General features: G+C 44.7%; 3 protein-coding genes across 4 annotated transcripts in view; 2 read left to right on the top strand and 1 right to left on the bottom strand.

The window, feature by feature from the left end:
* Positions 1-3,195, bottom strand: part of LOC113131592 (ankyrin repeat domain-containing protein 1-like) — a 6,049-nt gene extending 2,854 nt beyond the window's left edge. The window contains exons 1-5 of the mRNA XM_026309029.1: positions 3,044-3,195; positions 1,260-1,427; positions 613-741; positions 304-411; positions 1-69 (exon numbers count right to left, since the gene is read on the bottom strand). The exon at positions 1-69 is cut by the window's left edge and continues 30 nt beyond it. Coding sequence (XP_026164814.1) covers positions 1-69; positions 304-411; positions 613-741; positions 1,260-1,427; positions 3,044-3,070 — 501 coding nt within the window. The 5' untranslated portion in view covers positions 3,071-3,195. The remainder of the gene's footprint in view (positions 70-303; positions 412-612; positions 742-1,259; positions 1,428-3,043) is intronic.
* An 11,003-nt stretch (positions 3,196-14,198) lies between these two features.
* On the top strand, positions 14,199-25,293 carry pcgf5b (polycomb group ring finger 5b). Of its 2 annotated transcripts, none has more exons than XM_026309030.2 (9): positions 14,199-14,403; positions 16,828-17,498; positions 17,658-17,754; positions 17,845-17,900; positions 19,446-19,505; positions 19,872-20,041; positions 20,247-20,345; positions 21,136-21,225; positions 24,840-25,293. In XM_026309030.2, exons 2-9 carry the CDS (start codon positions 17,384-17,386, stop codon positions 24,885-24,887), a joined length of 735 nt encoding a protein of 244 aa, XP_026164815.1. In that variant the 5' UTR covers positions 14,199-14,403; positions 16,828-17,383; the 3' UTR covers positions 24,888-25,293. The 2 variants fall into 2 exon arrangements, with proteins under 2 accessions (XP_026164815.1, XP_026164816.1); XM_026309031.1 differs by lacking the exon at positions 14,199-14,403 and adding an exon at positions 14,494-14,606.
* Positions 25,294-38,581: 13,288 nt separating this feature from the next.
* On the top strand, positions 38,582-69,378 carry hectd2 (HECT domain containing 2). Its single transcript, XM_026309755.1, has 22 exons — positions 38,582-39,109; positions 44,156-44,297; positions 47,036-47,174; positions 47,318-47,420; positions 47,524-47,613; positions 47,853-47,917; positions 48,101-48,146; positions 49,583-49,692; positions 50,778-50,926; positions 51,022-51,145; positions 52,226-52,322; positions 52,541-52,648; positions 53,029-53,161; positions 55,942-56,030; positions 59,052-59,116; positions 59,363-59,456; positions 60,939-61,013; positions 62,117-62,204; positions 63,088-63,194; positions 66,073-66,188; positions 66,743-66,886; positions 67,396-69,378. The coding sequence occupies exons 1-22, from the start codon at positions 39,026-39,028 to the stop codon at positions 67,514-67,516; spliced, it is 2,289 nt and encodes a 762-aa protein (XP_026165540.1). The 5' UTR covers positions 38,582-39,025; the 3' UTR covers positions 67,517-69,378.
* The last annotated feature ends 1,452 nt before the right edge of the window (positions 69,379-70,830 follow it).

Genomic DNA, 70,830 nt, shown 5'->3' with positions numbered 1-70,830 from the left:
CTCCAGGAGTCTTTTCATGACCTCCACGTTTCCTTTGAACGATGCTTTGTGCAGAGCTGTTCTCTGGAACTGGATGTGATTGAAAGAGATTCGTTTTTAGTTCTCTGCCGATGAAGTAAAACCACAGAGCCATTACAGGAGACGCTTCAGTGCATCTAATGACTGTACCATCTTACATTATTATTAGTTTTCTAAATAAAGTGATGATAATTTGTCAGATGTTAATATTTCTACTCGCTCATTAGCCCACTTTAATGAGAGGTTGCCATGTTTCCACCCACAGAGGCAGACAGTGACACTCACGTGGTCGGACACGTCGGGGTTTCCTCCGTCAGTCAGGTACTTCTCCACCACAGGCAGTTTGTTCTCCATGGCTGCTTCCAGAAACATGTGCTCATCCACAGAGTCTGGCTGGAAAGTATATGCAAAAAACTGAGAAAAGCTCTAACAGCATCATAAACCAGGTGTTTTTATGAAAACAAACACACTCTGAGACTGAACAAGTGATTTTCCCTCTTTAGTTTATAGGAGGGTCAGGTCTATATTTATATATATATATATTTATATATAGTGTCAGTGATTCAAAGAGAGAAAAGCAGAATGCCATGTTACCACGGGCTCAGGCTCCGGCTGTTGTTTCTTATGGACTGGAGCCTTCCTCTCCCTCCTCCTCTTCCTCAGCTGCAGGATGTTGAACAAGTCGTCCACTGTCTCCAGCTTCAGCCTGCCGCTTTTATCCATCTGACCAGGCAGAGACGAGACAGAGGATTTCAACACATGCAAAAAGCACATTAGAGCTGGACCTGGACCCTGACAGCCACGTCAGTACATCAGTGAACCTATTAAAGGAGCTTTGCAGTGTTTGCTGTGTTGTGTTTAGCGTGTGAGGAAAATCTTGACAAAATAATAACACAAATATTAAATGATGATGATGATGAAGAAGTTTGACCCTGTGTTTAATGGGTTTCAATGTGTTTTTCAGTGTTTGCAGCAGACCTGTATGTTAGATTCCCAAACACCTCCAGGTGGCAGCACAGAGCAAGAGAAAAACCCATGTGAGCTCCAACTTACTCCAAGTATTTTTACTGCCATTATTGTTATTACTACAGCGTCTGTCACAGTTACACCTGCAAGGGCACTTGGTCAAATTTATATGATTTAAATCACAAAATTTACATTCATGTTAGTAGTAAAGTAATTACTTCAGTAAGTGCCTCAGTAAGTTGTACTTCATTGTACTTCTGCTGTTGTATTCTTACATTGAGAGCCGCCACGCTGACTTCCTCGTGTTCGCCACCGCTGTCGCTCTCCTCCGACAGCTCCCCGTGGCACTGATGGTCGTCCTGCTTCTCCTGACTGACAGCCGCCTCATACATGCCCCTGTGGAAGCCATCGGCCTCTTTGCACTCTGACCTCTTCCCGGTCACCTGAAGAGGAGAGGAGGAGTTGGAATGAGAAAACACACCTGATGTCTGATGTGTCTGGTCTGGTGGGACTGTACAGGACGAGTGTTTTATAAAAAGGTCATGAAAGTCAAAAATTCAGTCACCTCCAAATTTATTCAAACATTTTAAGGTACGTTACTTAAAAAGTTCAGTAAACAAACGAGACAGTTTCAATTATCAAGTTTACTGAGTACTCAGATCTTAACTACCTTATATACTCTAATTTGAAGTACTTTATGTACTGCTGGGTAGCTGACGTTAACTACCTTATATACTTCTAATTTGAAGTACTTTATGTACCGCTGGGTAGCTGACGTTAACTACCTTATATACTTCTAAGTTGAAGTACTTTATGTACCGCTGGGTAACTGACGTTAACTACCTTATATACTTCTGATTTGAAGTACTTTATATACCGCTGGGTAGCTGACGTTAACTACCTTATATACTTCTAATTTGAAGTAGAAGGTTGGCTCTGACATGTAGTGAAGTCCAAGGATGAAGTAGCACATCTTGGAAATACTCAGGTAAAGTACTAACACCTGAGTACTGTACAGAGCAGTACAGGAAACCCAGTTATATCCAGCTGAAGCGTTATTGCACAGTGATGTCTGTGTCTGAGCTCAGCAGGAACTCTGTTGTTCTGGATTCAGCTGCTCCAGAGCCAAGTCCTGCCGCTGACAGAGGAATGTAAATACACCACAGCTTCAACACATTAACACACACTCCAGCAACTGACTGTTTATACATCACTGAATCGCTCCCATAATTGTTTAAACACATTATAGTGCTGTGATTCATGCTACCTAACTTTCAGAGCCAGGGAAAAGGACCCGTCACTTACAATTACAACAAAAACCCCAAAACATTAAGGTGAAATGTGCAGAAACACCAGCGAAGGGTAAAACAACTTAATGTAATCTTCTGTAATCAGTTTGGTATTTAATTACCTTAAGGTTAAATTACCTTTCTCTTAACCTAAGTTGTAATTAAACAGCCTGTCCCCTTAGAGTAACAGTAAAGGATAATTAAGCAAATAAATGAGGTGATTTAAGGAGTTTAGATAATGTTGTGTCTGAGGTCATTTTGGATGCTTTTAAGATTATTTTAGATAAGAATTAAAATAAAGTGTTTTGAAGTGATCGCATATGAAAACTGCACTTCAGTGTGGACAGATTCAGTCTTGTTTTTCACACAACAACATGTATTTTTACTCCATAATATCAACAACATGTATTTTTACTCCAAAGTGACCAAACCAGGCCCAGTGGGAACTAATACTTGTTTCACATGTCACAACTATATAAGCATCTGTTGAGAAACATGTCCAAACCTTTTTAACTGTGTGAAGAAATCCTTCATTCAGCATTTGAGAAGTTGAACAAGAGAATAAAAGAATAATCTGGACTGAGTGGATTTTTCTATTTGATTCTATTTTCTTCATTTAAATGAAGAAAGTTTCCATCCATGCTTTATCAGGTCAGTGTTATTATTTATGTTATTGCACAAAGAAATAAAAATCCTTCAGCTGTTCTTTGGCTGTTCTTTCCACCTCTCAGTTCTTCTAATAATTAATCATTCTAAAAAGCAGATCTTACCAGTTCCTCTACACTGTGCAGTCCCATCGTCCGTCCTGATACGAAGCAGTTCAGCAGCACCGTGTGTGGCTGGAGGGAGAGTTAAGTCCTGTGGTTTCCTGCTCTGATGGTCCCAGCCCCTTATATAGGCCTGTCACACATCTGGAGAAAAAAATAGAAGTCCTGTCAGTGTCTGCTCACATTACTGTCCTCATGTGCCCGTTTGGCACAATCAGCGCCACCAACATCACCCCCCTCCCCATCCACATGCCCCTGCCCAGTTTGGGCTGCTTCTGTGTGTCACCACTCAAAGATAAGGCGAGGTAAGAGGTGTCACTCTGCTTCACACTCTCATGGTGTTTCTTTAAATCGTGTTAGGTCACATTTCAGGTTGGAAGGCAGTGAATAAGTTTCTATATTTAGTGTAGTTGGAAACGGCACAATGTTTAACGGTGGCATTAGTAATGACATTAGCAAATAACACCAGTCCCTGTGCTCTGACTGAATCTAACCATGACATTATCACTGTAAATGCAGCTGTTTGAGCAGAAAGAGACACATTTCATTCAAGAAAACAGAAATCCACCTTGTTGACTGACAAGAACGACAAAAACCAGCTGCACACTGAGCCAAAGCACTTAACACAACCAGCAGAGGAGATGCTGCATAAATATCACCCCTAATGGGACACGTTAGCAAACACTTACACAGAAATGAGGTGCTTGTGAAACAGCTCCTGTTCTTCATGAAGAACAAACTCAGCCCTCCCTCTGCAGCTCATGGAAATGGAAAAGTGTAATGGACTGTATGTTTCCACAGGGCGAAGTAAAGGAACGACTACTGAAACAGCTGCAGGAGGAGAGCAAACATCAGCATCAACATCCTTGTTTATTAAAGCAGGTTTTCTTTGCTATTTATTTTACTATGGAGTGACTCATCGTCTCACTCACAGAGCATCTGTGGCAGCGTTTCGTCACCTGGGGCGTGTGGCCACAGATATTCAGTGATGCGACTGTGAGGAGGCAGATTCATGGTAGATGAGGAATAAATAGTCACTCTTCCAAACATCTACTTAAGGATCAGGGTCAAAGGTCAGCAGGATGCCTGAGTGACAGCGGGTAACGTGTGGTCAGGTGTGTGTGTTTTTCTTTCTGATTGTAAATGCTGTCAGAGTACACACTGTGTTACACATAGAGTATCAGACATGTTCACTGACGCCTCAGCTCCTTTCAGTAATTACACTCCCACCTCTGAGGTGACAGCTCGTATGGTCCAAACTCTGAGCCTCCACCCTGAGCCCTTCACCTGAAACTCCTTCGCTTATTACACTTCAGGCACTTCTGGCTGAATTGATCACTTAGATGATTTCAGCTCCTTTCGCTGCTTGAGCCTCCTCTGAGCTTCACTCAGCACTGACACTTAGAGTCGGTGCTTGTTCCTCCAGTGTTTGCATTCTGACTTTTCAGCCCCTTCAAATGTATTTCAACTGTGGCTGCTCTTTAGTTTTCACCAATAAGCATTTTTTTTATTTATTTATGTGCAAACCAGTGAAAAGTGTTGTGTGGCAGACCTGCAGCCTGTCTGCAGAACAACAACAGACATAATATGACAAAAGTAATAGTATCCACAGGATCGTGTAATACGCAAATAGTGAACAGGTTAAGAAAATGAAAATAAAAAATGGCCTCACACACGTTTGCAGCTGTGTTCTCACCCTTCATTTGCTCTGAAAGTGAATTCATCGCTGCGAGCTGCTTTTCAAACTGACCTTGTGACTGAAATAGATGGTGAAAGGGCAAAACTGTTTTGGATGGAGACCTCCAGAGTTACTGCACGCTGCTTTTTATGTTGAGCTGTAGATGAAGAATGAAGTTCAATGTCCTGCCCAAGTGCACTGGCTGCAGCAGGGAGGCCTGACGTGGAGACTGAGGGCAGGACGGGACAGAACTGAACGACTACAATGAACTAACCAGCAGAGGTTCGGAAACTTTATTTCTAAATCTTCAGTCTGAACTGGTGTAATGATAGAGTGAATTTCCCCTTTCAGCCTAGTGAGCTACTCAAGAATAGAAATTAGTGCTGACAGAGCCAGGAGTTATGACCAGACAGGAAAAGCAACAACACAAAGCTGCACTGAACATTTGCCTTCAACAGTTTGACTAAATAAAAAAGGTGCAGGTCACTGATATTAAGTCCCTTGTGCCTATTTCAACACTCTCCTCATTGCCTCTGCTCATATTTGTCAGCAGTCTAAAGGAGAGTGTGAAGATGACACTATCTCTATCTTTGTGTGTGTGTGTGCGTGTGCTGAGTTCCTGTGCAGCCCAGTCAGCGGCGTGCCGGTAGTCTAACACTGGCTCGGCGTTAAACCCTGAAGCATACATCATAGGATTCTGTAATTATAAATAGGCTCGGTGCAGAATTCCTTCTCTGGAAATATATCTGCTTTGCTCTATTATTAGCTGCGTAAATCCTCCTCTCACCCAGTATCCTCATTGGAGCAGGGGGTGCTGCATGTGTCAGATCGATTGCCGTGCTTCTGCACTGTTTACGAGTGTGTCATCGTATGAAGATAATCTTTCACTCAGAGAGACAAACCGTCCGGTCGTAAGTCACAATGCTGTTTGCTTTCTGACAAGTGCCTGCAGGCCGTCCTCTATCTGTCTGACAAAAAAGAGCTGTAAGTCTGACACAAATAGAATTTAAAGCTAATTTGTCACACTGCTGCCAGGTTTGTCTGAACCGACACGAAGGCGAATGACAGCAGATGTTGATAGAAAGCTGCTGTTCTGGCCTGTTGGTGTCAGGTGCTTGGGAGACTATCTGGATCCTGAGGAATGACGCTCATTTTGGACAATTGCCTACTGAACAAATCACAATTAAATCTGTAACAATGCAAATGAATAAAATCTACCTCTGAAATGTCTTTTTCAAGGATCTCAGGCAGTAACAAAGCTGTGAAGGGGCAGGATGAGTAACTTTCACCTCCAACACTGATGCACGACGCTGCTCCAAGACCAGCAGGTGCAGGTGTTTGCTTCGTGTCATGGAAATAAAGTTTGTTGCTAAGCAGGTTTACGGAAAATAACTTTGATGCTACATGTTGCCAAGCAACATTGTCTTATTGGCTGTACTGGAGGCTGCTGGGAAATACTGAGGTCTCCAGTATGACTCACGCTTATTAACATGTTCATCAGTGGGTTGATGTAAAACAGAAGCATCAGAGAAAAACCTCTGAACGACTAAATGATCGTGTGGATCCACAGACAGTGGACGTGAAGCATCAAGTCTTATTCAGTGACCTGCAGTAGAAAACATCACTCCATGTTTATCTTCTCTCTATTACCTTGTGCTGTCACTTGCATAAGTCCCTATAATCGTCTCACTATTTGGGAAAACATTTGCAGCTGTTTGTGCAGCCACTGATACGCCAACCTCGAGTTACACACTCCCAGGACTAATCTAATAGAAAATACACACTAATAACTAACACACACACTCTGCACCCACCACCTCAACAAAGTGTGAAGCATCTCATGTCGATTAGAGCAAAGAGCATGATGGGACTAAGGTCTCCTGGATGGTGGAGGTGTGTTGAGATTAACTACAAGTGTCTCACACACACAGTCACAAAAAACATACACAGGTACAAGCTCACACATGCACAATGTACAGGAGCCTCAAGGTCACAGACAACTGTGTGTGTGTGTGTGTGTGTGTGTGTACATGTGATCATCCTCATGACTGTGGGGGCAAAGGTCAAGTCCAGCAAACCAGCACCTGGTGTAACCACACACACACACACACACACACACACATGCTGCTACCTAGCTCCCTGTCCCAGCTATTTCTGTGATGATGAACAATCTATAATCCTCCTCTAATGCCCTTCACACCTCACAGCGGAAGAGACAGTACAGTCCTCCTGCTAATGAACCTGAATCTGAGCACCTGTCTACACAGACACACTACTGGTCAGTCTGGGGTCACCTCAGTGATCCATGCAGATTCAAAATCTCAGTCAATGTGATGTGAATGTTGGATCCTCCAGCAGCCTCACACCCTGTGGATGAATCTAATATTGTTGGCACAGACAGCACCTGTTGGTGCAGCACCCATAGGTGTCTTTCCCTCTTCACCTGGAGAGTCTGCAGACTGAGCTGCCGTTAAATCATTTGAAGCCGAGCGTCTTGTTCTTTCCTTCCACAGCCTCATTATCCTGACTCCCTTTGTTCATTGGAACAGCCAGACCCAGTCCTGCCTCCTGCTGGGCTGGATGGTCCAGATCATGGACCCCAGTCTTTATACACACACAGTTTGTTGGAAGGACTCAGCCAAAGCTGGGACACCTGGAGGAAACTGTTTGCATCCATTTCCAAGGCTTCATTTCCTTCTGCTGCTGCAGGAAAGATGGAAGGAAGCATCACTGCATCTCTGACATTTCACTTCACTTCCTGCTTTGGGCCAGTTCAGCTTCAGCCCTGGACCTGAGCTGGAACATGTCAGTCACATCCTCCTAACTCTGGTTTGTTTGTTACTTCACAAAAATATATCTTAGAAAACCTAATTATTTACACATCATGGTCCATTTTACTTGTGCATGCATGTGGTTGTATTTCACACTGTTAGTTTCACACCATAGAAACCCTTAATCACTTTTATTTGCCAGGAGTAGATATAATACCAACAAACTCTTAAATCGCTCTGCACACTTAAACACAGAGGCAACAATCCTGTGGCATGTGTTTGTGTGTTTGTGAGTCCTTCCAAAACGTGGGGGGTGTTTTCATGGTTATGTGTACTAAAGAATGCCAAGTGCTCGGCATGAACAGGTGGAACAGGTGCAGTAATGGGGCGTCAGAGGCCCTGCGGTGAGGAAATACTCACCAGCACTAAACAGCAGCTCTACAGGGATCAGAGCTGATCCTCTGGTTCAAGGTTAAGGGGGGAGAAACATGTTTGTCACATGACACACTCCAGAACAAAAAGGTGAGTGCTGCTTTTTTCTTTAACAAAACTTAACAAATTTTACTGCTGTCATGTTCTCATGGGTGTCAGGGAGTTTGTGGTCTCCAGTAGTGATGTTCTCATGGGTGTCAAGGAGTTTGTGGTCTCCAGTAGTGATGTTCTCAAAGGTGTCGTGGAGTTTGTGGTATCTAGTAGTGATGTTCTCATAGGTATCATGGAGTTTGTGGTCTCTAGTAGTGATGTTCTCATAGGTATCGTGGAGTTTGTGGTATCTAGTAGTGATGTTCTCAAAGGTGTCGTGGAGTTTGTGGTCTCTAGTAGTGATGTTCTCAAAGGTGTCGTGGAGTTTGTGGTCTCTAGTAGTGATGTTCTCAAAGGTGTCGTGGAGTTTGTGGTCTCTAGTAGTGATGTTCTCAAAGGTGTCGTGGAGTTTGTGGTCTCTAGTAGTGATGTTCTCAAAGGTGTCGTGGAGTTTGTGGTCTCCAGTAGTGATGTTCTCATAGGTATCGTGGAGTTTGTGGTCTCCAGTAGTGATGTTCTCATAGGTATCGTGGAGTTTGTGGTCTCTAGTAGTGATGTTCTCATAGGTATCGTGGAGTTTGTGGTCTCCAGTAGTGATGTTCTCATAGGTATCGTGGAGTTTGTGGTCTCCAGTAGTGATGTTCTCATAGGTATCGTGGAGTTTGTGGTCTCTAGTAGTGATGTTCTCATAGGTATCGTGGAGTTTGTGGTCTCCAGTAGTGATGTTCTCATAGGTATCGTGGAGTTTGTGGTCTCCAGTAGTGATGTTCTCATAGGTGTTGTGGAGTTTGTGGTCTCCAGTAGTGATGTTCTCATAGGTGTCGTGGAGTTTGTGGTCTCCAGTAGTGATGTTCTCATAGGTATCGTGGAGTTTGTGGTCTCTTGTAGTGATGTTCTCAAAGGTGTCGTGGAGTTTGTGGTCTCCAGTAGTGATGTTCTCATAGGTGTTGTGGAGTTTGTGGTCTCCAGTAGTGATGTTCTCATAGGTGTTGTGGAGTTTGTGGTCTCCAGTAGTGATGTTCTCATAGGTGTTGTGGAGTTTGTGGTCTCCAGTAGTGATGTTCTCATAGGTATCGTGGAGTTTGTGGTCTCTGGTAACACAGTGGTGCACTAGTTTGTGAGTGGGTTCCTTGGTCACGTGCAGGTGCATAAGAACATATTCCTGCAGTGATGTGACGTCCATTTCTAACATGCGGAAAAATGCAGCCGTGCGTTTACATACGCACAGCGAGTTGGAGAACTCTTGAATGTAAATAATTTAGAAGTGAACTCCACCTTTCATTTTCCTCACGTGCAGACATTTCCATTAGGTGACCTGACCCCTGGACCACAGTGACAGTGAACTAGTGAGAGGAAAACTACAGTAAAACTACTGAAATGTGAAGCCAGATCATGAGCAGACTGAAGCAGCTGAACTACAGCGTCAGTTCAAGAGAACAAGGGTGTGATTTATCGCTCTGGGATTTGTAAGATGAATGTGTTTGTTCTTACAATAGCTACACAGGAAAACATTTTGACAGTATTAAACAGCCTGGCAACACTTATTTCATCTGATGAGGGTGGATGTCTGGGCCCTGACCCGCCCTGCAGGCCACTGCCCGGGAGCATATCTGTGGTCAGAGCCGCAGAGTGGAGGGAAGTCCACACACCGGTGCTCATCACACCCTGAAAATAATCCCAGTTTGGTATTTTCTGACTCAGCTGCTGTTCAGCTGCCTCATGCTTCATTTAGAGAGATGGGTTCTCAGCATTTGGCAACAATAAATACAAAATGAGGTTCCATTTTAAAGGGCTCGGCACAAAAAGGCCACAGTAAATCTGGGGGTGTCGACTGAGAAGAAACTGACCCAACGTGAAGTTTACAGTTATGTTAAAAGTGGAAAAATCTAAATGAATCACTGTTGTTGGGTCATCAGCTAATGCACGTTTACTGAACATGAACGTGAACTTTTCCTGCCTGTTGCCGTCTGCTGCCTGCAGCTAATAGTAATCAGACGCAGCAGGTCACAGTGCTGAAGCAAAGTTATTAAATCTGCATAAAAAAGCTCCTTGTCCAAAGGAAATAAACTGGCAGGTTGTTCACAGGACGGCTCTACCCAGAGGTTAGTTTGTCAAGTATCTAAACACAGTTTAATGCTGACACATACAGTCGACTATCAGGCCTAATAGTTCACATTAGCAGCACTTTATGCAGACATGGCTCAGCAGGGAAAGGATTAGACTGAAGATCTAATGATTGTGAGTTCAATCCGGGGTTTCTCTCTAGCTCACGAAAGTAAAATTTGCATGATTTTAACGCTCCCTTTATGCATGCGAGCACTCATCCATGGCTGCTTGTAAGTGTTTCTCTGAATGTGACTGGTGTAAATCATGTAGAGAGAATAATGAGTCAGAGCAAATGAAATGATGGCTGAGGATGAGTCAGCCCGTCGCTGGGGAACCTGCTGAAGACGTCCTCCAGAAATCAGAGAAGAGACAGAGCAGTCAGGAAATTGTTCAAATTAGAGGTTTAGAGTTGAGAAGGAGAAAATGGAAATAAAACAGTAGGACTGAGACATGAAAGATGTCGGAGAAAACAGGGGAAAACAAGGCGCCTGGTACTAAAAGAGACAAACGAGGAGAACAGAGCACATCAGAATGGAGGAGGAAAGGAGGGAGAGGGGATTTGAGGAAGCAGTGGTCAGTAATTGGGGTTCAGAAGTCGATCCACATTCCTGTAGGGTGAGGATATAGAGCAGTGGCTGCCAGCAGCGTATGTAGGGCACAGAAACACATGCAGCACTCTCCTTCTGAGCTTTTTTTTAAATTTAATTCACGTTTGTTCTACAGAGGTTTGTCCAACTTTTCTTCAACCAACCACTAATCAAGTCGAGTTGAACCCTAATTCGTCCTCACCGTTGGTTCAACTGTCTTATACCTTCAGCCACGGCAGCACGGTGGCTCTGGGCAGGAGACGTACTCAGGAGAGTAGAAATGCTCCAAATATTCCAACCAAAAGCAACAGTGATCATTATGGAGGATTATTTTAGGCCAGTTCAGCTTATTGAATCAGATACTGTTCATCAGATCAGAGCGGGAGCCATGATTCCACCCTTTCACTGCGGTTTAGGGGCTGCCAACAGCAGCGCCACCTGCAGCTTCTCCTCAGACCATTAGAAGCAGCTATAAAATGTCTGTGGTCATATTCAGATATTGGTCATATTCGTCTCTGCCCTTGGCCTCCACTGTTCTCATGGTGATTGGGCTTCGTTAGCATGCTGGTGTTAGCATGTAGCTGCGTGTCCAGCTCTGTTTAAAAGCGTATAAAAGCTCTGCTCATTAGAGTCTGAACATATCGTAAATAATACACACTCTCTCTCTGTCTGCCTCACACAGATATAAAATTCTAAGTGTATATTTAGCTCCTGTTTCTATGTAGACTGGTGAGAGCGTTATGTGAAGTATGACACTTGTGTGGTTGAAATAAACAGATAAGAATACCAGCTGGTGAACGTGTGTTCACAAGCAGCTGAGTCTCTCAGTCACACTCAGGCTGTGTCTTTTTTCTTTCTTACTGAATCGCTTCTCCTTGGCTTTGGTTCTCTGCAGCTGTCTCTTTGTTTCACTTTGATATGCATCTACTGTATCTGCATCCTGTCACTTTGATATCGCTCTTTACTTAATGCTCTTCCTCCGCTTCTTCTTATTCTCTTCAGTTCTGTCCTCGATTCTTTCACCACGTGGCTCCTCCCTGCTCTCATTCTTTCTCTCTTTATCTTAAATACACTTTTATCTTTCTCCTCCATCACTTTTACTCCCATCTTCTCTCTCTGTTTTGCCTTTTCATCTCTTCCACTGCTGTTTTGTCTCATTATTTCTGTCTTTTCCCTCATGTTCCTTCTGTTACTGACCTGTGGACCTCTCCTTCCTTCGTTCTTGCTCTGGTCTTTCTATCCATTCGCTCTTTTCGTTGTTTTCTCTTCCCAACGTTTCCCTTTCCACATGCATCCAAACACACTATGACACATATATTGTAATGTGTTTGTTTTGTTCTGCTGTTGGGTCTGTTTATAAGACTTGTTAATAAGAACTGCTCATACTGGCAATGATGCAAATTAGCGATACGTGTGAAAGTACTCATGCCAAAAAACATATATATATATATATATATATATATATATATATATTTATATTTATAAAACCTGACATGCAAATTGCATTAAAAACTGTAACAGTCCTTTAGATTATTGTATCATCCAGAACAGCTTCTTGCTGTTTTAATGGCAGCACATCAATTAACAATCATCCCAAAACTGTCAGAGTCTCATCTTCATGTTCCTCCTAATCAAAGACTGTGAAATACAAAGAAATGTTATTGATGGGACGACCTGTTTACTACATCAACTGTTGCCTCACATCAAGAAGGTTCCTGGTCTGAAACCCATCAGGGGCCTTTCTGTGTGGAGTCTGCATGTTCTCCCTGTGCTTGTGTGGGTTTTCTCCAGGTACTCTGGTTTCCTCCCACAGTCCAAAAACATGTATGTCAGGTTGATTGGTGACTCTAAATTGCCCATATGGAAGTGGTGTTATCTAAACTGCCAATGTCCTTAGCTCACAACCATGACCCCAGATCACAGCAAAGATCCACTTTGAAGGTTCTTCACATGATCTCTGAGCTGGGGAAACTGGTTTGACTGGTTTAATTAGTGCTGCAGTATATTTGTGTGTTATGGTGGGTTCTGTGTGTTGGCGATGCCTCTCTTGGTGATGGTCATGATCTGATGATCGGCCAACGAGAAATACCTGCACATGAGAAAGAGGTGGGGACAGATTCATTCCTGACAATCGTCCCTCAGAAGAAAATCCTCTTTTCACTAAAATTATTGCAGGGAAAATGTTTCATCAAAGGAATTTACATCCTCTGCCATGGTGTGACTGGGAATGTTGTTGTCATGGTGACTCATTCTGGTTCCCAGAAGCAGAGGTCAGATCCCACAGGGTTCTGTCACTGGTTTTCCCTCCAGCGGCCCCTCATGTAAGTCAGGACTGGACCAAGAGTCTGCTAAGGCCAGGGGGAAAATACAGGCATCTCTAGCGTTCCTTGGATTTAATTATCACAGGGAGGTGGAACATGTATTGTTTTGGAAAGTTTGTGGTTCCAGACATCAAGTCGTGGCGTCAGCCCTTTTATTCTTCCTGCTGAGAGGAACACACCTGGGATAGTGGTGCCACGAGCTGCAGGACCATATTTCTTCATCTGAAATCAATCTGATCAGAGATTCCACCTTAACTGTTTACATGGACCACATGTGTGTTTACAGAATAAACTCTTAGGACATGCTCAAAGTGGTTCCACCTGCTGTGAAGTGTTTATTCTGCAGGAAACACAAGAAGTTAGTGGAGTTCAGCATCTTCTCCTTTTTCCAGAAGAGTAAAAGCTTCTCAGCAGGTGGAACCACAATAATGAAACACGTCCTGAAAAAGCAGCAGCGTTAGCGTTTGACAAAGACACAGCTAAACCTTTAAAACAGAACCAGATCTGACGCTAATGTCTGTCAGGCCTGGTCACTTCAGGGCGCGCTATCAGGCAAATATGGTTTTACGCAGCTAATTAATGAATGAATGACCTCATTCATTCATTCATAATCATTATAACTACATTTAAACTGTGTTTGTCTGGACACTGATGCTCCCATCAGACATTTACTGGGCACAGTAATTTATTATGTCGCATTAGAAATAACTTTCTCAGTTATTTAGTTTGTTAAGTTTATTTATAGAGCACATTTCATATGACAGGTGCTCTGAGAAATAAATATGATAATATGATAATATGAAAATATGATCATTAGTTTTAATAAGCGGTGACACTAAAATAAGGTTTTACCCATTAATCACACACTTTCCTTCCTAATTAACAGCAGCAGATTTATTTCTAATGAAGTTCTTCACATGGAAAATGCTTCTCTAACGTCTTCATCTGTCGTGTTTTCTATTAAAATGCTGTTTGGAAGTGAGAGTGACCCAAACTCTGCACAAATATCAGCTGCGCCTCGTCCCTGTTCATTACTACACACTCACGGCTGTGTGTGTGTGTGCTGTGTGTCTGTGTCTGTGTCTGTGTGTGTGTGTGTGTGTGTGTGTGTGTGTGTGTGTGTGTTTGTGTGTGTGTGCTGTAGGCCAATAGTCACTCAGTTACACAACCGATTTCAGTTTCCGAGCCCTGCCTGCTCGGCTGGTGGCTCCCCGCCCACCGCTGCCTGCCTGCCTGCCTGCTCGGCTGCTGGGCGGACTGGGGCAGATCCGAGCCGACCAGTTCCGCGTTCTCTCCTCACCCAGTCCCACGGACCTGACTGAACGGGAGGACCGGGCCGTGTCATGGTGGACGTTCCCGTCCAGGGAAAGTGTGAGCGGTGAGTCTTTATTTGGGATTATTTCTACGCGGATGGCGGATTCATGAGCGACGTCGGGCGCGTTACGTTCCAGCCAAAGTTTGACGCTGCTGGCTGGACCTCCTCTCTCCGACAGCCTCCCTCCCTCCCCGTCTCTCTCGCTCTCCCTCTCTCTCCCCAAAACGCAAAGTGCGTCGCCGTGCACACTGACATGCGGGATTACGGTATGTTCACGCAAACGGTAAATAATCCGCGTGCGTTGCGCTTCCCGTTCGTGCCGTTTAAAAGGCCGTGACACGAAGCTCTGCAACTTTTACCGTCGATACGTGCTGCGTGCGTGCGTGCGTGGGTCCGTGTGCTCGCATGCGTGTGTAGGTACATGGGTACATGCACGGTGACGAGCTGCGACATGCGTGTGTGGACAGATACGTTCGTGCGTGTCTTTGCGGTGTGCGTGTGTCGCCCATTGATGTTGTTTTGACACAGGTGACGTAGACCGTGACGCGCCCGAACGATGAGATAACCAGATCTGCTCCCTGTGAATAAATAACACGCCTGTGTGTGCGTGCGCGTGCGTGCGCGTGCCTCATTGACGGACACTGGGGGATTTCTGAGCTGCGCACTTGGAGATTTTTCTAGAAAAAAGCGGCGCAGGCTTAAGGGGAGCAGGACCGAAGTGCACGCTGTTTCCACTGTCGGTACTTTGCTCCTGCAGCGAGTAGCCGCACGCACGCGGCTCTGCACGCACGCGGCGCTGTTCGCACACCTGACAGTGCCGACATGCGCCGTGTGCGATGCCATTTTAGAAGAATAAAGTCAACACAGAATTACAGAGCTCAGATGGTTTCAGCAGCGCAGTGTGTGGGTCAACAACACAACACCAGCAAAGACCACAGTTACATTAACCTGCTGCGTTGATGTCAAAACGCATAAGTCTGGTTCTCAATGTGGATGTTTAGGCCTGTACCTGTAAAACCTGTGGGCAGGTGTAGTCTGTCAGAAAGTTTTACTTTGGGAAGGAGAATGAGTCAGTACTGTAGTTCCTGTTGTGGGTGCAGGAAGTTATGAAGTACGGCCTGTGTGTTTAGAGTCAGACCAGATCCATGCAGATTACACACAAGACATTAAAATACATTTAGGCTGATACAAGGATTTAGGTTTTCAAAGTAAAGTTTCAAAGTTTTGATTTCAAAGTAAAAATATTGGACTTTGATTTGACCTCATTAGTTCATTATTCATTAAAGAAGAATATTTTAAATTACAGCACAACCGTTTAATTTGATCTTGGAACAGGAACATAAACGGAGCAGGTTTATTCCCCAGAGTCTACGTCTTTAAAGAAAGTCTTTAAAGAAAGATTTATTTTGGCAGACTGTGGTAATAAGTGTTGTCCTTCCTGTTTCTGTCTGTTAGTTTAACAACACAACAACGTACGTGTTATTTTAACCTGCCATTTTACAACAACCTTTCTCTGATTCTAGTTTATACTGTAGGGAAGAACAGCAGGTGAACTCAGTGTGTTGTTGTTGTTTCAGTGTGGGTTAAAGAAAATAACCAGCCTGACAGCCAAGAAACAGTTTGTTCACTAAGTGTTACGGTGCCATTTGCATGATGGCACACCTGAGGTACAGTGACTGATCCCACAGCAGCGAACGTTCACTGGCTTCCTCACTTCATTTACCGTAACAGCAGAGCCGACACCGTCCCATTAAAATAAACGGTTGACAAACTACTTTGCACAGTAAATGTGAAAGTTCTGAGTGGGTTTGCAGCTGCCTCTCCAAAGTTTCGTGTCTTTAATTAAAGCCAGGAAACCAAAATGCATTCAGATCCATCAAAGTGGGGAAGGAGCAGAGTTTGATTTCCTAGAAACGGATGCACGAAGGTCGGAAGTGCATCAAGCAAAAACATACAGAGAACAGACACACAACAAACACAGCTATAAGTCAACTACAGGTACTGTAGAACACACACACAAATCAACTGTCGTGTGTGTTTTTGGAAGGTGCTGACAATCAAGAGGCCCACGATTTAAAAAAAAAAGGCTTTAGGGTGACGTTTTAAAGCAAAGACAATGACTAGCTGGATGATATTAGCACTAGCTGCTTCACAACAAATCAGGCAGGCGAACACAAACCAGAGAGATGAATGTAGAACAAGGTCAGTGCACGGCAGCTGAGATGATGAATGTTTAGCCCCAAAAACTCAAAAAGGGAATAAAATTGAATTTGAATTCCAGCAGTTTGACATCAGGGAAATCTGCCTGCTACTGCGTTAAAAGTAGAACAAGGCAGAATCACAGCATGTGGTTATGACGGGAGCAGCTTCCTCCTCTGATCCTCAGAGCCGAGAGAGTCGGGAAGACGAACGCTGATTCTGGGCGGCGTGTCGCTCTGCGCCTCACTCAGGCCTGTCCACCCTGATGTTTGTGTTTAATTCTCTCAGGTGGGAGCTAAAAGGCCGTCACACAGTCCAGCGCCAACAGCAGAAGCCCTGTGACGTGACTGAACAGAGTGGGATGAGCCTGCACGCACAGACATCGCTGGCCTCGCTGTCGTCTGCTGACCTTTGACCCTTCACGGACTGAGAATGGCTGGGAAGGGAGCGAAGTGAGACGTCTTACTCCTGAGGAATTGTTAGACTGAAGCAGGACGGCACAGGCCGGACCAGCCTGGTGTGTTTTTACTTCACGGGGACTAACATGGTTAAGTGAAGACAGAACAAGGTCCAAGTGGGAGATGCTCTTAAACAAAAACTGACAACAAAACAGAATTTGAGCCAACGATGGAGCAGGATTTTACACAGTAAGGTCACTCAGATCTGTGTGCAGCGAAGACCAGTGTGTGTCGGCCAGTGGCGGACTTACAAAAACCTGCTGCACCTTTGCAGCAGCTGGCGACTTTAGCCTGCACTTGAACACGCGTCCTTGTTGTGGATGGATGTGTGACCCTTCAGCTTCCCTTCAGCTTCAAACGGTGACTCACTAAAAAAAACTCCAAACATGGCTGCTACAGGAAGGAAGCACCTGGTGAGAGACTTTAACCATTTCATCACCTGTTACCTGTGTCGAGGTTACCTGATTAAACCGACCACAGTCACCGAGTGCCTGCACACCTGTGAGTGAAACACCACACACACACACACACACACACACACACACACATGCACAACTCTCTCCTGCCTAATGTGACCTCAGCTAAGATCCCTCCTCAGAGCTGGTGTTTGGAGAAACCAGTTTAACCTCCAAAAGTCTGTTGCTCTCATTTCTCCTGCAGTCTGTAAGAGCTGCATCGTGCAGCACTTTGAGGAGAGCAACGACTGTCCGAAGTGTGGCATTCAGGTGCACGAGACCAACCCGCTGGAGATGCTCAGGTACTTAGTCTTCTGTCCCTCCTCTTCGCCTCTCTCTCTCAACCTTTTCTCCGCCTACTTCTCACCCTTCTCCTCGCTCTTTGTTCTCAGGTTGGACAACACCCTGGAGGAGATCATTTTCAAGCTGGTGCCCGGACTTCGAGAAAGTGAGTTTTTTCCAGATGGTCTCATCAGTGTGTCCCCTCAGTGTGCAGGCTCTGTTCAATTTGCTGCTATTCATGGGAGCTAGGAAAGTCACTTTACTAAACAACAGCCCCTCGGTGACGTTATTTATTGCAAAGACACTTTAACAACACACAGTTAGTCTGAAATTACATGCACTTTAGTCAGTGTGGGAAAACTAAACTAGACACTGGAGCAGAGAGGAAACACCTGATCTTGGTGTTCAGCTCAGAGCACTACTGTATTTAATAATGTGCTGTATGTATTAGTCCTTATTCTTTCTGCAGCAAACACACAACACACTGATAAAGCTGCTTTATGGATGAGACATGAGCTATGACCTGTGGCTGCATTTGGTTTTATAATAAACACTAGAGCAAACACTTGGTAACACCATAACTAAGACTGATTAGTGATCATATAACTAAACCGTAGCATCCAAAGCTAGAAGCTAACCGTCGCCTCTGTAATGTCCTGTCAGACCCAGGAGCTGTGTTCTTGGTTGGCCTCTTTATCATTCCCATAGAGACGGTTTCATATTTTCTGTTCAGTGCTTATTTCTAGTACTGATTATTCGGATCCAGTGACCTTCGAACAGCAGACCTGGTTTCAAACTCACGCACAGACAACGCAGCAAAGATGCTCTGCATAAATTGATGCTGTGTGCCAACAGTGAAAAATGTAATGTGAATAAAAATAGACTTTGAGGTCAAAGATCATCATCGGCACATCTTCGTTATTTGGTTGGCCTGGATCTCAGAGCGTGAATATTTCTGGCTACCAACAAAATGCTCCAGCTCCTGACGTCCTGCTCTGCAGTTTAACTGATCTTCTCACAGGACGGAGGAGACTCCCCCCTGACTCCGGTGGAGCCTTCATTTGTCAGTGTCACATTATTTTAGTGAGGTGGAAGCTGAGGAGTTTAAGACCAGACGAAGACGTACGGTTTCCTCGGTGCAGCAGGGCCAACGTGTCCGACCAAAGCTGTGATGGCACTATAATTTTATGGCTCCATAACTTCGGCGCTGCTGACAGAGCGCTGTGGCAGCCAAGAGATGGAACAAACATCATCATTTCTGCTTGTGCTGCCCCGTCGAGCGCTGTAAAGATCGTAGGAACTCTGCTTTAAGGTTTCCAAACAGTGGACTCTTTACCAGACCTGTCTCATCTGTGCAGACCAGGGCTTTGCTTAAGGTCCAGCTTGTCTGTGTTTGCTGCCTTTAACAAAACGTTTCTTCTGCTCGTTCACCGGAGGAGAAAACATAGTCCGAGTGTTGCATGTCCCTGGTACCTGCACCGTGTTTTCATAGTGCAGGTGGCTCATTTAGGACAGCACCATCGTAGGAACAATAGGTACTGTAGTGGAGCCAATGTGAGAAACTAAGGATAAGGATGGAAAGAAAATCTGCACATTAAACTTAGTCTGATCTTACACCAGGCAACATCAGAGTCACACTTTCGTCTTCACAGAAATGAATTCTGGGTCTCTGTTCTGTTTGTTCTTTATATGTGTTGTTCCTGTTAACTAGAAGAGGAGCAGCAAGAACTCGAGTTCTGGAGGAAGAACCAGCCCAAAGAAAATGGTCAAGGTGAGCTCTGGACTCTCTGCATGTTGAAAAAGGAATTTGTCATTTGATAGAAAAAGAGTAAAACTTTTCTTGCAGTGGTTGTTTTGTAATTTCTTCTCAGCTCATGATTCGCAGTTTCAGTCTAATTCCTCTCGTTATTAGTGGAGACTGAAGTAAAAGCACAAGTTCTTTCATTAATCATCAGATTTTCGGCTCGATGTCTGGGAAGTTCTTGCTAATATGTCACATATTATTTAGTATTTATGAGTCTTCAGTCATGTCATTGTGATGCTGTTGTAATAAAGTGATACAAAAGAAAAAGATGACACATTGTACAGGAGCGCTGTTTACGTCTGTCTGTGTGTGAACGCTTGTGTCAAACCACAGCAGAGAACCTGAGGTGTCAGAGGTTCGGGCTGCCTGATGTCAGAGGCGATGGCGGTGGTGACGATGGTGACGGTGGCGGCGATGACGACTTCCACAGGAGCGATCCTCAGATAGCGATTTGTCTGGACTGCCTGCACGACACGGGACAGTCTGGGGAGAGTACGGTCACGGTGTGTTGGGATTCTTTTTCACCAGCAATCCTTAAGAAAGAGCAGAGAAATGCTTTTGGTTTCCAAAGCTCTTGGACTGTGAGGACCTGACCCTGTGTCAATGTTTGTGTTTCCGAGCCTTTTCCTGGAAAATTATAATATTCATGCTCTAGCTGCCGCTCTCATTAAATCAGGGAGTAACAGAATCTGTCTCTCGTCCAATTAGGATTTGATGAAGAGGTTCATCCGCTGCTCCAGCAGAGTCACTGTGGGAACAATTAAGAAGTTTCTCAGTCTTAAACTAAAGCTGCCCAGCTCTTACGAGGTAAGAAACAGCTTCCTCCACGTTTAGAGGAAAACACAACTTTTGACTAAACTGCCAAGAATTTTTTTTTTTTTCCTCAGAAGAAGAAATGTAGGGAAAGTTTCTCATTTCTTCCAGGGCGCCTTTATATAATCAGTTAGAAGGGCTTAGCTCAGTTTGTAGCTCGTTTAGGCTTCGTACTGTGATGAATAACTTCATTCATCTGCTGAAGTCAGCGTGGAGAGAGAATATATGCTAGTGACGAGCCCTGACGCACTGACGAATACTGCACCTGTTGTGTGTTTTCTTCCAGCCTGCAGTCATTCGTCATCAGATCAGGCTAACTTAAAGTTAAATAATACCAACACCAGTTTAATGCTGAGATAAGAAGCACTAATCTGACACGGGTTATTTGTATTGGTTTCCAGAAGATAAATGAAGAAGACGTGCAGAGGCTGAGGTCTCAGTCAGTGTCTGTGAAGCCAGATGCTCATTAATATTCTGTTTCGATAATCATTATCATCGTCAGCTCAGAGGATTAAAAGCTGTTGACTTGCATATTTGCTGTAGACTCTGTAAGACGCCCCCCCCCCCCCAACCACACTGAACTTCCCCTCTCCTTTCACTTTGTGCACTCGAGCTGAGACCCTTTTTGTTTTATTGTCCCTGGTCGTTTTCAGTTGCTTCCCACCTCTGGCAGGTTTTCACACCACACTTTTATTTTGACTCCGACATCAAATGAACTAGTTTATTTCTCTTGTTCAAATTTACATGGATCTGGTTTGTGACGGCGTTTCTGTCCCATGTGCAGCTGGACGTGCTGTGTAACGGAGAGATCATGGGCAGGGATCACACTCTGGAGTTCATCTACATGACCCGATGGAGGCTGCATGGAGAGAATGTAAGCCTGTCAGCTTCACTTCCTGTTTGTGTGCATGCTTGCATGCAAATGTCTCGACGCACTGGTGCAGGAAAGCATTTATTTGTGTGTGTGTGTGTGTGTGTGTGTGTGTGTGTGTGTGTGTGTGTGTGTGTGTGTGTGAGTGTGTGTTTCGCACTGTGGGAACTCACCATGGAGAGAGCCTCGAAGCTCATCCCCACAGTGCAGAACATTTATTTTATGTCTAACATTTGAAGTTTAATTAGACCCAAACAAGGGTTAGGCTCAGGTCTGGCAGGCGGAGGTTTCAGTATGATGCAGTCAGGGTAAGAATGAAAGTAAATAAACAGAATGTTCTCAGAATTAGTGCAGCTAAAATGTGTGTTTGTGTGTGCATGCATGTGTGAAAACCTGTTGAATGGCTTCTCTGTTGAAATCGTTTTTTGCAGGAAGAACGTTTCTGTTCCAAGAATCTTTCACGACTCTGGTTCTGTAAGAGAAGGAAGTCTTGGTCTAAACCCGAGAGAAAGAAAGCTTTACTTCCTTTCACTACACATTCTGCCTCTTCTTCACACACTGTACTTCTTCAAAACCTGAATAAAACTACATATACTCCACTGCCTCAGCTTTGCTGCTGAGGACCAGCACCAGCTCTGTCTACGCAGAATTGTGGTTTAACACATTCAGAAACCTGTACCTGTTCCGACCTGTTTTTATCCAGAGAACAGAGGGGATCTGACATAGAGGAGGTTTGAACAGTTTAATACTGATCAGTGCACAAACTGTTGTTGGGCAATAGGATTAAAACAACGGACACAGACACACACAGATACAAAAACACAGCCTTGTAAAGCCTCAGTCTCAAAGACTATATGTGACTGTTGCTTTGAAGCAGAGTTTGAATATGTGGAGACGTCTTGTTCTGGGTGAAACGCTGAGTTAAAGGTCTTTTTAAGGTCTGGTTTCATTACGAGCAAAGTCATCTGTGTTTCCTCCACCTCTGCTCTGCTCGATGACAGCAGACAGGAATCAGGCCGTCAGGAGGACTAACACCTGTCTGGTTAAGGATGAAGTCAGGACAGGAGTGATGGAGAGGGGGCCAGAGAGACGGTTATGAAGCATGAGAGTCAGGACTGGAGACAGAACAGGGAGAGGAAGAAGATACGAATCATTCGTCAGCTTCATCCTCCTGACATGGGAGCAGATAGACACTGATCTCCATTAGGCCGAAATGGACTGTGTCCACTGTGTGTTTTTAAAGTCCAATAATGTGAGGAAGAGGAGGAGGGTCCATTATATAAATATTTTTTCAGTGATGCTCCATTGAAACAAATATGAAAGTGAGATTTTGCAGAAACATCATAATCCAGGATGGAAACTGTTTCTGGGACTGGTTTTGTTGCTGAATGGAAACAGTATGTTTAGAATTTAATCTGTAGATGATCAAATCTCAACATACATGAGTTGATTTTTTTTTTTTTTAGTGACCAACATCAAACATCTGCAGATATTTGTACATCTGCTCATACAGGTATACCCGTAGTGTCGTACGGTGTAGTCTGGATGTCGAGTTTAAACACGATACTCAGTCTAAAGCCACATGACCTGTCCAGGTTTACTCTGCTCAGGCCAAACTCACATTAGTTTATTTCTGAGATCACCCAAAGACGCAAACGGCAGCTCCTCCTCTAACTGAGGAATCGCCTCGTCGATACAAACCCATTTCAGGTGTTGGCAGCGTTAGTCCAGAGGCAGGAAAAGCTTTTAGCCTGGATGAGGGAGCAAATCTTAACCATGAAACCCAAAGCTCTTTTCAAAACACCTCCATCCCCCAGTGTCTCAAACGCAGCATGCTCAGGAAGGTTTAAGACTCACTTTTTCAAGGATGAGTCCGAACAACAAACCAGCTCAAGGGGAACCAGCGTCCTTGACACAGAAAGAGTCTGGATCCAAATATTGAAAAGGAATGTGAACAGAGCAACAGTGCAGAGAAAAACCCAGGATGTAAATAACATATTACATCAAATTTACAGAATACACAGGCCTGCTATGTTATTTAGGTACTTCCTGTATGTTTCACTGTTTAGTCGTGAACAGTTTAAAGGTTTTGTGTTGGTTGAAGAAACAGCTGTGACCTTATCAGGAAAAAGCTTTGTTAGCAGCATTAAACATAATAATCACATATTCCTGCAGGATATGCAAAAAAAACTGCTGTACCAAACAGCATTTGACAGCAAATGAAGTTTCAGAGGGTTTGTGGAGATGTGCTGGTGCTGCACGAGTCTTCATTTCAGTCATTTGACACCAGAACAAAATCCTGTGAAAGTGGCTGACAGCTGCAGAGAATATGTGTGAGTGCAGTATAATTAAAGTTGTTCGAGGCAGAAATGCTGAGTGAAAGCATGTCAGAGATCCAGGCACGGAGTCGCAGTGACAGACTGGTTAGATCGGACTCCGGGTTGTTGTTTTTCTCAGACATGATGCAGCAAAGCGCAGGAAGCCTGAGGAGATGACAGCAGCTGCACCATCCAAAAACAGGACACACTCTTCAGTTTGCAGCTGCTCTGACGCACGTATTCGCCTTTTTTCTCCCTGAATTTTTCATGAGAACGACAGCTACCATCTTCAACTGGTTCACGTGTGTTTCCCAGTCAAAGGCGACCGGAGTGTCGCAGTCAGCGCTGACACTGCGGTTCTTTAAAGACAGCGAGGGATGGATCAGCTCAGAGAGCTTCAAGGCCAGTGAGGTCTTGCATGAGCCTGGGAGGTCAAGAGACTACCTGCTGGGAACTGTCAGCAGCAAGAGGCTGCATGACTGATTTAACAGCCGCATCACAGGAGGGTGTCTGTACGAGGGGGCACAGTGGTGTCTCCTTACCGCAGAATGTTGTGGGTCTGAACCCAGGTGGACCCCGGGCCTTTCTGTGTGGAGTCTGTGTGGTTGGCGACTCTAAATTGCCCGTAGGTGTGAACGTGAGTGTGTGTCAGGCCTGTGATTGGCTACTGATCTGTCCAGGGTGGACCCGCCTCTCATGCAGTGCATGCTGGGATTAGCTCCAGCCCCTGTGACTCTCTGCAGGATAAGTGATATGGATGATTGGCCTATAAATATACTGTACTGTAATCTAAATCTGGTTTGTTGTGAATTTCAAAGATACTACATGTTGAATTTCAGTCCATCAGGTCTGTTCCAGATTTACAACATTTCAGAAATGAACCTTTCAGCTGAGCTTCAGCAGAGCGAGCATCAGCCAGGCCCCTTTTACTTTCTCTTTTATGGCCCTTCTGCATCAGACGCTGGGTCTGTGTCAGCCTGCTGGATCCTGGACAGTTTAATGGATCCAGTTTTATATTCATCTTTAGCTCTGAAGAAGTTTGCAGTTGGAAATCAGATTAAATAGGAGCTGCCCAGTCTGTCTATACCTTATTATTTTACTGTTTTTACTGATGTTGCATTAATATTTTTGATTTTTAAAAAGATCTTTTCCCTGTTACCTCAGTCAAACATTGTCTTGTCCTGTTGGTGTAAAATTGTTGGTGTAAAACCTTCAGTCACTTCAGTGACTCAGTGTTTATCAAAGATTTGTGTTCGATATATCTGAATATTTATTTAATATTTACCGTCTCCTCCTCAGACATATCCCATGGTTCTTGAGTACCGGCCACGCATCGACTTTGGCTGAACCACAGCTGCGAGAAGAGGACCACACACACACACACACACACACACACACACACACACACACACACACACACACACGCAGACGTACATGCTCAGCATAGAAAACATTAGGTGACTCACACACATGCACAAAAACACACACACACGATGTACAGAGAGAGAGAGGGAGAGAGAGAGAGAGAGACTTAAATGTATTTTTGTACAGCCAATGATGAAGTGCATACATTGTTATGGTAAAGAGGTTTTATGCTACATAGAATAATATATGCTATAATATATGATATTTTTAAATGTATGTCCCCGTGCCTAAAAAAAAAAAAAAGCGTTGAGATCAGAACTGAAGTATGTCTGTCTCCACTTTGCCTGTCAATCTAACTCTGTAGATTAAATGTTGATTTTCTACTGTTGAGTGTTTTATGTTTGAGTTGATCACGTTCCCTCTGTCTGGAGGCAGCACACCAAATCCTCCGTGCAGGAAATCACACTTTGAATTGGGGGGACCCTGATTAATCAGACACCCACCAGGTCCCCACAGAGTTTCACAGGACAGGATCTTCTCTTCTAGGTTTAGTCCATCAGAAGAACATCTCAGTTTTGGTTTTGTTGAATCAAACTTTAAGGGGACTGGTACATAAGGGCATTAACCACAAAAACCTCCAAACCTCAGTGACCGACGCTGACCTGCAACAACTACAGTGACTGATTATGGTCATTTGGTCGTTTCTGTGTTGGAACGTCTGCAGGTTCTTCACTGATCGTATTCCATCCAGAAATACACACCTCTGTGAAATGTTATGTGTGTTGTGGTGGTCGGGCCCAGACAGACAGTGTGTCTGCTAAAGCTGAATTTATGAATGAACAGACAGGAAGATGAACAGGCTGAAACCTAAGTGACGACAAACACGTATATATATGTCACATGCTACTATCTATTTCACACAGACGTCATGCATACATGTCTGCACACACACACACACGGGGAAAAACACACCTTTGTGCACACACTGTAGCTGCATTTCCTCACACAGCAGCTTGTCTCTGCAGCTGTGGTTGTTTTTTCAGGTCAAAGTTATGTGGGCCGGAGGTCCCTGTGGTTCTGTATCAGAGTGATGCTGCTGACCCATCGGTGCTGTAATTGATTCTAATACACTCAGGCTTTCTAGGAAAAGATAAGCTGGAGGCAAACGCAGACATCGCTGGTCCACGAGTCGTCAGCAGCTACGTTTCTTAAACTCTTCAGTCCCACAGACCCACCATGACGGCGTCAGCCTCGAGCTGTGAAGTCAAAGTTCAAACCCATAAAACTTTATTTTAGCTTTCAGTGGAGGTCCACGTGTTTCCAAAGACATAAGATACGTCAGAATGTATTTTGTGTCAGTGTGGGAAAAAATGAAGCACAAAATGTTTTTTAACGTTTCCATGTGGTTGAACAATGACGCCACTGAACAGGAAGTTTCCCAGGTGGTTAAAACACAATCTGAATAATTAATAATAATATGATTTGTAATTTTTCCAACCTCAAAGCTGGTTAGCCCTGTTGCCTCACATCAAGAAGGTTCCTGGTCTGAAACCCATCAGGGGCCTTTCTGTGTGGAGTCTGCATGTTCTCCCTGTGCTTGTGTGGGTTTTCTCCAGGTCCTCTGGTTTCCTCCCACAGTCCAAAAACATGTATGTCAGGTTGATTGGTGACTCTAAATTGCCCATAGGAGTGAGTGTGAGTGTGTGAGGTTGTTTGTCTCTATGTGGCCCTGTGATGGACTGGGGACCTGTCCAGGGTGGACCCCTGCCTTTCACCCAGAGAGAGCTGGGATAGGCTCCAGCAGATCCCTGGGACCCTGGTTAGGACTAAGGGGGTCTAGATGATGGATGAATGGAAGTTCCTGTTTGTTTATTTATTTATTTGTTTCATCTTCTCAGTAGAACTTAATAGGTTCATCCCTCGTGTTACTACAGAGCAGACTTTGTGGTTAAAATGACAAATACAACTAGTTTGAATCAGAGATGATCATCACTCAAAGCTTCATTTTGCGTTTTGCATGAGGCCGCCCACCAACCTGTACAGGGTGTGTGTGGACTCGTCCCTTTCCTCCGTGGGTTTACCATCTGTGTGGGTGCACAGACTCTTCATGACTGTTGTTAATATTGAAAGCGACTATGTGAAAACAATAGCTAGCAAAAGTGAGAGTTTGTGTCTCAGATCACAACCTGCATTCTGGTCCAGTGACGCCACCGAGAGAGGACGAATGAGTTTCACTTCCTCTCCTTCAGTTGGTTTTCAAACCCAAAACCAAACTGGGTGAAAACTGTGACAGCTATTTGTATCAGTGACGCAGAGCAGAGTCATTGTGTGTGTGTGTCTGTGGGTTTCTTGGTACGTATCATATTTACATTTATTTAATTTTTTAAATGTCATATAGTTCATACACAGAACAGAGACACTAAGAAATATTCACCCAGAGCTTCCAACCTGATCTCATGGTCTGCCCAGTCCCTTTAATGGCTCGTCACTGAACAACCAGAACCTTACTGATCTTTTCTGATGGACCTTCACTTCACATTGAATTCAGTCTAGCTTCTCAGAGAGTCCCTGTCACATTAAAGTGGATCCTGAAAGCTCCTCTGAGGCCTCCCGCCAGTGTGCCAGACAGGAAGACACTGAAGGCGAACGGTGTCCCGTCCCTGCAGCTCAGGTGGACCCGCTGACAGCTGCAGCACCACATCTGAGCTCCAATGCCGGAGAGTTGACGTGTCCTTTACTATAAATACACTAACCTGTAAAATCAGAGTGTGATTCAGCTGCAGGGCTCAACATATTTGTTACTGAGAATGAAAGTTCACTCTTTTCTATGGAACCTGCCTTTTTTTTTCATGTGATCCGTCATCCTCATTATCACGTGTATGGCTCAATAAGTCCCTACCCACCTACTGGAGGGTTTAGTAGGTCGTTATCATCCCATGGATCCTTGTTGTTATAGATAGATAGATAGATAGATAGATAGATAGATAGATAGATAGATAGATAGATAGATAGACAGATAGATAGATAGACAGATAGATAGATAGATAGATAGATAGATAGATAGATAGATAGATAGATAGATAGATAGATAGATAGATAACATTACATATCAACAATTACTATTAAAAAGTTAGTGTCCCAGCTTAGCATGCATCCTTTGGTTTAGGAAAAGCATTTCCTTCTGGTCTCTGTCCCCAGAGGATGAACCCTTATGTTTAAGGACTCTCTGAACATGTTACATGTACATTCAGAATTGAGCAGGCAACATACCGAACATATTCATGCTCCAGTGAATGTGTTTAATGGTGTCAGATCCACTTTCTCCTTTATGAAGTCAGACCTTTAGACCAAACTCTTCTCTCTTTAAAAGCCTGTTAAACGATAACATCAGCTCACAGTCTGATTCCCTGCTGTGGTTTATTGTCTTTGGGCTGCAGCTCAAAACCAGCATTATCTGTGGAAACCGTGTGGGAGATAACACACTGAATACTGGACTGAATAGTGTGGACTGTACACTGGACTGAATACTGGACTGAATAGTGTGGACTGTATACTGGACTGAATACTGGACTGAATAGTGTGGACTGTATACTGGACTGAATACTGGACTGAATACTGGACTGAATAGTGTGGACTGAATACTGGACTGAATACTGGACTGAATAGTGTGGACTGAATACTGGACTGAATAGTGTGGACTGAATACTGGACTGAATACTGGACTGAATAGTGTGGACTGAATACTGGACTGAATACTGGACTGAATACTGGACTGAATAGTGTGGACTGAATACTGGACTGAATACTGGACTGAATACTGAATAGTGTGGACTGAATACTGGACTGAATACTGGACTGAATACTGGACTGTATACTGGACTGAATACTGGACTGAATACTGGACTGAATACTGGACTGAATAGTGTGGACTGAATACTGGACTGAATAGTGTGGACTGTATACTGGACTGAATACTGGACTGTATACTGGACTGAATAGTGTGGACTGAATACTGGACTGAATACTGGACTGAATACTGGACTGAATAGTGTGGACTGAATACTGGACTGAATACTGGACTGAATAGTGTGGACTGAATACTGGACTGAATACTGGACTGAATACTGGACTGAATACTGGACTGAATAGTGTGGACTGAATACTGGACTGAATACTGGACTGAATACTGAATAGTGTGGACTGAATACTGGACTGAATACTGGACTGAATACTGGACTGTATACTGGACTGAATACTGGACTGAATACTGGACTGAATACTGGACTGAATAGTGTGGACTGAATACTGGACTGAATAGCGTGGACTGAATACTGGACTGTATACTGGACTGAATACTGGACTGAATAGTGTGGACTGAATACTGGATTGAATAGTGTGGACTGAATACTGGACTGAATAGTGTGGACTGAATACTGGACTGAATAGTGTGGACTGTATACTGGACTGTATACTGGACTGAATACTGGACTGAATACTGAATAGTGTGGACTGAATACTGGATTGAATAGTGTGGACTGTATACTGGACTGAATACTGGACTGAATACTGGACTGAATAGTGTGGACTGAATACTGGACTGAATAGTGTGGACTGTATACTGGACTGAATACTGGACTGTATACTGGACTGAATACTGGACTGAATAGTGTGGACTGAATACTGGATTGAATAGTGTGGACTGAATACTGGACTGAATAGTGTGGACTGAATACTGGACTGAATACTGAATAGTGTGGACTGAATACTGGATTGAATAGTGTGGACTGTATACTGGACTGTATACTGGACTGAATACTGGACTGAATACTGGACTGAATACTGAATAGTGTGGACTGAATACTGGACTGAATAGTGTGGACTGTATACTGGACTGAATACTGGACTGAATACTGGACTGAATACTGAATAGTGTGGACTGAATACTGGATTGAATAGTGTGGACTGTATACTGGACTGTATACTGGACTGAATACTGGACTGAATACTGAATAGTGTGGACTGAATACTGGATTGAATAGTGTGGACTGTATACTGGACTGTATACTGGACTGAATACTGGACTGAATACTGAATAGTGTGGACTGAATACTGGATTGAATAGTGTGGACTGTATACTGGACTGAATACTGGACTGAATACTGGACTGAATAGTGTGGACTGTATACTGGACTGAATACTGGACTGAATACTGGACTGAATACTTCATGAAATCTGACACGCTGTGATATCAGTAGAAGAATGTATCGTGGTGGCAGCTACCTCACCCTCATAACATCCCACCACCTGGTATCAACACTCGACACAGATATCAGTGTGTCAAAGGTCGAGCCCAGTCAAACAGCAAATGGCACGAGACGCCGCCCAGTCGGGGGGGGGGGCGACGACGCTGGGTTGGCTTATACATGGACCTGCCACACTGTGCTTACTGAAACAGTATGTTAATACTGAGGGTTGGTATGTTTCTTAGACTTCACTAGACTGATTTCTATCTGATGTGATACTGATGGGAAGTCAAACAAAAAAAAGACGATTACCCCAGTGTTCATTACAGTGTGTGTGTGTGTGTGTGTGTGTGTGTGTGTGTTAGCAGACATATGTGTGAAGGCATCTGCACAATATCATGTAACATCAGCTGCAGATTTCATCACCACTGCATCTGACACTGATTTAAGCCGATAATGTCTCTTCCTAAGGTCAAAGGTCATGACCAATTTGAACTTCATTTAAACACAACTTCAGCTCATACATTCATAAAAAGTAATGGACCTCTGTAATGTAGACGTGAGCAGGGAACTCAGCGAGCAAGAACCAACCCCCGTGTTTCATAACAAGCCAGAGCTGAGGCTGAAATGCTGCATTTCCTATTTTGGTGAGGAGGAGGTGAACTTCAGGCCTCCAACCTGTGCTAGTTCCTGTTTTGGACTTTTATTTTAAAAAGGTTCCTGTTCCCTGATGTTGTTTGTATTTTTCCAGATTGTTTCCACCTGTGTCTCGTTCTCTCCTGCTCACTTTAAGACATTAAGAATTGTTGGTTCTTTGTTGTGTGTTCTTTTGAGTGTTTGTGTTTCCTGACTTGTTCTTGGATTTTGTCTGTTGCCCCCTTGGACTCTGGACTCTGGTTAGTGTTTACATTTGTGTTTCTGTGTTCACTGCATGTTGTTTTGTTTGTTAATTAAATTCACCGTCCTCAGACTGCCTTGTCCTCACTCTAGTTAATATCCTGACAGTGGGAGGAATAATATGTTTTATATAAATATACTGTAATAAATCCTGCGTAGCCAAATGGCTTAATAAAAGACTGCCCTATGTCTGGCACTCCTGGTTGCCAAAAACCTGTCAGACATGTGATGAATGATGCACCAGACTCAGCTCGTGCCCAAACATGTGTTAGTGCTGCTACCTGGAGTAGGTCTCTACATCCAGACCAGCCCAGGTCCTAAGGCTGGCCTCACCTGTGGTTCCCTGATGCTGCTGCACAGCTGAGTGAGCAGTAAATAAGCACATTCTCACGTCTCAAGTACTTGTTTCCTACACACTGTACTTCATTGCTCAGGTTGCAGTATTTGCCTGAGACATATTAAGTGTGTGCTAGAGGTGATGGTGATGGTGATGATGATGATGATGATGATGACATGCCGGGCCTCAGCGACAGCAGCCATTTGTGGGAATGTTATGTTCATGCTCGGAGCCAGATACTTGTAGCTGGTGACACATGAGGATGCCAGACGAGTGACTGCATGAGTGCAGGCAGGCTGCAGGTCAGAGGTCATTCAGATTGAACAGGGTGTGAGGGCTCAGGAGGCGGAGCATTAGAGAGCTCGCCATGTGGACCAGTGCAGGTGGAGGGTGAAAAGCTTAATGTGGAAATGACACCATGAGTTTGTTGGGTCATTTTGGGAAACGCATTTTGTGTTGGTTTTGTTTACTTGAATGGTGAAGTTGTCAGGAAACAACATTAGCTCCAATTTAAAACTAAGAACAGTCCTTAAATAATGCACATAGCTAATGTGAAGACCTAAACACTTGCTCCATTCCCAGTAAGTGGCAGATATGCTTCCTGACTATTTGTCCTCCTACAGCTGCTGTGTTTTTGAAAAGCTTGTTGTCTCTGAGGAGTTGCTCTCTGTCCTGAGAATCCATAATGAATTATGCAAAAGTGCGTCTCTATATTCTGCTGCTGCTTGATGGGAGCGGCTGCAGGCTGATTTAAAGCTGAAGGAGCTGCTGTTGCAAAATGGAAATGATTCTGGCCTGTGAACCTGCTGATATTATACCGAACCAACTCTTTTCTCCTTTACCTGACTTTTAATCTGTTATTCTGTTTGACTTACCGTTTGTTTACTTCCTGCGACTTCCAGTTGAGTTTTCACAGTTTGACTGTAATTATGATCCTCCTGATGTTTGCACAGATAATCAGAGAAGGGTGTTTCTCTTGTCCACAGTTATATCCCAATGCTCGTAGGAAGTAGTGGACACCAGAGCATCATTTACATGGATGAACCTTTACAACAACAACAGCAGAGAAAACCAGATCCCATAAACAGAAATCTAAAACTAAGCAATTATATATGACTGTAAGACTAAGGGTGAGATAAATATAGTTACCCTGCAAGTGGCTCCATGGTGTGAATTAATGGGTATTAATACATTTAATGTAACTGTATTGAAATGTCACATGTAACAGCTCGCAGGCTAAAATACATTCACACCCATCGTCTCCGTCATCAGCATGTGGAGAGTCGCAGGTGTGTTTCTGGAATAGACATATGACTTAATGCTCTGACAGGCAGCCTGGTGACACAGAAATCTGTGTGTGTGTGTGTGTGTGTGTGTGTGTGTGTGTGTGTGTGTAAATAGAGATTTTGTGTCTGACAAAGCAGAGGGAGAATGTGTGAAGGTGTGAAAAGAGGGCGGGTAACAAAGTGTGTGAGTGTGTTTTATGGCAGCAGGTGTGTGACAGCATGTTGAACATATGTGAAATATGCTGTTACTTCATCGCCCTGAACAGGCCCTTGTTTGTGTGTGTGTGTGTGTGTGTGTGTGTGTGTGTGTGCGTGTGTGTGCGTGTGTGTGTGAGACTCCATTTATTATGGTCATGAGCAAATATCACAGAAACAAAGGCTCTTCTGAACTTTGTTTCTGTGTTGAGCTCTGATCGTTTGTTTTATCTTGGCCTGTCATTTCTAACAGGAAGTACACCAAGGCTGCACAGGCCATGACAGAATCATTATTTCATGCTCTCATCTGGTGATCAGCCTTCGCTTTCTGAAAGAAAAACCAACATATTATATTTAATGTTGATTTGGGGCAGATCATGTGATTGTATGTGGTGATGAGCTTTTCCAGTATACTGACCTGAGATCAGTGATCTTTGGTGGAAGAATCTGAGAGTTTGGGTTGTGTGACATTCAGAACTTAATTATTTTCAGACCCTGAGAAAAAGGTCTAGAATAAAATAATTGAATCTGTGGTGTCACATCCTGCGAATAAGATTTTCATAGGCTCAAATGACTGGAGGGATTACAAGTGGAGTTCACTAGACATGTTTGGAAGGGACGGGGAAAACACCTCAAGGTTTGGGGGGACACCTGGTGCGATAAGGAATCAAGCTAAATACTAAAACCCTAACTTTAAAGGAACAGATCGCTGCTCCACAGATGATCTTTCAGTCCAACTCGGCCTTTTATTGCTGGAGGAATCATCAGTATTTGGTGACCATGAATAACTTTGAGGACCGTGTGGAGTTTCGGAGGTGTAGGTTTTGAGTTTGCTCGTGTATCTGCTGTATGTCTGACCTGCCTCTCCACACATCCAGCTGCTCGCCTTGTCATGTGGCTGCTGTGTGATCGGGTTTCAGCAGATCTGGATTTCACATCATCGACTGCTACGTTTTTTCAAGATCTGACCCTGTGAGCTGAACATACCTGCACACACTGGTTCCCTGAGGTGACCGGAGCCACGAATGATCGTCATCGTGAACATTCACAGCGAAACAACTTGTGACCAGAGCGCGACTGCTTTCTACCCTCGGACTGAAGGGGAGAACCAAGTGGGAGGGTGAAGGATTTATAGTCTCTCCTGCTGATGGAATATAAGAAGGTGATCAATTTACCCAAATGACACAAAGACAGATCCAGTCATTTGGACTTTTCTGACACATGTTTGTTTTCATTCTTCAGTTTAGATTCATTTCCATAACATTTCCCTTAACTACTACTCACCAGGACTTTTACTTGGAGTTACATCTGCTCCCACAATGTGAGTGTGTCAACAGGTTTCATCCCACAGTGTGAGTAACATTAGGTGCACACACACACACACACACACACACACACACACACACACAGGGGGCTGCAGCTTACAGCAGTTTGATGTGTGTGATTAATTAAATGATATTTCTGCAGCAGCAGGAGCAGCAGGCTGTAAACAGGTGGTAATGTGAGGCAGTAAATGGACAAACTACTATACTCTACATCCTATATAACCACATACCAGAGCTGGGAATGAGCTCAACCTAATTCCAGCCTTAGCTGTGAAACACACTTCGACACTCGAAAACAACAACAACAAAATCCTTAGTTTCCAAACGTTCTCAGTGCCAAGCTCTGGTTCTAAGAGTGAGCACACAGGGACCTATCAGGTCTGGGAGGAACATCTCAAAGCTGTGGGACAGATGTTACTGGGTGCACACACACACACACACACACACACACACACACACACACACATTCACCACAAATGAATCCAGACAAGAACACAAAACACCTTGTATCTCCAGTGTTTCACAGTGTTGTTCTCAGCAGGCTGACAGGTCTTATCTCCTGAGGGCTCGAGCTGCTGTCCACCATCATTATGAAGCCAAACATATTTCACACTCCAAACACTAAACAATGCATCTGCCAGAGACGTTCACAGCAACTAAAAGCTGCTTCTTCGAATGTTTAAAAAGCCCAGACGACCAACAGGTTCAGGTCGGGTTCTGTCTCAGTTTGTCGTTGTGTTTACAGACACGCTGAGAAAACACACTTGCCTTGAACTGGAATATTCTTCTGGATGTAATTTTGAAATGAATCTTATGAACTTCTAATTTGAAGTACTTTGAGTAAATGTACTGCAGTTTGTGAGACAGTGAGAAGTACACCTGACAGGCCTCATTGAAGATAGGTAAACAGCGCCCTCTCCTGTTGGCAGAAGACATGACAGGTGATTTGTATGAATGAGGCAAATGTTTGGAGGCAGAGACTCAAACACTTTTCTTTTTACTTCTTCATTCTTTACATATATTTGATTATATTTGTAAAATCTGTATCTGTTTTATTTTCACGTTTCCTTCTTCAGTTGTCTGATTCTCACTCACTCATTTGTTCTGAGCTTTTCAGAAACACACCCTCGTGCAGGAAATGTGTGCACCTCCTCCTCTTCTTCCTCCTCCCCCTCTTCATCCTCTCTCTCTCTCTCTGGCTCTCAGCTGAACTGGAGTAACCTCTGAGAGAAGGCGTGTGTGCTGCCGTCTGAAACGGAGGACTCAGCTCCTCTCTCTCCCAGATGTTGCTTGTCCCACACTTTCAGGCGTTGCTATGAATCAACGCAAATATTCCTCCTGACAACAGATGCTTCTCCTCCCTCTGTGCTGCTCAGAGTTTTCTTGTGAACGTGCACCGACAGGGATCACAGCCTCATCATCCTCTCACGTACACGTTACTCAGGTTCCTCGTGTGTTTTATTCACTTGCAGCTTTTTTATTTCTAAATGTCACAACTTTGTCTCTTCGTGTGTTTTCTGAAGTTTATTATCCTCAGTCAGCAGCTGATGATTGGTCCCTACAACCATCGAAAGGGCTCCACATTTTCAGAGCGTTGCATTTCTTAACGTGGAAAAGGGGATGGAAGTAACGCTGCCGTGGGTCTGGCTTTAAAAAAAAAAAAAAAAAATCCACAGTTATGCAACAAGAGGCAGCTCATTGGTTTGATCAGGGGCGTTCAGGAGGTTCGGTTCCAGAGGTGGTGCAACACAATGAGGTCAAAGCTGCTTCATCATCAGCAGCAACGATATACAAGAACCATAAACCAACAAGAGCAGCCACATATGTTATTGTGATGCACTGACTCCATAGGCTCTTTGCATTTCCTTGGGACCTGATAGCTTTCTGTGGAAATATTTGTATTAATTTAATGGATGTTAAACATGGAAACTCAAATATTACAGTTTGGACAGTCGGCTTTGTAAATGTTTGAGCTCATTTTTCAAAATGTTGATTTTAATACAGTTATTTGTAAAGTTTAACAGAGTTATTCCAAAATAAAATCAGCAGAAGTGTTTTTATCTTAACCTGAAATCACAGAATTAGAACCTTTCAGTCTGTATACAGCCCCCAAACATCCAGCACGTGTGTGTTGCCTGGGGTTAAAGGTCACAGGTCACATCAAACTAAAACTGTCAAATCTTCCCCAGTTACATTTGGATCCTTGAATTTGGGCTAAAGACATTTAAATGTTTTAAGTACAAACTGATGCCTGATACTCCAGGACGGCTAAAATACTTTTACCTGAACCAAAATCAACCCCACAGCTTTTTGCTTTGCTCGAACAGTCTTTCTCTTCTGAGCAGGGACGAGGACAAAATCTGTGCCATTTTCTGTGAATAAGGACCTTCGTTAGGATGAGGATGGAAAATCCAGAGGTTAGAGTTCTGTTTTTGTTCTTGTCTTTTTGGTAACTCTCCCTAGGAGTGCACAGACTTTCAAAAGTTGTGTGGGTCAGCAGCTTCCATGCTCATTTGGGTTAAATATACTGCAGAGTTTCCTCTGCCAACCAGTCTGAGAACATTCACTGTCACAGTCCTGATGGCAGAAAGATCCAGATTGCCCCACTTTACTATCACAACATTACTATTTTTAATTGATCATGTTTGGTGCTTGTTTAATTTCATATTAGGCTTCAGGTTTTTACTGATCTGACCTGTGAGGTTTTTATTTAAAAACCTTCTCATTAAAATAACTTTCCCTCACTGGTGCTGAGCTTAATGTTCGTTAATAAAGTTGAATTATAAAGTTAAATGTTTGTGATTTTGGTGTTTACCTCCTCAGGTCCCATTGGTTCTAATGATTTATGTTAACTAGGTATCTGCAACCTGTCAGAGAGGTCAGAGGTCAGGCAGGACGTCAGCAGTCATTCACTCAGTCGTTCACTCAGTCGTTCATCCATTTCTTTAGTTCTCCTCCTCCTAACTCATGCATTCATTCCTCAGCTCTCGTGTCGTATCCTGGACGTGTTTTCAGAAGAAGCCCACAGCCCATAACTCCATGAGTCAGCCACAGCCCATCTGCTCTTACATAACTCTCCCATAATGCAACAGTGCCTGGTGCCTTGGTCTGCTGCCTTCTTCATCCTGCAGACATAAACTGTGAAGGCGCAGGTTTGAGTCCCTGCGCCGTGTCCTGCAAACTCCGCTCAGGAGTCAGATCACCCAGCGTGAGATGCAGATTGTTCTGGTTCCACACCAGCTGCACACGACTGCAGAGCGAGTCCAGAAACCACGGACACACATCTGCTGTCACAGTCCAGGGGCCGACGGGGCCTGAGCTCCAAAAACAGATGCACTTGTCCAAAATGAATGAATGCTGTAATTTCTTGCCATGTAACACTGACAACTGTGACTTATTGTGTTTATTGGGACTCATTTAACCACCAGGCATCTTCGCTCACGTTGGTGTTTGCTGATATTTTTCTACTGGTATGAAATAAGGCAGAGATGCTGAAGCTCACACTGAGTTACAGGAAGGAAAGTGCTAAAACTGTCTTTTCCAGGACCTGCAGAAACACTGAAGCTGTTTTTAGGAAACCAGACAGAAAGCCAGATGATCTCAACTTTACCAAGAAACCACACACACACACACACACACACACACACACAGATCTGCAACAGCAGGAGACGTTCAGTTTCTTTATGTTCAGTGAGAGTTGGCCTCCAGCCTGGACGCTGTTTCTCACTAATTATGGACAGAAGTTAAATTGTTTGCAGGACTAAAGTCAAGACTGAAAGAATCACAGCACATAACTTCCTGTCACAACTGTCAAAATAAAGTCCTGCAGCTGAACGTGGCCTAACTGTGGCATGAAACTGGGTTTGGGACTATCCGGGGGTGAAATTCATAGTTAATTAATTAATAATCAGCATCATCAGAGAGTCAAAGTGGATTATTACTTTAAAACAAATGATGATGAGAAACTGAACCAGAGCTTTTATGTTAAATGACTTCAGAGAGACACTGTGGTGTTAAAACTGAAAAACAGCAGTGGACAAAAATAACGAAGATACAGGTCAATATTCTGACAGAAAGTCATAAGTCAACAGTCAGATACATGTTTCTTTGCTTTGTGTCTCATATTTTTTTAAATAAGTCATTTTATTTCTCACATTTGTTATTGGACCATTGCATCTGCTCTATTTCTTTCATTCTTCCTCTTTACCATTTTATTATGGATCCAAAGCTCTTACTTCCCGTTATTCGCTCCCTCTGGTTGACTCTGTGTGTGTGTGTGTGTGTGTGTGTGTGTGTGTGTGTGTGTGTGTGTGTGTGTGTGTGTGTGTGTGTGTGTGTGTGTGTGTGTGTGAGTGTGTGAGAGTGACGCTGCTGTCTCCAGGCGCCTCCTCCTCCTCCTCCAAACATGGCGCCGGCCCGCAGCTGCGCTGCCTCCCCGACAGACGACGCAGAGAGGGACAGAACGAGGGGAAGGAGACGCGGAGACAAACTCGCCCTCAACGTGTTTTAAAAACTGCTTTAAACTAACGCAACTTCACGCTCTTCGCGCTGTCCGGAGCGCAGAGGTTACGGGCAGCTTTTTGGAGACGTTTACGCGTCAGGTTGTGCGCGTAACGCAGAGCCCACCTGTCAGACGAAGGTAGATTTCACTCCGTTTTTTCTAGGATGTGATTCTCCCTGATTGATGTGAAATAACGGGGCAGACCAAGCGGGCAGACGGACGGTGCGGGGTCAGAGCTCTGGTGAAAACATGTGCAGCCCAGAAACGCAGGGGCTGTAGCGGACGGAGTCTTTCCAGGGAAAAAAACAACTTTTTCCAGTCTTCCACACCGACAGGATGGATGGGGAACATTCTGCGCTGTCAGGGTTTGAGAGGGAACGAGAGAAGCTTCCACCAATTTACCACAGCTCCCCTCCTGCTGTAAGAAACCTCTGCATTTGTTTCACCTTAGTCTGAATTCATTTATTCATTGTCGAGAACACATCACACAGTGAACTGCTTCTGTTTCCTGCGCTTGAAGCCAATAGGAAAGAAATAGTTCAACATGATTCTTAAGATTTTCTTTTATTTAACATATTTGTCATTTTAGATGAAATAATTTTAAAAAACTCATTTTGAACTAATGAGTTATATCTAATATAACTAATTATATATCGTATAATTAGTTATATCTTCATTTTATTTGTTGAAGCATTGAAATGATTGATTGTATCGATTTAAGCCAGATGTGTCCGTCAGATGTGACAGATGTCTGCCAAAGTGCTGCATGTGCCACAGGTTCTGCTGAGCATTTAACTATTTTAACTCCTCTCGTCTTCAAAACGTGGGGAACGTGTGTGAACAGACCAAACGGCTGCATAAGCTGAAGTGTGATTCTTCTTGCTGATTGGAAAAAGTGAGGCTTCTGTCTTACATAATGCCTCCCAACACCAGCTCTCCAGCAGCGTCCGGTGACGTAGGCACCTTGTTGTTTAGATGCAGAACAGGGAGCCGACTGTTGGGCTTTTGGATCGCTGTGCTTTCGGTTTGGGTTCCTGTGCCGGTTGCGTTGATGTCATCTCCATTGTGTCAGGGAGCAGGAATGTGCAGGTCAGATGGTTTTGACCAATAAACAGCCTGTCATTGCTCAGACAGACTCTGGTTGTGTCTGGAAATGGCATAAAGTGGCTGCAGCTCGTTTTTCTGGGGCTGATTCTCTTGATTCCTCCTCAGACCGTTTCTGCTCAGTGAGATGTGAGGAAGCTCAGGCTCAAAGGTTGTCGCTGTGTTGTAGACCAATCAAAGACAGCTGGGGCCCATTGAAGTCGGAGGCTTGTTTGTTTTTTAACCAGAAATGTAACCAGAGCCGCTGTTTCTCTGATCTGCCTCAAAAATCACATTAAAACTAATTTATTAACGAGATTTTCTGCAGGTCTCCAGGTGTTTGACCAGATGATGCTCTGGTTAAATTAGATAAGATTTTAATGGCTCATTCATGTATCAGGCTGCTGGTCTCTGCTGACTGTAGATTAAAGACTTTGGCTGAGCTCTGGGAACGTCTGATGACAATTTATAGAACAAAAGATTAACTGAGTAGCTGGAAAACAAGAATAAGGATCCCTCACTTGTTTCTGTGATGGTGGTGGACTCATGCTGTCTCACTGTTCTCAGTCCAAACCTGCATGTGTTTCGACTGACTCAGAGTCTAAACACATGCAGGTCAGGATTAGGGTCTGAACCCAGGTGGACCCGGGGCCTTTCTGTGTGGAGTCTGCATGTTGTCCCTGTGTCTGTGTGGGTTTTCTCCTCCCACAGTCCAAACACATGCAGGTCAGGATTAGGGTCTGAACCCAGGTGGACCCGGGGCCTTTCTGTGTGGAGTCTGCATGTTGTCCCTGTGTCTGTGTGGGTTTTCTCCTCCCACAGTCCAAACTCATGCAGGTCAGGATTAGGGTCTGAACCCAGGTGGACCCGGGGCCTTTCTGTGTGGAGTCTGCATGTTGTCCCTGTGTCTGTGTGGGTTTTCTCCTCCCACAGTCCAAACACATGCAGGTCAGGATTAGGGTCTGAACCCAGGTGGACCAGGGGCCTTTCTGTGTGGAGTCTGCATGTTGTCCCTGTGTCTGTGTGGGTTTTCTCCTCCCACAGTCCAAACACATGCAGGTCAGGATTAGGGTCTGAACCCAGGTGGACCCGGGGCCTTTCTGTGTGGAGTCTGCATGTTGTCCCTGTGTCTGTGTGGGTTTTCTCCTCCCACAGTCCAAACACATGCAGGTCAGGATTAGGGTCTGAACCCAGGTGGACCCGGGGCCTTTCTGTGTGGAGTCTGCATGTTGTCCCTGTGTCTGTGTGGGTTTTCTCCTCCCACAGTCCAAACACATGCAGGTCAGGATTAGGGTCTGAACCCAGGTGGACCCGGGGCCTTTCTGTGTGGAGTCTGCATGTTGTCCCTGTGTCTGTGTGGGTTTTCTCCTCCCACAGTCCAAACACATGCAGGTCAGGATTAGGGTCTGAACCCAGGTGGACCCGGGGCCTTTCTGTGTGGAGTCTGCATGTTGTCCCTGTGTCTGTGTGGGTTTTCTCCTCCCACAGTCCAAACACATGCAGGTTCGGTTGGTTGGTGACTCTTAAATTGTCTGTAAGTGTGAATGTGTGTGTTTGCCCAAATATCATATCAAACCTACTTAAACCAGTTCTGCAAACTGTCTGTGGCCTTGATCTGGCCTAAGCAGAGCCAACTGGAGATGATTTGTCAGCCCAGATCTGCAGACACAAACACAAGTCAAATCTGGCATCCACATCCGAGCAGAGTCAGCTCACATCTGGTCGTCTGCTGCCACAACCCAAACACAATGTGCCGACAGTCGGCCCCACTCAGCCTGATTCGGTACAAACCTGATGCATCCTTAACTTGCTGCCGGTGTCGGTGAAGACCTGCTCGTCGGCCGCGGGTCTCCGTGTCTGTCAGATTGATAATATAAGTAGAACCTTTATTTGTCCCGCAGCAAAGAAAGTCCCCTGTTGCATTTTAAACAAAACCTCAGGATGAGAAGTTCAGCATAAATATTTGACTCGTTAGAAAACAAAGACACAGAGATGAACTTGCACGTAGCAGGTGATGAAATCACCAGAAGGTCGACGAGAGAAGACGCCAACTCTATAATCTCCAGGCTCTGATTAGAGATTAATGGCAGAGTAAAGTGTGTTGGGTGGTAGCTGGACAGAACAGGACTCGCTGAGACACAAACTGCTGCTTAAACTGTTAATTGCTGTCAGATGTGAACCTGGATGGAACCCTGAAGAAAAAACTGCAATGAGGCTGTTTTTGATTTGCACTGAAAACCAAATGTAGAACTTGACTTGGATGCGGTCGCCATGTTTGCCGCCCCGGTGATCGTCACCGTGGTGTCTCTGCGCCACGTTTCCCGGACATCACCTGTCAATCAGCCCGGCGTGGGCGGGGCTGTGGCAGTTTAATGAATGAGATGAGAGCGATGTGTCTGCTGAGGCTGCACCGAGAAGAGAGTGCAGTTCCACACACAGACTTAGACAGCAGCTTCACAGGACCCCAAATGTGCAGAGAGCCAGAGAGCATGCTGGGTAGCAGGTATGTCAGCATTACAGTTGGCACCCCGAATGTCTGCACAAGATTAAAAGGCTGGATGGTTCTTAAGAATGTCACTGTCCCACTAACACACAGGCTTCAAATTTTTATTAAAGTAATAAAATATCGGCCACGATAAACCGAGCACTGCGCCGATTTCGGTTCTTTTCTGTGGATCTGCTTTTTAGAAGCTTGGTTTGTGTTTCTGCGTTGATTCAGTGTTTAGTCAGATCGAAAAAAAAAGCGTGTGTGTGTGTGTGTGTGTAAGTGCACTGTATGTTGTAGGTCTGTGTGTTGTGTGAACACACAACCTGTTTCTAACTTCAGTGGTTTCGTCTTAGACAAACCGTCCTTTGTCTTTTGTCTCTGTGTTGCTCTGCACAAGAGAGAAAAAGAAAAAATGATTCGGAAACATTAAAAGTGTGTGTGTGCGTGCGTGCGTGTGTGCATGTGTGTGTGTGTGTGTGGATGCCAAGACTAAGATTTTGGTCAGATTTTTCCTCAGGGTCTAATGGCTTTGGAAATGGATTCATTCTGAACGGCAGATTAACGTCTTCCTGCTCTGGCTGTTCTGCAGCCCCTGAACACATCACTGCCTGTGTGTGTGTGTGTGTGTGTGTGTGTGTGTATGTGTGTGTGTGTGTGTGTGTGTGTGTGTGTGTGTGTGTGCGCGCGTGCGTGCGTGCGTGCTTTTGGGTGCTTCAGTCCTGGTTTCAGGGTTCAGGTTAGGATCAGGTTTAGGGCCTTAAGTCCCTGAGTGTCCTCACAACTATAGTAATCCCAGCGTTGTGTGCGCTGCTGTCCATCTCCACCTCCTCTTCCTCCACGTCCCATTGCTCCTCCTCTTCTCCTCCTCTCCAGTTATTCTTTTATTTCCTTTCCTCACTTTTCCCCTCCTCTTCCTCTTCCTCCTCTTCCTCTTCTTCTTTTTCCATCTTAACTTCATTGATTTTCCTTCTTTTCTCTTTATTTCCTTCTTTCCCTCCTTCTGTCATGTCCTCCTCTCCCTGTCCTCCTCTCCCTGTCCTCTTCTTCATGTCCTCCTCTTCCCGTCCTCCTCTCCCTGTCCTCCTCTCCTTGTCCTCTTCTTCATGTCCTCCTCATCATGTCCTCTTCCCACCCTCCTCTCCCTGTCCTCTTCTTCCTGTCCTCCTCTCCGTCCTCTTCATCATGTCCTCCTCTCCCTGTCCTCTTCTTCATGTCCTCCTCTCCATGTTCTCCTCTTCTTCATGACCTCCACATCCTGTCCTCCTCTCCCTGTCCTCTTCTTCATGCCCTCCTCTTCCTGTCCTCCTCTCCCTGTCCTCTTCTTCCTGTCCTCCTCTCCCCGTCCTCCTCTCCCTGTCCTCCTCGTCATGTCCTCCTCGTCATGTCCTCCTCTCCCTGTCCTCCTCTCCTTGTCCTCTTCTTCATGTCCTCCTCTTCTTCATATCCTCCTCTCCATGTTCTCCTCTTCTTCATGACCTCCACACCCTGTCCTCCTCTCCCTGTCCTCTTCTTCATGTCCTCCTTTTCCCTTCCTCCTCTCCCTGTCCTCTTCTTCATGTCCTCCTCGTCATGTCCTCCTCTCCTTGTCCTCTTCTGTCATGTCCTCCTCTCCCTGTCCTCCTCTCCCTGTCCTCCTCTCCCTGTCCTCTTCTTCATGTCCTCCTCATCATGTCCTCCTCATCATGTCCTCTTCCTGTCCTGCAGCCTTCACAGGCCTTCACAGGTGTGTGTGGATAATTAATCACAACAAACTTTCAGTGATGTTGTTACAGTGTCATTGTCTGAGACTTTGAACTAATTTAAGTTCCTGTTCAGGTGAGAAATCCACCTTTAGTCCCGAACGTCTTAGTTTATTGCCTGCTCCTCGTGGTGACGATGTGGTCTTCCTGCATCAGGGTTTGGGGCGAGGAGCCAAGCAGCCGTTTCCGTCTCTGGGCACCTTCATCTCCACACTGAGCCAGCGAAGAGATGCAGGAGGACGAGGCTTGACTGGTGGCATGATGGGCACCCTGAGCGGCACCCCAGGGCTCAGACATGGTGAGTTTGCATCCATTATTTTGGATCTACTGAGTAATACTCATTAAAAAAAACACACATTTTACAATGAGGAACAACACCAGGAAGAAATCATGGACATTACACTGATTTACAGCCAATCAGAGCCCTGAACTCTTGATTTGGTTGGTCCTGCTTTTAATTGAACATCACTGTATAACACACTTCAGGCTTCATTTGTTTGCCTCCATAAAGGTTCATTTCAAAAGCCCCTCAGTGTCGGTGTGGTGCGTTCACTGTCTGTCAGACACAGCGGTTTCCGTCCCGTCTCGGATGCAGTGACGTGTTGCTTCCTCTGTTTACACAATGAGTGATGTATGTGTTCACACTCTGTTTATGTTGAGCCCCAGAATGGAAGGTTTTCAGAGAAGCTGCTCATGTTTTCCAGCTGATGACTGTGCATTTAACAAGTCTCTCAGTGTGCAGGAACTTGCCCTCCTAATTAGGTTGTTAGAGGCATTTTGTGGGCCAGTTTAGTCTCAGCTTACTCACAGTTGAAGCTTCAAACTCCAGCGTTTGTGCAGAAAGGTGTTCAGTCCCTGCTCACTGTGTTTAGTGACACACACAAATGTGGCTTTATTTCAGTTTTACTGGGTTTTGGGTAAAATCAGAAGCACCGGACTCCTGAAACTGTGAAATCAGGTCTTGTAGCGGTGGTGACTCGGACTATTTGTCATGAGCGTTGCCTCCTGGTAAAGCCGAGGTTATTTCTGACTGCCGTGAGAACGCAGCCCCACCAGGCCGCTGTGTCGCCACGGCTCCTGATGCCAGAATAATTATGCAAACCTCCACCCCAAATGAAAACCATATGAAAGTGAAAGCACAGCCATGTCAGATAGCGTAGCATTCCTCAGGCTCGTTACAGTCGCCCTCTGGATAATCACCACCAGTTGCTGTTTCATCTGTATTACAGCATGTTTGTATTTTCCTTTCATGCTGCTGTTCCTAAAAACCCTCTGCCATGTTTGAGGGTCACCTAATTATATCTTAGAGTCGTTAGTGAGACATGTTCACGACAGGAACTTTACTTTGACATTAAAACTGCAGTACATCTCTAAATCAAAGGTAAATGAGCATGTGCAGCTCAAATATTGGTCTGACTCCATGTCTCTGCACATGCAGCCTCACCTGCAGCTCAGGAGATGATTTTAAATTGAATCATCATTAGTCTGATGTTTGTGGACTGCTGCTTCCATTAGGCCTTTAGGAGGTTCGTCATCTGAGCCCTCGTCGGTGGACATCAAAGCTTTTGGAGGCGGAGGAGCCGGATCTCCTCAGAGAGGTCTTGAAGGTGACACTCCTAATGAAAGGGTGTCATGACAACCGAGGCTTGTTGCTGACAGGACTACATCGGGCGACGGAGCAGGGGTAATTAGGAAGCAGTGAAGGTCCAGGGTGTGATGAGTGATGAGGGATACGGGTCTTTCCTGCGTTGATCACTTCATTGTCTGTGGAAATGCTTCAGTCACTGAAACAAGCTGATTCATGCGTTTCCAGGCCAGGGGTGGGTGACACACGCTGGATCTTTCTGGTCCTCAGAGGATGTTTGATGATGATTAACAATGATTTTTGATCCTTTGACTCTAAAATAATCTTCCCCTTCTCACTTTGGGCCGTAAAATAGAATCTGAAATATCAGATTTCAGTGACGCTTTAGGAGGAGGAAGCTGATGTTGGACATTCCTACGCTTCCTTGAAGCTTTCTACATCTGTATATTGGAGAATTTGGACTATGTCCCTGTCCTTACGTTAAATTATATTTCTCTAAATCGCTACAAATGGGATTTGATGGCTGCACATGCTGCTCTGACAGATACAGGTCTCATTTCACCCCCGTTCAGCCAAGAATTTATTCTTTGCTTCTCACTGATATGTGAAGTTTTTTGTTTCTCTTATGTCTTTCATGTTTTTTTTTTTTGTTGTTTTTATAAAATAGCTTGAAATAGGATAGAAACTGTGACTGTATGCACAGGAAAGCTCCTGCTACCTTTTCTCTAGCGCCACCCTGAGGACCAGTGCTGCATCTTTAGCTGTGCTGCTGTATCCTGTTAGAGACGCGTTTGGCTGAAACACCTGACCAGTGTCGTTCCTCCATCTGTCCACCTCTGTACTTGTGCCCCTTTTATCTTCTGCTTGTACGATCAGAATGAGCACCCACAATGCACCTGGACAGGTCTGCTGGCAACTGTTGTTACTGTGGAGACGGAGACAGGAGACAACAGGAGGCTAATTATAAACACAAAGGAGAGATGGTCAGGTGTGTGTGTGTGTGTGTGTGTGTGTGTGTGTGTGTGTGTGTGTGTGTGTGTGTGTGTGTGTGTGTGTGTGTGTGATTCCCACCTTTGTCCCCCTTCTACACAAATATCATGATTTATTTAACAGTTCATTGTTCATTAGTATGTTGAGTGTGCGATGTGTCTACATGTCTACGTCTGAGTGTTATTTAAAAAGCACAAAACCAGTCAAACATCTGGGGTCCCCTCAGTTTCCAGCTGTTGGTGTAGCACCCATAGGTGTCTTTCCCTCTTCACCTGGAGAGTCTGGAGACTGAGCTGCCGTTCGTCTTGTTCTTTCCTTATTAATGTGCGTTTATGTAAAGGAGCACACAGATGATCCGTTTAGGGGTTCTGCTGTTGAAGCTGGAGCAGTTCTCACGTGCTGAGTCCTTGCACCAAATCAAACACAGTTGCTGAGCAGTTTGTCGTCTCTGTCTGCTCCAGGGAGAGAGCTGCCTCCCATCTGCAGTGATGTCCGTCAGAAGCAGCGGATCTCCATCGACACTCTGCCTCCAGAGGTTAAAGCTCCGTTCCCCTCGGACCCCGTCATCCCCCTGCGTACCAAGACCACCAAGGAGTTTCAGTGAGTCTCTGACCCAGAAGCATTAAAGCTGCTGTCGGCTGAAAAGTTTTTTTCTGCTCAGTAATAAAATGAAAACAAACACAACATTATGAGCCAGGCCTCGTTTGTGTTTTTAAGCTGTGTGTGTGTGTTTGTGTTGCCAGGGAGGACGTGGAGCGTGCCGTCCAATCAGGTGACTGGAGGGAGGTCAGAGAGTTTTACCTGACCACCTTTGACTCCTTCATAGAAATCAACGCCGCCTTCAAGGTAGATCCACAGACACAGGAGACCTGCAGCGTGAGAACGTTTCTCTCTGCTGTCGTTTTCTCGTCTCCTCATTCGCTTCCCTCCTTTTTTTTTTTTTTTTTAGCGAGAGGCCAACGGCGTCTTTAACACCATCGACGACTCAGGAGTCAACGCCAAGTTTGTCAACGCTGTTTACGACGCGCTGCTCAGCACAGTAAGCACACACACACACACACACACACACACACAGACACACACAGACACACACAGTATCACAGGAGGAAGACGCACCTCCAGCTCTGGTTCAGTAGCAGATGAACCCCCATGTGATGCTCATTAAACTGTGAGGAACATAAATCTTCTCACTGGTTAAAGGTGTTTACTTTAGTCTTGTTCAGTCAGTGTCTGATTTCTGGTATTTTGGATACTGAAGATGTTTCACTGTGTTTTTAGCCTCAGGACATCCAGAAGTCGGTGTTAAAGGGGATCATCAACAGCCTGCTGAGGGAGTGGAAAGGGTGAGGAGACTTTAGTAGCTCACATTTTGTTTGTGTTTTTTACTGCAGGTCATATTTTACTTGTACGTCTTTAGCTCCTAGATTAAAAGATTCAAAGATGTTTGCTTCATCTTCTGTTGAGCACAACTCAGCTGTTTGTCTGTTGTTGCTCCAAACGTTTGATTTGCGTGTTTTTGTTTTCAGGCCGCGGACAAAAGACGACCTGCGAGCTTATTTGATTCTGGTCCAGGTGAGAACAGCTCAGGAGTCCTCTTTCAGAAAGATGATGTGGGGGGTGCAGCTGTGGGTTACCTGCACACACCTTGGAGGGTATCACTGGTCTGATGGACACTTGCTAATTGAAATACACACATCATTAGGCTGCTGTAGGGGGGTGTTAAAGTTCAGGGTCAGGGATCGGGGCAGGTCGAATCTTGCTACCAAAACTCGTATCCATAACATACAAAATCAGCGTTTGGTGCACACGTTGGAAGGAATTCCCAGAACATGTCATTCGTACATGTTGGGCAGAGATCAGGTTCCCAGACCAGTGTTTGCTGCGGCAGTTCTCCCGACCCGTATGGTCTGTGGTACAGGTGGTTTGTTCCAGCATCTCGGAGAAGCTGCCACTGGTCATGCAGAGTCTTAGTTCAGAAAATTTTGACTTAATAACCACATCTCAATCTTTTTTTTTTTTTTTTTTTTTGTCCCTCCTACACATTTTTCCACTCCATCTAGTTTTTCTTTCCTCATCAGTGCTCGGACCTCGCCCTCCATCTCTGTGTGTTTCTGGGAATCTGTCTTTGATCCTGGTTTAATCCCATTCGCTTCTATTTTTGAGCTCCCTCGTTCTCCCTGCAGTCTAAATTCCATATATGGTTTTGGGAATTAGAATCAGATAAAGTCAGGAATCTACAGTAGTTTCACTGTGGTTCCAAGCTCCATCAACACACACACACACACACACACACTGATTGGGACTGGGTGAGGTCATGCTGGAGTTGAGGACTGCTGGTTTCCTGTCTCATGACCACTTTATAGGCTCTGTAAGCTACAGATCCGACCCATCCCTCCTTCGCTGAGTGAAAAATCTGCACAGGCTCTTTGGGCTCATCTCATTTGTTATTTGTGATCTATCCAAACATCGGTCTAACGGACAGAACCTCATGTTCTCACAGTCAAAGTGACTCATGTTTTTGAGGAAAAACACCCATGTAAGTCCAGCTCCTGTCTCAGGCTCCCCAGAGTTAGTGACAAACCCTGATCTCACACTTAACCAGGTTTTTTCTGAGCCCTGGTCTTGTTTTTAAGGTTTTGTTGATCATTTCCTGCAGGAATAACGTTGTATATGTCTATCTGTGCTTTTTATTTTGCTGCATCAGAGTTTTTTCAGTGTAGTTCCCAGTGAGTAAAAGTCATAACTCGGACCAAACCACCTGAATATGATGAGGGACGTTCTTATACAGGTGAAAACCTCAAAGCTTTGAAAGCAGCAGCACTTTTTTTTTATCCGACAGAAACAGAGAAAGTCATTTAAAAAACCCTGTTTAACTTTGTCATCAAATAAAGTGATATGTCACTGTTTTTCTCACATTGTGCTGTGTGTGTGTGTGTGTGTGTGTGTGTGTGTGTGTGTGCGTGTGTGTGTGTGTGTGTGTGCGTGTGTGCGTGTGTGTGTGTGTGTAGAACCCCCAGTATTCGAGCACCAGCACCTACGTGATCTACGCTCACCTGCTGAGGCAGATCGCAGCTTTGTCTGAGGCCGACCACCACTTCCTGGTTCACTGGCTCAAGAAGTAAGATAGTGTGTGTGTGTGTGTGTGTGTGTGTGTGACATAAACCTTTAAAGTGGTACAGAACATAATTCACTCATGCAGCAGGTTAGAAACAATCCCGTGTGTTTGAATCTTTCTGATTTGCTGCCTCTGACCTGGGCTCATGGGAGGAGCTGGATCAGGCTGTGAGGCCTTGGGAGGGAAACGTGTAAATGATACATGGTGGTCGTCAAACCCTGTCAGCCCCTCAGGGTTATCAGGTGATCGACTGTGCCCTCTTTCCTTATACAAATATCACACACAGCTTTGAGAAGCCAAGTTTCCTCTTGTTGCCTACAAAGATGTTTTTCCATCTTAATCTTTGTTTTAATCAAAAACAGCTTTTATAGATGAGTGTTTTATAAATACGCCTTAGTCCTACAGTACCTTAGTGTTCTCAGACAGTCTGTGTTTTTGTTCTGGTTTATTATGGCTGAGTATTAAATCTCATCCAGTGGCATCAAATGAAAAAATGTTGATTTGTTTCATGATGTTCTTTTTCCTAATGTTGTTCATTCACAAATATTTCACATAATCAGCTGCGTTTTTATGACCTGCACTAAAGTGAAATTATACTGGACAGAAGACAAACCTGTTCTTTGCTGCTCTCACTCGTCTTGTGTAGAGAACGTACATGTGTAAATGTGTAACTGTAACAGACGGACAGAGACACTGGTGTGTTTCTTAAGCAGGTGATTCAGACGTCAGGTCAAGTTTCTACTGGGTCTGATGAATCAAATCCTGGAGCTTTATAGAAACTGGACACTCACAAGTCCAAAAGTAATCCAGCTTCTGTTGGCCTCTCTCAGCCCTGAAGCTGTTAGTGGTGATGATTTACAAGCGAGCTGCTTCAAATTACAAGTTCTGTTTAGTTCTGCTCTAATCCAAACCCAGTTCCTCGTCCAGCGCTGCTATTTTTTCCTCTTTTGAAGTGAAAATGTTTATTTTTGTGCATATGTATATTTCAGGCTGCAGTTTGGACTCTGCCAAGCTGCAGATGTTGGCAAATATTAACCGCGTGTGTGTGTGTGTGTGTGTGTGTGTGTGTGTGTGTGTGTGTGTGTCAGGCTGTCGGCGAGGCGTTTCAGGCAGCTTGTAGAGCGCCTTCTGCAGTTCATCTCCACCCGTCTGTTCCCTGCAGAACCAGACGAACTTCCTCCTCTGGCCAAATGCTCCTGGTGGATTCCCTCTGCAACCAAAGTGCTCAGCCTGTTCAGTGAGTCTCACACACACTCACACACTCGTCTCACCTTAAAAGCACAGCCCACTGATTGTTTTATTACATTTGACTTCTCCTTTTTCTCTCTTCAGACGCAGCCAACAGCGTCTCCTCTCCTCCCATCATGCCTTTCACCGACTTCTACAACATCACGCTGGAGCACATAGACTTCATGGAGGAGTACAGGACCTGGCAGAACTACGGCCACTCAAACAGGTCAGAAATCTGTTTCTGTGTGAGTCCAGTTTAACCATTAAACCCAGCATGTTAAGAACTATGAGGTGTTTTTTATTGACAAGGCTGGATTGATCTGAATTCTTTGATCAGCAGGTACAAAACTGCATCAAATGGACCAAATCCTGCAGATCTTTGATTCCACAGCTGTGATTGGCGTCTCTGAGGCTCACGGCTCACTAGTATCTACTGTAATTTCACATACCAGCGTGGTGAGAAAACGTCTCAGAGAACGAGCTGAAATATTTCTAATGAAAACATCTTTTTACAGTTTGGGTCAGTTATCCAGTCGCACAAACTCCTGAGTTTCAAACAAACCGAACATGGTTTTAATCAAACACTTAATAATAAATAGTTAAAGCACAAAGACAGATCCCCCTCAGGTGACATCTTCACATTGTTAGTTTTGGCCGAGCAGCCGTCCAACATGCAGATAATCTTCAGTTTTGCTTCCAAAGCAGAGAAAAGTGGAACATCATCAGATTCGAGTTAAATTGTGTTGACTAATCATTTCAGCACTAATACTGATCTCAAGCATCGATGATCTTAAGGAAGTAGAGACTTTTCCCAGAAACAGCGGCTCCGGTCTCAAATGCTGACAGATGTGACAACACAGCTCTGCCCTGGACCAGGACTGATGTCTGTGGGTTCTCCGCTGGAGCAGGAACCCGGGAACGTTCCCACAGATGCAGCTTATCCAGAACCGTGGCAACTCTGTCAGAAGCCGTGAAGTCTGTTTCACGCTGTGTCACGGCTCGTTAGTGTCCGATAGAGGACGCGGATTCGGAGTTTACAGTTCAGACGATCGGCTCTAAAAGTCCCTGGCTGCTGTGGTCGGGGATTCTGCTCATTTCTGGTCTGGAGGGTGTAGATTTCAGAACCTGCTCATTTGGGTCAAGCATATAATTTTAAAAACACTTGAGAGCCGGTCAGGAATGAAGCCTGTTTGTTCTGTTGCCTTTAAAGAAAGATATATTTTGGTAACTGATGGAAGCAAAACAGGCTTAAAAACAGCATGTTCAGGGTTATTAACTTTTCATATTGCTTCTTGTCATCTCTCAGATTTTCCTTCTGCCAGTTTCCCTTCATCCTTTCAACAGTGGTGAAGAAAGCCATCATCCAGAAAGACTCAGAGCAGCAGATGATCAGTCAGGCCCGGGTGAGACCCACATCTCGGCTTCAGGCCATAACCAAAACCTCATTTCAGCCTCAGCAGCCCTTTGAGCTGAGGAGCAGACAGAATGTCCTCACTTCATGACACGGCTTTTATTCAAAGCTGGAGGGCTCGAGAAAACAGGGAAGCTGAACTTGAGCGACTGGTGCTTCTCTGCTGACTTCAATAATGTGTGTGTGTGTGTGTGTGTGTGTGTTTGACAGCAAAGCCTGGTCAGCAAAGTCTCTCGCAGGCAGAGAGTGGACATGAACCTCCTGTTCCTCAACATTAAAGTGCGACGAGCGCAGCTCCTCAGCGACTCACTGGATGAGGTTAGTGCCTTGGACTTTCTGCATCGGCCACGTGTTTGAAACCAAAGGACGCTCAAAAGCATAAATCCAGGAAGAGGTGTGACTAAATGAAGCACGAGCACGTTTACTGCACCCAGAATTCAGTATTTTAAGCCTTTAATGCAGAAACTGAAGTTTTTAGGGACGTGAGCATGTGATGACAAGTTTAAAATATATGTAATATAAATGTGTTTTGTGGAGCCTTTAGTGTTCCACAGTCACGGGTCAACCTCATGTCCACACTGTTCTGGTCTCTGAATTATAACTGGGAGAGAAAATACAACATAAAAACAACAATAAAGCTGTCAGCTTGTTTTTTTGTTGACTGTTTTCTGCGGCTTCACCGGCTCCTCCCTCCACAGTTGACGAGGAAGCGGTGCGACCTGAAGAAGAAGCTGCGGGTGACGTTTGTCGGGGAGGCGGGGCTGGACATGGGCGGCCTGACGAAGGAGTGGTTCCTGCTGCTGGTCCGACAGATCTTCCACACGGACTACGGTGAGACACCCTTTGAGTTCCCAGAGGTCAAAGCCTGGCAGCATGTGCCATCAGTATGTCTATCCACAGAGCGGCACAGAAGGCCTCATACATGCTGTGGTGGTCTTACTGGTCTTACTGGTCTTACCGGTGGTCATTCATACTGCAGCATGAGCTCTGTCTGTGAACCAGAAAATGGAAGAGTGCAGATCATTCATGAGGTCTTTTAGAAAACATCTGCAACAACACAGAGCACTAAGTGCCTGGAAGGTAAATCCCACTTGAACTAAACTCAATGGAAATTGGAGCCATAATTTATTGGAAACAAGTGGGAAGAGATTTGGATTTTTATTGGATAAAACAGGAAATTTTTATTAGATGGAGGCCTCAGCGGACGAGCTCTGCATTTTCAGGTCAGTGAAACTGCAGCAGGAATAAGTGTCGGATGCCTGAGCAAAGCGGTCAGTGTTGCTTTTGGAGGCTCAGCAGCAAACTCTGATTTCAGACCTGAAGACTTTTTATTTCTCTAACTCTGCTTCTCTTTTCGGTCGACTCCCCTGTGTTTAACCACTGCCCAGCTCTCGTTATCTCTGTATTTCATTGTCGCTTCATCCTTTAGGTTTTCTGTCCTTTACTCTCTCTCTTCTCGTCTACGGGGCATCAGAAACCTGCTCTGAAAAGCTTCTGTTCTTCACGATCACCTGCTCTCAGTGGATACTGTGGTTTTTAATCACACTATAATTATATGAGGGAGAATAGTGGATTTGTTGGGGACTACTTTCAGAGGCGGATTAACACACACGTGTGCTGCTGCAGTAAAAAAAAATCTTTGCTGCTTTGAAAAGTGGTGAGTGACTGATGGACCTTCTGTGTTTCACATCAAAGAAATATTTCCAGAAATGCTCTGAGGCACCAAACAACATCTATTCAAGCAGTGGTGTTTGAGTGAAACGTTACGCAGGAAGAAACAAATTTCTCCTGGATTTTAATGTTTCAGTTCAGCCTGTTTAGTTCAGTATGTTGTAATTTGCATAAAAACCAAGTAAAGTTCTGTCCTCTCTCGCTAATCCTCTCTCTCTCTCTGTCTCTGTCTTCTGGTTGAGTTGTTCTTTCCATCTTTCCGCGGTCGTCTGTGTTTTCTGTGCCAGGGGACGTCGGCCCACAGCAACACACTCAATGAAATCTGTGTTACCCTCATTAGCATCGGAGGGAAAACCCTGGCTCTGCCTCACACAGACACACTCAGCCACACACGGGCAGGTGTACACACGCACACACATACACACACACACACACACACAGGATCTTTACAAAGTGGTGTCAGTTTCTGGTGCTGAGATGTGAACAGTCCAGATGTTCGTCTCCACTCAGAACAGACTGCTGCTGTTTCCTTCAATCCGAGCTGGAAAAGCTGCAACGCTCCATCGCTCTGTGCAGCTCATCCTAACAGCCTGTTCGTCACCCCGCCTGATGACCTGCTCGTCATCCCACCTTAACTACCTGCTCACCTAACAAGATGCTCATCATCCCACCTGACAATCTGCTCACCTAACAGCCTGCTCGTCATCCCGCCTGATGACCTGCTCGTCATCCCACCTTAACTACCTGCTCACCTAACAAGATGCTCATCATCCCACCTGACAATCTGCTCACCTAACGACCTGCTTGTCATCCCGCCTGACAACCTGCTCACCTAACAAGTTGCTCATCATCCCGCCTGACAATCTGCTCACCTAACAGCCTGCTCGTCATCCCGCCTGATGACCTGCTCGTCATCCCACCTTAACTACCTGCTCACCTAACAAGATGCTCATCATCCCACCTGACAATCTGCTCACCTAACAGCCTGCTCGTCATCCCGCCTGATGACCTGCTCGTCATCCCACCTTAACTACCTGCTCACCTAACAACCTGCTCATCATCCCACCTTAACTACCTGCTCACCTAACAAGATGCTCATCATCCTGCCTGACAATCTGCTCACCTAACATCCTGCTTGTCATCTCACCTGACGACCTGCTCGTCATCCCACCTTAACTACCTGCTCACCTAACAAGATGCTCATCATCCCACCTGACAATCTGCTCACCTAACAGCCTGCTCGTCATCCCGCCTGATGACCTGCTCGTCATCCCACCTTAACTACCTGCTCACCTAACAAGATGCTCATCATCCCACCTGACAATCTGCTCACCTAACAGCCTGCTCGTCATCCCGCCTGATGACCTGCTCATCATCCCACCTGACAATCTGCTCACCTAACAGCCTGCTCGTCATCCCGCCTGATGACCTGCTCGTCATCCCACCTTAACTACCTGCTCACCTAACAAGATGCTCATCATCCCACCTGACAATCTGCTCACCTAACAGCCTGCTTGTCATCTCACCTGATGACCTGCTCGTCATCCCACCTTAACTACCTGCTCACCTAACAAGATGCTCATCATCCTGCCTGACAATCTGCTCACCTAACATCCTGCTTGTCATCTCACCTGACGACCTGCTCGTCATCCCACCTAACAAGCTGGTCATTGACCTGGTTAACAACTGGTTATTATCCTGCTTGTTTACCAACCTGCTCATTATCCTACACTTTACTCTTATCTAAAGTGTATCTGTTTCTCATGTTTGCTTCTTTTTATGCACCTTCCTTTTGTTTCTTCCTCACTTTTTCAGCCTTTTCTTTATCTTTTGCTCCCTTCTTGTCTTTGTCAGTCCCTTTTTCCTCTCAGTGATCCGTCCAGCAGAAATGTGAGAAATCAAACCGTGAGTGTAAAGGTTTGTGTTTTTTATTTTTCCAGGGATGTTCACCTACATGAAAGACTCGCGCTGCCATTGGTTCAGCAGTTGGAAGTGTGACAACTATTCGGAGTTCCAGTTGGTTGGGACTGTATCCTTGATTTGTAAAACACTTTGTCAGTAATTCTAGAGAGGAGATTTTAGACCTGTTTCATACTGTTCAGGGCGTCTACTCGATCAACACTATTGTTCTGTCTTAAATTAGGTTTAAAGGCAAATACTGTTCGTGGAACTTTGACCCTTTGACCCTTTTTTCCACCAAGAGCTTGTGTGGCTGCACAAACCGGCCACATTAGCATTTTAATGGTGTTTCATTAAACTCATTAAATTGAAAGTTGGTCCGTGGTTTCACAGGGTCTGAAGCTGCAGGTTTGTACAAGACCTGATTCACATACTATAACACTCCTCTGTTTTAAGCCACACAGGAGAAATGAGTGTAAATGTGCTCACTGAGCAAACGTAACTCAAACTAAACGTCTGAAACAAAACCATTTCTGCAGCACATGATGGCCGCACACCCACGCACTCTTACATAACAAACGCATAAAAAAGCCGAACCTTCAAATCATAAAAACAGCATTTTAAAATTATGAGCACCGAGGGCTCCAGGAGCTGTAAGCGGTGCCTGAATGTGAAGTGAATCTTTGTACTTGTCCTGCGAAGGGCCAGTGCAGACAATCCAGATGTTTGCTCCACACACCGACACTGTTTATTTACTTGGAATCAGACTCCAGCTGTTTCAGTTTCTGTTTTCATGTAGTTTTCCTGCTTTTCACTCTTTTCTTCGTACTTCAGAGTCCCACAGCTTCAGCAGTGTTCGAATGGAAGAAAAACAATGCCACCAATCTAAACCATTGACATGGAATAACCTTTAAATAGAAGGTATAACACTGGTTTGTTTACCAGTTTAGGGAAGAGCTTCACATCGGCAGGTGTCCTCGATTGATGGTGCAGGACTTTGACACCAGCTACAGAAATGTAGGAAAAAAACAAACATCACTGAAACTATCAACACTGACATTCCCTTAGAATATGAAATATCACTAAAGTCCTCGTACATAGCGCCACGTCTGAGAGCTGCCAGTCACTCTGTTCACGCAGTTTTGTAAAATCTTTAAAAAATGCAGCTTTTCACAGTTTCCTGTTTTTATTGTGTGACAAACTAAAGGCTGCAGGTTCACATGACTGAGAAACCTTATAGGGACAGGGGAGCATTGTTCAGCTGTCTGTGTGTGTGTGTGTGTGTGTGTGTGTGTGTGTGTGTGTGTCTGTGTGTGTGTCTGTGTGTGTGTCTGTGTGTGTGTCTGTGTGTGTGTCTGTGTGTGTGTGTGTGTGTGTGTTAATACAGAATGATCCAGCACTTTAGCCTTACTTACTAGCCAGCTGGGAACTGTCAAAAGGTTATATAACCTAATAGCTGCCTGCTCCCCGCCAGGTTAGTGTGTGTGTGTGTGTGTGTGTGTGTGTGTGTGTGTGTGTGTGTGTGTGTGTGTGTGTGTGTGTGTGTGTGTGTGTGTGTGTGTGTGTGTGTGTGTGTGTGTGTTCCATGTATGTTCAGTCATCATGGCAGTTGTTGCATCACTGGAGATGGAGCCGTGCAGAGAGGAGGAGGAGGATGAAGAGAAAAACTAGCAGAGCCATATAGAAATAAATAAAAAGCTGCCAGGAGGAGGAGCAGTGCAGGGAGGGCAACGGAAAGATGGAGTATAAACAGATGTAAACAAGAAGGAACAAACACTGGCACAGCATTTACTTCAGTAACAGTAGCAGCACCACACTGTGAAAATACTCCACTCCAAGTACAAGCCCTGCATTCAAATCCTTCTCAAAGCATCAGTGTCTGTGTTTTACTGTTATATCTAATGTTTTTAATGAATATTATTACTGCATCAGTGTACATGTTTGCTGTGGTAGTAGTACTTTTAAAAAACTAGATAACTTCATCTGCAGCACTACTGCAAAGAGTCGACGTTGCTGAATGTTCTGCTGCAACGTTTCCATTTGCAGAACATTTCTGCAGAATCTGCTGTTTTTGTGTCTCGTCCTGCCTCTGCACCAATGAAGGAACAGTACATTTAAGGACCAGTCTGGCAACTGGGAGGAAGTGGGCAGACGCACAGACAGAGAGCGAGCGATAATGTGAAACAGAGCAGGAGGGAGGTGGACGGAGCGAGAGAGAGAGAGAGAGAGAGAGAGAGAGAGAGAGAGGAAGAGCTTTATTCATGCCTGTCCTCAGAAATGAAGATAGATGAATAAGGGCGTTCTGTTGCACTGTTTGATACCTGTGTGTGTGTGTGTGTGTGTGTGTGTGTGTGTGTGTGTGTGTGTGTGTGTGTGTGTGTGTGTGTTCGTTCTTAATGACCTTAATGGTTGTGGTGATAATGCAGCTGATTGTTTTCATGTTGCTGCCCATGTTTGTGTGTGTAGCAGGGGATTTATTTATTTATTGTGTGTGTGTGTGTGAGACCTACCTGTAATCAGTAGTATTCAGGTCCCACACACACACATATTTACAGCACATATGGCCACCACATGTGGCAGCTGTGAACACTTTGTGCGTCTGTGTATGTGCAAATTTGTGTATCTGTGTGTTTGGCCACAGCCCTTTGAAATAAAAAAATTGCAGGTGGATTCAGCGCCCAGTACATGAACTCACCATCGCCCACACACACACACACACACACACACTGCAGGAACACAATGAAGGCATTTAGTCTGCATCAGGCTCCTGCCACAGGAAAAAAAAAAAAAAAAAAAGACTGACTGGTCCTTTTTTACTCCATTTGCTCAGTTTGTCAAATGAAGCGTGAGCTCAGATTTTACGCTACAGGCCTCAGAATAAATACCAGCACATGTGGTGTGTTTGTTTTTCTGCCTCACACCATCAGTGTGAGTTTTCAGTGTTTATTAGCACCAGATTATCAGCTTTCACTGTGGGTTTGTCCTCAGGATCAGGGGATAAGTGAGTATCTACAGCTGCAGTGAAACTGAGGTGATCAGGTTGTATTAAACATATTCTACCCTTTATTCCAGGTTCTGTAGTGCATTACTATCCTGCAGTGTGTGTGTGTGTGTGTGTGTTCAGTTTCCTCCTTAACCTGCTGGTTATCAGCTGATGGGCTTAGCAGTGTACAACAGCATTGCTCTGGACATCCACTTCCCTCTCTACTGTTACAGGTAAGTGTCACCGTTTCCTTTGTTCATCCTCCATTTCTCTGCTGCAAAGGTTGTGAGATTAAAGACCGAACAGGAATCGACCTGTTGCTCAGTCCAGAGACCCAGCACTTCTCTGGATCAAGACCTTCAGAAAGGTTCCCCACAGGCCTCAGCACAGCGGGGACCAGTATGAGGTTTAAAAAGGATAAACCTTATGCCCCCTGTGATTTAGGTTTTCTTTTCCTGGATGTGTCTCATCCCTTACAGGAAGCTCCTCACTCCACCCACTGTGTCATGTGACCAAAACGCTCTTGTTGGCATGGCAACCGCCACCTTGGAAGACCTGCAGCAGATCATGCCGGTGGGTGTCTGTCTGACTGCATGTGGAGTAAATGGGCTGTGCTTGTTGTGCTCCGTGTTGTGTTAAAGCAGCAGGAAACACCTGCTGCTCATTTACCTGTGCACACACGCCCACCCTGCAAAAACTAAGGTGGGTCACGTTTCCCTTCTCTGTCACTAGAGGGTACCAGAGTTCAACTTTTAATCTTCCCCTGATCCCCCTCGTCTCCTCGTCATCTGGTTTATTCTAAATTTAACTTCTTGACGTTTGACCAGCAGCTAAAAACATATTCAGCTTTGTTCACTGTGATTTAAGACCTTACATTTTATATTCTGCCCTGACTGTTACCACACTCTTAGATATATCATCATATTGTGTTTTCCTCTTTATTTCGATCTTTGAGATAAATGCAAAGTGTGTGATTTTCTTTAGTTGTTTTTTTTTTTTTACTCCTCTGTCTCCTCTGTGAGCAAGTTAAACTCTGCAGGGCCTTTCTGGACTTTTCTCCACAAAGTGTTTGCTCTGGTTAAATTCCCATATAGCTCTTTGTTGATGTAACTCAGAGCGTTCCCAGATGTGAAGCTCATGTCCCTCTGCCTCTCACATGCGTACGTACGTTTTCCGTCCCACGGCCATGCGGAGTGATCAGCTTTTGGCTCGTGTGACATTCTTCATGTTAGCTCTGTGTAAACTGCACCACAGCAAACAGGAAAACATACGGGGCAAAAACAGGCTGCAGAAGTGCACAAATTACATTTGAGTAGGTCGGTGACAGGCGACAGTATCATGCTGCACAGTAGGTGCAGTGTCTCCCAGGCTCAGGTGCCTTGGACTCTTTGTCCTCGCTGTGCAACAGAGACACTGTGTGACAGAGGAACAGTCCCCCAGTGTTAAGCAGCAGCAGTGACAGAATGATCCTGGACTGTCTCCTGACCGTTACCTGATCCACACGCCGCCTCACATCCTAAACCGTGAAGGTCGAAGTCTCTGGTTCTCACTATAGTGATCCACACACACACACACACACACACACTAGGTGGACGTGCTTTAACTGGCCATATGGTTACATAACAGCAGGATATTAGATATGAGGCCGGCGGTAGGCGTCCATGCCATAAGTCTGAATTCATTCATTGGTTCAGAAGGATTTAAAATAGTTTACACTGCAGTCACATGATGTCAAAGGACAGACAGTATATTAAAAATAACGTCTAGTATGAATGAATGACTAAGTTTTTATACTTTAAATGATTTAACAGTATATATGCTGCTCTGATTCTCATTAATGAATAAACATGAATTACTGACTGAGATATACAACAGGGGAACAACAGTCTCTCTCCCTATAAAAAGGGATTAGTCTTGTTTTTAAAGTATTTACTCTACAGATCATAATCTTCTCAGTATATTTATGATGGAACCATTAACCACCCTCCCTCCTCTGTGGGATAATGTTGCTCCCGAAGATTTTCCCAGATCCTGAATTCTTGTGTCCGTCTGCAGGAGCTGGCTCATGGTTTGGGAGAGCTGCTGAGCTACGAGGGAAACGTGGAGGAGGACTTCTACCTCACCTTCCAGGTAACGTCCTGCACTTCCTCATTGTCGCTTCATCCTTTAGGTTTTTTTGTCCTTTACTCTCTCTCTTCTCATCTACGGGGCTTCAGAAACCACTTCCGGTCACTTACCTTAGTTACCTTTCACTCTAGTTTTAAATGTGCAGAAAATGAACATTATTGGCATCTTACTCAGTTTGTGTTTGATAAAAATACGAGTTCAGGAATTCGTTTTGTCTGTAAATGTATTTTTTTTCCTCGAGCTGTGTGATCTCACATCAGAGAAGAAGAAATAATTAGTGATGTAACAACCAACAAAGCAAAAAGAGCTTTTTAGAAATTGCATTATATGTCATGAAGGGCCACATTGATCATCTGAAAGAAGTTACTACGTTTTAACTTGACACGACATCAGCACGTGTAATGAATCAGGCTGCTAACCTGCTATGATGAAATACACTGAGGTTGCAGCTCATGTCCAGTTTGAAACAGGAGCATGTGGAGCCAGAGTGGGGGCTTTATTTTAACCCTGCAGGCTGCCCACAGCCGCCACGCTGCAGTATAGACGAACCCCCTGACCTTGTTTGCACAGGATCTGCCTCTGGGTGTCGACTCTACAGCTCTAAGTGATTCTGCCTTTGCTCTATGTTTGCCCCTGTGTCTTTCACACACATACTGTATATGGCTGAAGCCGTCAAGATGTTGTTGAAGTGTAAAGATTTAATTCTAGAGGTTTAACAGAGTAAAGAAGCAGCAAGTGAAGGCAGCTGCAGTAAAGACCTGCTAAAGCATCTCAGGGGAGGATTTGGTGATGAGCATGAGTGGGGCCAAAGGATTGGCTCTGAGTGTTAGAAATAAAAATGACATACATATGTTTTTATCTTAGTTTGTTCAATTTGTGACGGTTTTCTTAAATCAGAAAGATTACACTTTGACAACTTCTTGACTGCTTTAAATCCACCGTGTGACAGATGCAGCCACTGTCCAAAGACTTTTGGCCGTAACTGTCTCCTGTTGTTTTGATTTCACTGAGATTTTATTTCAGCTTTTTATCACATTCAAAGCTTCTGCACATTCTTCAGTCACGGCACATCAGGTAAATTCATCCATGCTCCTCCACTGTGGCAGGTTTTCCAGGAGGAGGTGGGACTGGTAAAATCCTACAACCTGAAGCCCGGAGGAGACAAAATTCTCGTCACCAAGCAGAACAGGAAGGGTGAGTCATTCACTATTAAAATCAAGAAGCATGCTCCCTGGCACAGGTCCACATGTACCACATTATCACGTATCACGGCAAAGTGAGTTAGAGCTGAAAATAAAGGAACTGGTTCACACTAAAACATAGAAGAATATAGGAAGTGTATCTAACGACACCCTCGTGGTTTACTGGCCCGGTTCTGCAGCTTTTGTTTACTTCACTTCAATTCACTATATTTGTTTAGTGCCAGATCACAATAAAATCATCTCAAGACACTTTACAAGAGCAAAAACCGGGCTCAGTTTGGGCGGCCATCTGCCTCCACCGGTTGTGGTGAGACAGTGTGTTTGTTCACCAGTAAAATTCACTCCTACGTTGTTTTCCATGTGGTTTCTGTGGTTGCCTGGTCACAAAGCATGTGGGTATCTTCAGCAGCCTTTGTGTCCGTGAACCTTCGAGCGGGTGTCGGGATGTTTTACCGCACAAATGAAAACTGACACGCTGCTAGCACTGCAGCAAAAGTCAGGGAATCACCAAGAATGTCCTCGTGTCCTACCTAACACGGGATTTACATGGAAAATAAAAGCACCTGAGCTCATAGAAAGCCCACATGCTTTGGAGGGTTGTGTGCTCGGTGTAGCCGTGCACTCCCAGAGCAGCCACTCAGAATCCTGGCTCGGCCCAAAAGCTTCTTTGTTCCTTTTAAGAGGATGAAGTTGAGCTGAGTCAACTTTATGTCCCTCATTAAACCTAATTTTCCATCCAGCAGCTCTTGTTGCCGTCCAGGTCCACCTCCGTGCCAGCGTCCCCGTGGGGTGGAATGGGTAAAAGCTTGTAATGGAATATTGAAATATTCAGTATTGAATATTGAAAATCACACTGTGCTGTTTGTTCTCCACAGAGTATGTCCAGCTCTATGTCGACTTCCTGCTGAATAAATCCATTTATAAACAGTTCGCTGCCTTCTACCACGGCTTCCACAGTGTGTGTGCCTCTGATGCACTCATGGTGAGCCCACTGTGTGTGTGTGTGTGTGTGTGTGTGTGTGTGTGTGTGTGTGTGAGTGTGTGTGTGTGTGTGTGTGTGTGTGTGTGTGGGTGTGTGTGGGTGGGTGGGTGGGTGGGTGGGTGGGTGTGTGTGTGTGTTGTTGTTGTTGTTGTTGGTTGGAAAAATCCATGCAAACCTTCCATTAATCTTGTCCCTCCTGTTTCTGATGCTTGCAGATAAAAACATTTCATGCCAGCTGAGCTAAATGAGCCATTATTGTTTTGTACATTGTGTAAATTAGACGCTTGTTGTTTCTGAGCTTCTCACATTTTAATGTTTTAATGCACACGTCACACACGGGCGTTTTAATTAGGACAGAGGTTTATTCAGCCAGTTTTCCAGTGTGGCACAGGCCGTTTTGAGGCTGCAGGGTTTGATATTTGCTCAGATGATTTACAGTACAACCTCCTCTTTTCATGTCATCATCTTTGTCATCTCAGAGCCGACGTGACTCATCAGGGTGTCGGATGCAGATGCATCGGAACCATCAGGGTCATTTCCTGAAGTTCAAGCTGCTAAATGGCGAAACCGCAGCATCGGCTTTAATTAGCCTTGTTTCAAATTCCTGTAGCATTTCAAAGAAACCGGTAGTTTATCACTTCCGGTGTGGCAACAGTGAAAGAGGAACAGCTTGTACAGCGTATATGGCTGATGTGTTGAGTAGGAAGTCAGGGATGAAGACAGACACACACTTGAACCCCTGAATCTCTGCTCCATCGTATGATCAGATGGAGACGGCTCAGCCAGTAAACTGTGTTTGTCTTCCTCCCTGGTCAAACGTTAGCTCTCCCTGATAAAAAAGTGCTGACTCAAACCTGATGATGTTGTTGTTTGCTGAACTCTGGGGACCCTGAGGAGGAGGAGCCCGAGGGCCCCCAGAGGCCTCAAAGATCCACAACACGGATCGAAGCTGCAAATCTGATGGACCTTGTTTCCTTCTTTCCTCTGAAGTGCTCAAACACTTTTCATGTGATTCATGCTTTTGTTTATATATCGTCTTCAGAGGTTCGTGGCGTTTTATGGTCTCTGGTCTCAGTAAACCTGAACAGTATGTGGCTGCACAAATATAAGCAATAAATAGATCAATTATAATTTCTCATATGTTAATATTCTTTCTTTTTTAGATAATTCTGTTTCATTTAGGAAGAAATAATATGAATCAAAACTAATTTATTGAAATCAGTACAGAAAGAGGCAGTTGTGTTATGGCTGGGGGACATTGAGGTGCTGCTTGACCTCTGACCTTTAGGCCACACAGCTTCGGGTTCATGGATGTGACTGTGTGGGGGGGGGGATTGAACACATTGAACTAAGTCTTTGTGTGGCTGACACTTTATCAGCTCAGAGCCTGAATGTGGGTTAGAAACATGAAACAAGGACAAGTCTCTGTCGTCAGGATAATAATTAACTCCTGACCCCCTTTGCTGTGCAGGAGTCTGACACTTTGCTTTGAGAATAAAAGCTGTGTTCCTGTTTGTTTTGTTCTAGCACCTATGATTTTCGATATTATTAGATAATCTGGTTTTTATTAAGACTCCTCATTGATCCTTGCTGATTGTTTTATTGTCCAGTTTGTACAGTCAAAGGTCTGAAGTCCTTCCTGCAGCCCCCGTCACTCTGAGCTGCAGCAGCACTGGAGCTAAAAATACAAAGTTCCTCTGGGAACCATGAATTTCCTGAGTGAACATCCTGGGAATCTGTGCATTTTCTGTAGTTCCTGTGCAGAAGTGAAGGGTTAAAATGGATTTTTACAGACTGAAACTTTTAGTGTGAAGTGAAAGAGATCTTATCAACCTCTTCTGTTTATCTCTCTCTTCTGACAGTCAGTCACGTCCGCCTGGTCTGACGTCTGAGGATGTGATGAGACAGGCCTGTGGTTACAGTTTGGGCGGTTCAGTTTTAATCTGTGTGTGTTGGAGTTTTTTGGCTGTTAGGTCATTATAGTGTCAGACAAAAACATGAAGATTATCATGTGCAAAGTATTTTTATTTACGTTTTCAAGTTACCGTCTTTTGTGTTTTGGGAGGAATAATGACCTGTCCAGGGTGGACCCCTGCCTTCCACCCAAAGAGAGCTGGGATAGGCTCCAGCAGATCCCTGGGACCCTGGTTAGGACTAAGGGGGTACAGATGATGGATGGATGGATCTAGTGCACTGCAATATAACTACTGTGTTTTCAGATCATTTAAAAAATAATTGATTCAGTTCTCCAGACTTTCACAAAGACTGTTGCAGAATCTGTAAAGCAATTTCACTAGAAGAAACCATCCCCTTCACCACTGAACCACCTCACGTTGACACATTTTCTGGAATCAGCTGCTCTGACGAGGTGTAACTTCCTTCTGGTCCTGCCAAGTTACTGGTTGCGTTGGTCTTGCAAGATGTTCTTACACCAATCAAACAGAGGAAACTGATGTTACGCCCTGCTGTTGTGTTTAAGTGGAAATTCTTCAGAAAGGCTGATGTTGCATCCATTTAGCTGCAGTGTGCTTGCTGTAGGTGGGCACTGCTCTTAGTCTGAAGATTTTCACGAAATTGATCCTGTTTCTTTAGACATTTGTGCAGAGAGTTTGTTGTTTTCATGATGTGATGTAAAAATACTTTTGATTTTTCTATGTTCCGATCTGTTGTCTGGTTCATGTCGTGCATTTTCTGTTGTTTCATTAGATTATATCAGTCATTGCATCAAAACATAATGACTTGTGTGACGGGTGAAAGCATCTGAAATCTTTATCGTGTATATTTGTCATGTGTGTGTGTGTGTGTGTGTTAATAAATTGTGCATGTTATTCTGAAAGTGGTGTGTATGTCATGAATGTTGTCGCTGTGCTTTGTGCAGCTGCTGCGGCCGGAGGAGGTGGAGATGTTGGTGTGTGGCAGCCCGGAGCTGGACATGAGCGCCCTGCAGAAAGCCGCCCAGTATGAAGGATACAGCAAGGCCGACACCACCGTGCGGTGAGACGCCTCCACTTCCTGTTTGCTGAGACTGGCCCGCTCTGCACGGCGTGCACATACACACACACACACACTCCCATACACACCTCCCTTATTAGACTAATCCCACTGTGGCACAAGTCAAGTTTTCAAACTATCAATACTTTAATCAATACGGTTTTTCTTATAAACAGGAAAATGTTATTTCACACAAATTGCACAAAAAGCTCAGATGATTGGACAGAAAGTCTGTTTCCTGTTGTCTGATGTGTGAAAGCCAGAGAGGACTGGTGGCAGCATGTTTCTGCAAATGTTTGCATGCAAAGTGTTCATTTAATAACAGGAAGTGTAACACACACACACACATACACAGACACACACATCCTTCAGTCCTGTTGTTTCCAGCAGGGAATGAACTTGAGCCAACACTTGTCAGATATGACAACAAGCAGCTACAGGCCTGTTCCACAACATCAACACTATCTGACTGTTTCACAGGCTGACTGATTGACTAACTGCTTGTCTCTCTCTGTCTGTCTGACTGACTGTCTGACTGACTGTCTTTGTGGCGCCAGGTGTTTCTGGGACGTGGTCTTGGCGTTCCCTGCCGAGCTGCAGAAGAAGCTCCTTCACTTCGCCACAGGAAGTGACCGCGTTCCTGTCGGAGGAATGGCCGACCTCAACTTCAAAATCTCCAAGATCGACGTTCCGACCGACTGGTATGTCAGACTCAGCCCAGACCTCACGAACCAGAGATGTGGTTATGCTTACTGACTGTTTATTTTGTATGTGTGAAAAATCCAATTTTCCGTCTGCTGACTCACGGCCTCCCCAGGTCTGCATGTGATGGTTGAGTGTTTGAGGCTCTTATCAGAAATGTGGAGTGTGAACACGGTGCTGGGAGCTAAACCGCAGCAGATAAGACACTTTGCTAAACTTCAACCTTGAATCACAGACGAAACAACATGCAACATGTTGCAGTGCAGCAGCTTTTTCTCTTTTCTCATCGTTTCTCATCTCACACGTTTATTGTTCGTGTCAAACTGTAACAGCACAAACCAAAACACACAAAATCAGAGCCTGGAGAACTCGTAGCTCCGTCAACCACTTGATGTTCTGAGACTTTCACTCATGATGGATGAGAATTTATAGTTAATGACATTTTGTCAGAGTTGGATAAAAACAAAACAGATCTTTTTATTCTTAATTCTCTGTTTGTGTTTCTCAGGCTGCCGATCTCACACACGTGCTTCAATCAGATCTGTCTGCCTCCGTATCGAACCAGGAAGGAGCTGAAACACAAACTCACCATCGCCATCTCCAACGCTGAGGGCTTTGGCCTGGAGTGACCGACCTGCACACACACACACACACACACACACACACACACACACATACACACACACACACACTTGCTATTAGCAATGCTAGCTATTTAACTGCCACAATGCGCCTTGTGTATCTCTGTGGTTGTGGATCACATGTTATCAGGAACAAGTTTCTCTGCAGGTGACAAAACATTGTCAGACATTAACATGGACGTTAACGCAGTGAAGATGATGTTGGGAACGTCTCGATGACAGTACAAGGACTTTGATTTGCACATGGACTGTGTTCTGTCAGTACGGGTCACTGCGTCCGCCTTCCAGAATCTTTACGGGTCAAACTCATGTTTAATTTGCTTTAATTAAAGATGAATATTTGTGGTTACATCAGTCATCACCGGCCCCAGTGTTCTCCAGAAACCTTTCCCACACCACCACAAAGTGAACTTCTGGTTCTCTCAGGAAAGGATCAGTATTTCTGTTTCAGATTATCAGGTATCTGCCCGTCACTGGCATTTACGTTTGTGAGTGTCTGTCCAGTGAAGTGACCAGAGAATCAGTCCAAAATACTTAAATGACAAGAGTTTGATGAGAAATATTATGTTCTTGAGTTTTCAGTATGAACTAGATTTAATAGTGAGGCAAAGAAATAGAGCTTAGTGTTTTTAACAGCAGGAATAAGACAGAGATGAATTGGAAAATAAGATTTCTGGAGAAAAGAGTTTGTTTCTCTAAATGTATTTTATTTTATTTTATTTTCATGAAGGCTCAGCGAATGTGTTTCCTGTTGTTTTGCTTTGTTTGCAGCACCTGTCAGGATATAAAGCTTTGCAGGGAGAGGATTTCTGTTGTGCACCATGAAGTCTTGTCAATAGTTTTGTTGTGTTCTGACATTGCTGCCTGTTCTCCTGAACAAAGGCTGCAGCAGAAATGTTTGTATTTGCTCTTATGTCACAGTCGAACCAGAGCTGCTTTTGCTTCTTTTGTTTTGTTTTTGCCACAGAGTATGGTGGCATCCTCTTTCACGCCGCTTGTCCAAAGCTGAGCCGTGCTGGGTTCAAACACTCAGCACTGTCCTGTGAAAGGTTCCCATGGCATTAAGTCTGAAGTCCCGAAGACGAACTGGCAAAAACCCAGAAGTTACCAAGCAACTCTCAGGCAGCCTGTGTGGCTGCACTGTCCAAACTTACAGCAGTCTAATCTGGGTCAGTCCTTCACTGAGTCTCAATGAGCTTCTATAGGGTCTGAAACAGCATCTTAAACAACCATGAGCCCAAAGCAGCAGGAGCCAGAAGCAGCTACTGGAGGACTTGTCCTGCTGCATTCACGTCACGTCGGACTCATCGTAAAAACGAGCTGCTGACTGTTGAAATGCCACGGCCTCTTTGTGCTGAGTCCAAAAAGGGGCATTTTGTGGCCTTAAGGTGGGACATGTTAGAGAAAGACTGATGCTTGGACTAACGGGATAATGTAATGTCAGGAAAGTGTTTATTATTATTATTATTATTAATATTATTATTATTATTATTATTATTCGGATCAGACCCGGGTCTGTTGGGTGTGATGGGACCAAACTGTGGCAGGTTATACAGTGGGACGGAGTACTGAGCGGGTTGAACGTCTGTTTGAAAATAGTTCAGATGGATTCAGAGGATTTGATGAGATGTAAATATTTTCCCTCATCAGACGTGAAACGTGGAGACGCCACTTACAAAGAGAGACGCTTTCATTATTTAAGTCGTAGGTGCAGTTGGTCGTGCATGACCCAGTTTTCCAAAGCCATCCTTCTGCTTCTGTGTCGCCCAGTATAATGTGCTGTACGTGCTGTGTTTCCACAAGTATTTACAGTAAACATCGACGAGGGCTTGCTCCTCTCCAGAAAAAGATTTGCTGAGTGTGTGTGTGTCTGTTTGTGCACCTCCTGATGAATTCACACAGCACCCTGCTGTTCGTCAGCTGGGCCTGACCTCTGTTATTAAGCTGTCGGTGAGTTTTCTGTCTGTTCAAGCTGCTAACAGCGTTTTAGCGTCAGTACGAAAACAACGAATATGTTTGAATATATGAAAAAGTGTGATTTATAAAGTAACTCCAGCCGTCAGACTGTTTGCAGACTGATTTTACTGAACCAGTCAGAGCAGTGAGACTGTGGTTTCCAATGCAAATCGACTCGTTTACATCAAAACAATAATTTGTGTGAAGAATAATAATCTTATTCCAGTGGCAGAAAAAGATTTACTAAGACTGAAACTGTGTGTCTGTGCAGGACTTGATACTGTGACATGTTTGTTTGTTACAGAGATGTGGATGCTCTGACCGTGACCTTATTTTTTTGGCTCAACAAACTGAAAACTGCTTCTGAATTTGGATAAAAACGTGTGGGAGAAGCAGAATCGCAGTAAATCTTCAGCACAGAGATGATTGAAAAAACTGGAGCGCAGGTTTTAGACGCATTAGAAAGAAGTGGAGCTGATCATGGCCGCTGACACTCATTTCTACAACCACCCACTCAAACACATTCACTGTTCTGTGTTTCTGTCTCCTTCACTGTAGAAACCACTTGTTCTCATTCTTCCTTTCTCTCTGGGCCTCTGTGGCGGCGAGGTGCCCTACTTCAGTGCCGGGAACCAGCGATCTTATCATTTATTAAACAAACAGAAATATGTAGGCCATGGCCGGAGCCGCTTTGTCACTCAGTAACCTGCCAACAGGCCACCATTATCTTTTTTTAATAGGAGAACAGACCGGCCGGCTCAGCAAATTACACCCTTATTCATTTTCAAAAATAATCGCACAATAGTGCCAAGTGTTGGGGCGATGACCTTAAGGTGGCCGCTGGTGATGGTGCTTCAGGGCCACAGAGGCCTTTATACTGTACCGGCTCCATGAAACCACAACCGGCTCATCCTCGAGCTGATTTGTTGCTCGTCCGTGAGCGTCACAGGGGGAGTGGAAGCTGTTGGCACCTCAGGGAGACCTGCACGTGAGTTCAAGTGTTTAGGTTGCTCCTGTTTTAACCACATTTAGACTTTCTGCTCCTCTGCAGCTCCTCTCTGCTCCTCTCTGCTCCTCTCTGCTCCTCTGTGCAGCTCCTCTCTGCTCCTCTGTGCAGCTCCTCTCTGCTCCTCTGTGCAGCTCCTCTCTGCTCCTCTCTGCTCCTCTGTGCAGCTCCTCTCTGCTCCTCTGTGCAGCTCCTCTCTGCTCCTCTCTGCTCCTCTGTGCAGCTCCTCTCTGCTCCTCTCTGCTCCTCTGTGCAGCTCCTCTCTGCTCCTCTGTGCAGCTCCTCTCTGCTCCTCTCTGCTCCTCTGTGCAGCTCCTCTCTGCTCCTCTCTGCTCCTCTG

This window comes from Mastacembelus armatus, chromosome 15 (assembly GCF_900324485.2).
Source record: "Mastacembelus armatus chromosome 15, fMasArm1.2, whole genome shotgun sequence".
Classification (NCBI taxonomy): Eukaryota; Metazoa; Chordata; class Actinopteri; order Synbranchiformes; family Mastacembelidae; genus Mastacembelus; species Mastacembelus armatus.
The sequence above is the reverse complement of the archived record's forward strand: the minus strand, read 5'-3'. Positions and strand labels throughout refer to the sequence as shown.

Bases quoted from the DNA above. Each gene is read 5' to 3' on its own strand.
- hectd2 (XM_026309755.1), top strand. From the start codon at position 39,026: ATGGATGGGGAACATTCTGCGCTGTCAGGGTTTGAGAGGGAACGAGAG. The intron at 47,421-47,523 runs GTAGATCCACAG...TTTTTTTTTTAG, and splicing joins AAATCAACGCCGCCTTCAAG to CGAGAGGCCAACGGCGTCTT. The intron at 48,147-49,582 runs GTGAGAACAGCT...GTGTGTGTGTAG, and splicing joins CTTATTTGATTCTGGTCCAG to AACCCCCAGTATTCGAGCAC.
- pcgf5b (XM_026309030.2), top strand. From the start codon at position 17,384: ATGGCTGCTACAGGAAGGAAGCACCTGGTGAGAGACTTTAACCATTTC. The intron at 20,042-20,246 runs GTGTGTTGGGAT...TCGTCCAATTAG, and splicing joins CTGGGGAGAGTACGGTCACG to GATTTGATGAAGAGGTTCAT. The intron at 20,346-21,135 runs GTAAGAAACAGC...TCCCATGTGCAG, and splicing joins AGCTGCCCAGCTCTTACGAG to CTGGACGTGCTGTGTAACGG.